Source organism: Capricornis sumatraensis, chromosome 7, assembly GCF_032405125.1.
Source record: "Capricornis sumatraensis isolate serow.1 chromosome 7, serow.2, whole genome shotgun sequence".
Lineage (NCBI taxonomy): Eukaryota > Metazoa > Chordata > Mammalia > Artiodactyla > Bovidae > Capricornis > Capricornis sumatraensis.
Window position 1 is genome coordinate 74,494,383 of NC_091075.1, and position 72,089 is coordinate 74,566,471.

Below are 72,089 nucleotides of genomic sequence, written 5' to 3' on the forward strand. Positions count from 1 at the left end.
GCATTCTGATTTGCATGAACTAATACTTTGTGGTAGACTCCAGTTAGCCTTGCAGATGGTTGGCTTCTTGTTGGGGGATATATGTGTGCTCTATCTCTGTTGGAAATGGTGATCATGAGTCACAGTGGTAGAGGGAATGTAAAATGGAAGTCCAGGGAAAACAAAGGGTTTTTCCTCTGATGCTCGTTGAAACTAGGGGAGACTTAGAGTTTAGACTCATCCTGGATGTTTGTGGGATGAAGGAACATTAATTTGTCCAGAGCAGGCAATTTGTGATGGGGGATGGTAGATGTTAGGTAATAGAAACTGGAGTGGATAGGTTAAGTGGGGCCAGGTTTTGGGGTGAGAGGTTTTGAATGCCAGACTCAGCTAGAAATTTATTCTGAAATAAATAATAGGGAGTCATTGCATGTTTTATAGAAAGGCAGTAACAATGCAAGCAGATTTTCCTGAATTAATCTGACAGTAATGTTTAGAGCAGAGCAGACTCAATAATGGGATATTGAGCAAGTCAGGCATGAGTAGATGACAGCCTGGATTAATGGAGAACAGATTAAAGAGGCATCAGGGAAGGAAACAAATAAGATTTAAAAAGAAAACTAATCAGGCATGGAGAATGACAGAAATGAAAAAGTAAAATTACAGGTGTTAGAAAAACTGTGTAATATTTTCTTCGCTTTGAAGATTTATCAGTGGAAGGGGAAGAGTATGTAGAGAATTAAAAGCAATCAGGAAGAGTTTTCAAGGAGCCTAAAGAAACAGACAAATTCAAATAGTGGTGTCCAGTTGGCAGCATCATATACTAGCAGCTGTGGATGGGAGGGTGGTGAGTGTTGAGACGCGTGTGAATAGAGCACAGACTTGTTTGGGACTCAGGGGTCACTGTGCAGTTTGAGTAGAACGGTGAGATCAGGAGTTGTTTTGGGGTGTTAAGAAAACAATGCTGAGATAAATAAAGGATACAGACCACTTGCCTCTGAAGTTAACAGTGAAAGGAAGGCTATTAATTAAAGTTAATAGTAACAGCAACCTTACAGGTCACCAAAACGTGTAGTTTAGCCACCTGTTTTCTGTGCAGAGGAATTCAAGAATTATAAGATCTGGGAGGGAAAAAAGGTGGATTCCAACCCTTGAGCCTCATTCTTTTGAACAGAGCATCTGTGACAATGTTTTCACGTGCTGATGGCTTTAGATTGTCCTTATTTATACCACACAGCTTTACTTACATGTGGCTTTTGTACCTGTGAATTCCCAGAAGTTCTGTTGGGTAAGGTGAGAGATGAAGGAGCAGAATTTCTATTCTCCTCCTGCTACTGCATGGAGATGGAGGAGAAAGGGAAGGAGGTCACTGAAACCCTTTGTTTGAACTTCACAATATAATTTCACATCTAGTGAAGACTGGATTGTGGCTCTCCTGGCCTGAAGTTCAGATTATTCCTACTGCCCCCTGCTGTCAGGGTGGGGGCCTTACAGGAGGAAAAGGATGATAGTATCACTACTCAGGACCTGCTGTCTGCTGAGAGCCACCAAAACTGGTGTCACGGCTTTTCTTGCTAGTTGCTGTTGATAATGGGCTGAGAAGACACTGCTCCATGTGACTGTGTTGCATCTGCCTGCAAAGCTGAAGCCACTCAGACAAACCTAATTCTACCTGGCCAGGACCAGCGGGGTTCCTGGGCTTCCCTGGTGGCTTAGAAGTTAAAGCGTCTGCCTCCAGTGCGGGAGACCCGGGTTCGATCCCTGGGTCAGGAAGATCCCCTGGAGAAGGAAATGGCAGTCCACTCCAGTATTCTTGCCTGGAGAATCCCATGGACAGAGAAGCCTAGTAGGTTACAGTCCACGGGGTCACAAAGAGTTGGACATGACTGAGCGACTTCACCTCAGGACCAGCGGCACTGTTACCAGTCTGAGCAGAAACCTTCCAAGATATTCATTCAGCTGCTGTTTCTGTTAACAATCTGCTCTCAAGTGGCAGGTCATAGGCATCGTGACTTGAAGAAGTAAATGAATCCTGGAGTTGTTGTGTAAATGAATCCTGGTTCTCCAAGGTTCCCCCTGAGGATGTGAGAAAGGAAGTGAATAGAGGTGGGTTGAGGGTTGAAACCTAAGTTTTCAACTTGGGATGAAAGATGAGTTGTAGGGACTTACCTGGTGGTCCACTGGTTAAGGCTCCTCATTTCCACTGCACTAGGTATAGTTTTGATTCCTGGGGATTGACACCCTGCCGTACTGACTGCTGGATGAGAGCTTGAAATGCAGGAAAGTGATTCTTAGCACTTGTTTTTTAGGGGATAGACCCCACAGCCAGTTAGGGGCTGTGAAACATTCTATGCATGGCCTGGAAGAAGGAAAATTTCCACTTTTCAGTTTGTTCAAAGAGTTTATCTGGAGATACATACTCTGGGTCCAGTGAAGGATCACAGGCAGTCCCTGGAGTGTGGTATCAAACATATATGGCCTCGTTATTGCTGATTTTGTTCTTGTGTCTGAAAATACCCAGGTGTAGGAATTTGCAAACTGGTCACATTTCATGGGTTCTCCAAGGTTCCCCCTGAGGATGTAAGAAAGGAAGTGAATAGAGGTGGGTTGAGGGTTGAAACCTACGTTTTCAACTTGGGATGAAAGATGAGTTGTAGGGACTTACCTGGTGGTCCACTGGTTAAGACTCCTCACTTCCACTGCACTAGGTATAGGTTCGATTCCTGGTCAGGAAAGATCTTGCATGCCATGGCCAAAAAACCCCCCAAAAGATGTAAATTTCTATCTCTACAGTAAGTGAGCTTCCACGAAACGAGTTCCAGTCAGTTAAAACCTTGCTTGGGGATCATGAAATTTACTTGGAGCTTCACCAAACTTGTTTTGTCTAAATGGGAAGAAGTTTAAGAGAGGAAAACCAGATATCAGACTTGGAACCATACGTGCAGTCAGTCCTCATTATTCTTGGATTCTCTATTTGACAGTTTGCCTACAAGTCTGATGCTGGGAGGGATGGGGGGCAAGAGGAGAAGGGGATGACAGAGGATAAGATGGCTGGATCGCATCACCAACTTGATGGACATGAGTTTGAGTGAACTCCGAGATTTGGTGATGGACAGGGAGGCCTGCTGCTGCTGCTGCTAAGTCGCCTCAGTCGTGTCCAACTCTGTGCGACCCCAGAAACGGCAGCCCACCAGACTCCCCCGTCCCTGAGATTCTCCAGGCAAGAACACTGGAGTGGGCTGCCATTTCCTTCTCCAGTGCATGAAAGTGAAAAGTAAAAGTGAAGTTGCTCAGTCGTGTCTGACTCTTAGCGACCCCATGGACCGCAGCCTACCCAGCGTGCTGCGGTTCATGGGGTCGCAAAGAGTCGGACATGACTGAGTGACTGAACTGAACTGAACTACAAGTTAAAATTTATTTATAAACTTACATGAGTACTCGTGACACTTTAGTCATCCTTTGCAGACATACACAGAGTGGCAAAAAAATTTCAGTTGTCCAACATACACATTCCCAGCCAAGGTCAAACAAGGCAGTGTTCAGCCTTATTGTTCCTGCCCTCATTGTATAAACAAGTGTCCTTTTCGCAGTCTGTTTATTGCTGTGTGTTCTCATATTTGTGGGGGTTTTGTTGGTGGTGGAGGTGATTTTGCTACTTAACCCAGCATGATGCCAATGTGCTACATTTAGTATTACTGAAATGCAGGAAGACTGTAATGTGCTTTATGGAGAAATGTGTGTGTAGGGTAAACTTAAGTGAGTCATGAGTTGTAGGCTGTTGGCCTGAGTTTAATGTTAATAAATCAATATATACTGAATAGGGTATCTTTAAACAGAAACCCACCTAAAATGAAACACATGTATTGATTGCTGAACATGTTATGAACAGGGCTCTCAGGAACCTAATCCTATATTTCCGCTAGGAGCAGTGGTTTAGTGTTCATTAATTCAGTGTCCATGTTAAGTTTATAGAAAACACCTACTCTGAGAAGCAGCTATACATAAAGTGAGTGCCTCCTTTAGAATGAGCAACATTTCACTCATAATATTGGGTTAATGTTGTATAGTAAATGTCATCTCAAATGACTCATGAAAATGATAAACATCATATGGCAGGAGTGAGTCTTCAAAGGACTGAGGAGCAGGGGTTGCCTTTGCTGGTCAATGCTTGGATCCTTGAGCGCCAGAAGGAGAGGGGATTCTTTAAGAGAGAGGATGAGCTCATTTCAGCATTTGGTGGGTTATGAGAGGCCTTCTAGACAGTACTGGTCAGTGATTATTTAAACCTAGCTCTCAGTTATCACTAACAGAAGGATAAAAAGTTAAGAGAAAGCAAAAAATTTTAAGGACTGCCTTTTTTGCTGCTATGCTCTACTTTCACTGTTTTCCGGGGGAAATCGATATTAATAATTATTCTTGATCCCTGTCGCCCAGAAAATGGCTTTGCAAGTTAACTGGTGTGTATGTGTTTGTATGTATGTTTGCTTTTAGACTGTGACTGAGAAAGATGTGTTTGTTTTTTAGTCTTGTTGTAGCAAACTTGAACCAAAATTTAAAGAAAGGGATAAGTATTTGAATTTATTAGAATGTGTTTTCTTTTTATTTGAATTTATTTTAGAACATTAAATACTGTGAACCATTTGAGGTGAGGTGGTGAGGTGAAGTCGCTCAGTCGTGTGCGACTCTTTGTGACCCTGTGGACTGTAACCTACTAGGCTTCTCTGCCCATGGGATTCTCCAGGCAAGAATACTGGAGTGGATTGCCATTTCCTTCTCCAGGGGGTCTTCCCGACCCAGGGATTGAACCCGGGTCTCCACATTGGAGGCAGATGCTTTAACCTCTAAGCCACCAGGGAATTACCGCCTACTGATGTCCTGCTAATTTTGAAAGCAAAGATTCTGGATACTTTGTTTCTGTCCTTTTGTGATAATGGTGTTGGGCAGACTGACTTCCAGGATACTTTAGGAAAGCATTCAGTTCAGTTCAGTTCAGTCACTCAGTCATGTCCAACTCTTTGCAACCCCATGAACTGCAGCATGCCAGGCCTCCCTGTCCATCACCAACTCCTGGAGTTCACCCAAACTCATGGCCATTGAGTCAGTGATGCCATCCAGCCATCTCATCCTCTGTCGTCCCCTTCTCCTCCTGGCCCCAATCCCTCCCAGCATCAGGGTCTTTTCCAATGAGTCAACTCTTCGCATGAGGTGGCCAAAGTACTGGAGTTTCAGCATTAGCATCATTCCTTCCAGTGAACACCCAGGACTGATCTCCTTTAGAATGGACTGGTTGGATCTCCTTGCAGTCCAAGGGACTCTTGAGAGTCTTCTCCAACACCACAGTTCAAAAGCATCAATTCTTTAGCACTCAGCTTTCTTCACAGTCCAACTCTCACATCCATACATGACCACTGGAAAAAACATAGCCTTGACTAGACAGACCTTTGTTGGCAAAGTAATATCTCTGCGTTTGAATATGCTGTCTAGTTTGGTCATAACTTTCCTTCCAAGGAGTAAGCGTCTTTTAATTTCATGGCTGCAATCACCATCTGCAGTGATTTTGGAGCCCCCTAAAATAAAGCCTGACACTGTTTCCACTGTTTCCCCATCAATTTCCCATGAAGTGATGGGACCAGATGCCATGATCTTTGTTTTCTGAATGTTGAGCTTTAAGCCAACTTTTTCACTCTCGTCTTTTACTTTCATCAAGAGGCTTTTTAGTTCCTCTTCACTTTCTGCCATACGGGTTGTGTCATCTGCATATCTGAGGTGATTGATATTTCTCCTGGCAATCTTGATTCCAGCTTGTGCTTCTTCCAGCCCAGCATTTCTCATGATGTACTCTACACAGAAGTTAAATCAGCAGGGTGACAATATACAGCCTTGACGGACTCCTTTTCCTATTTGGAACCAGTCTGTTGTTCCATGTCCAGTTCTAACTGTTGCTTCCTGACCTGCATACAGATTTCTCAAGAGGCAGGTCGGGTGGTCTGGTATTCCCATCTCTTTCAGAATTTTCCACAGTTTATTGTGATCCACACAGTCAAAGGCTTTGGCATAGTCAATAAAGCAGAAATAGATATTTTTCTAGAACTCTCTTGCTTTTTCAGTGATCCAGTGGATGCTGGCAATTTGATCTCTGGTTATACAGTAACAAAGACCCCAGTCTTTAGGTGCCTTACGTCTTCCTTAAATCCAGGAAAGCATTACCTTCTTGATTGTGAGAGTGGAGACTGAGAGAAGGACATGCACCATGTGATGGTGGGTGGTGGAGGGGGTGGGGGTCATGGTAGTAGGTGGTGATGGGAAGAATGATGGTGGTGGATGTGAGTGTTTTGTGTAGCCCGCACATGGATGTATGTGCCAGGTGCCCTTTTGTGGTACTTGCCCAAATATCAATACCTTCAATTCCTTATTCTTTGTGAATTACAAATCCCTAGCCTCCGTTCTCCAGGAATGACTCCCTGGCACCCATTTTTGCACACTGTAACTCTGTCTTTCAGATTATAGCAAATTATACTGGATCCCAGTTGGTCTCAATCAGACTCCACTGGAATTAAGAGGTTTTAACCTTAATCTGGGCTGTACTATTAAACAGATGGAGAAGGAAATGGCAACCCACTCCAGTGTTCTTGCCTGGAGAATCCCAGGGACAGAGGAGCCTGGTGGGCTGCCATCTATGGGGTCACACAGAGTCAGACACGACTGAAGTGACTTAGCAGCAGCAGCAGCAGCACTATTAAACAGAAGAGATCTAAAGTGTGTGGCATTACCCGTCTTCTGCCTTTGGTATAGACACAATACCAGGAAAAAAATGACTTGTAGAGAGAAAAACAGATAGTAGAAACAAAGAGAGAATGAGATATGAGAAATGGTCTGTAGGTTCAACTTTTAAACTTTTATCTGCAGCCAGTCTGTATACTTACTCTAAAAATTCTGTGTAAATTTGTAAGTATAATTATAATAGATTTTAATTACAATAATTACAGTTTTTTTGCTCAAGCTTGCCTAAGTCAGTTTCTGGTACATGCAACTAAATGAATCATGACAAATACAATACGATACTTATTATCTTAAAGTTCCTCCCAGTACTTTTATTCTAAAAAATTGTAGATGAAGATCTCCTCCAAGATTATTAATATTAGATTGCTACCAGTGTTTTATCCTGTTAAGAGTTTAGACACAGTAAGAAAAGAAAGTGAAAGACAAGGATTATCTCAAGCATTACCTTTCTGGAAAAGCATTTCCAATTCAGCCTGAGTTAGGTGCCCGCATTGTGGGTTTCTATGGCACAGGGTTGCCAGATAAAATGCAGCAGACCTCAATATTGCATGGGACATACCTATACTAAAAGTTATTTATTGTTTATCTGAAGTTCAAATTTAACTGGGCATCCTGCATTTTAGGAGAAGCGATGGCACCCCACTCCAGTACTCTTGCCTGGAAAATCCCATGGATGGAGGAGCCTGGTGGGCTGCAGTCCATGGGGTCACTGAGAGTTGGACACGACTTAGCGACTTCACTTTCACTTTTCACTTTCATGCTTTGGAGAAGGAAATGGCAACCCACTCCAGTGTTCTTGCCTGGAGAATCCCAGGGGCGGAGGAGACTGGTGGGCTGCCATCTATGGGGTCGCACAGAGTCGGACACGACTGAAGTGACTTAGCAGCTTAGCACCTGCATTTTACCTGGCAGCCCTAGATCCATGCAGAGGGGTCCAGAATCAGGAGTTATGCATGAGGAATTACAGAGATTAGGTGTTGCCGGAACATAAACCGTGTAGAGTTGGAATCATCTTGGTGGTCGTGAGAGCCAAAGGTGTAAAGGAGGACAGAGGCCAAGTCTTTCTTGTTCAGTCACTAAGTTGTGTCCAATTCTTTACGACCCCATGGACTACAGCATGCCAGGCTCCTCTGTCCTCCATTAACTCCTGGAGTTGGCTCAAATTCATGTCCATTGAGTCAGTGATGCTGTCGAACCATCTCATCCTCTGCTGCCCCCTTCTTCTTTAGCCTTCAGTCTTTCCCAGCATCAAGGTCTTTTCCAGTGAGTCTACTCTTCGCATCAGGTGGCCAAAGTATTGGAGCTTCAGTTTCGTCATCAGTCCATCCAATGAATATTCAGGGTCGATTTCCTTCAGGATTGACTGGTTTGATCTCCTTGCTGTCCAAGGTACTGTCAAGAGTCTTCTCCAACATCATAGTTTGAAAGCATCAGTTCTTTGGTGCTTAACCTTGTTATGGTCCAACTCTCACATCTGTACCTGACTACTGGAAAAACCATAGCTTTGACTATATGGACCTTGTTGGCAAAGTAATGTCTCTGCTTTTTAATACACTGTCTAGGTTTGTCATAGCTTTCCTGTGAACGAGAAAATGTCTTCTAACTTGATGACTGCAGTTACCATCCACAGTGATTTTTGGAGCCCAGGAAAATAAACCTATCACTGTTTCCACTTTTCCCCATCTATTTGCTGTGAAGTGCTGGGACCAGATGCTGTGATCTTAGTTTTTGAATGTTGAGTTTCAAGCCAGCTTTTTCACTCTCCTCTTTCACCCTTATCAAGAGGCTCTTTAGTTCCTCTTTGCTTTCTACCATGAGGGTGAGGTCATCTACATGTTTGAGATTATTGGTATTTTTCCCAGCAATCTTGATTTCAGCTTGTACTTTATGCAGCCTGGCATTTCACATGATATACTCTGTATATAAGTTAAATAAGCAAGGTGACAATATACAGCCTTGACCTACTCTTCCCAGTTTTGAACCAGTCCGTTGTTCTGTGTCTGATTCTAAATATTGCTTCTTTACCTGCATACAGGTTTCTCAAAGGCAGGTAAGGTGGTCTGGTATTCCCATCTTTTGAAGAATTTTCCACAGTTTGTTGTGATCCATACATTCATAGGCTTTCATGTAGTCAGTGAAGCAGATGTTTTATTGATTACCATTTCAGAAAAATTCCCTTTGCTTTGTGAGAGCACAGTAATTGAATATATATCATTTTTTTGCTTTGTTTTGATGTAACACTGTGTAATACATTTAATGGTGTGGTTGTAAGTTCATTTTATTTTGATAATTGAGTTTCAATAGCCAAAAAAGGTAATTCATAAAGAGGAATTGATGCAAATAGAAGAATGACATCATTGGCTGCACTTAGTAAATCAAAATATATATTTTTTCAATTGTATTCACCAACAATGCCAAAGTTTTTGTTTCAGTTCAGCTAGTAATTGTTATTTTTCCCATGTTATTTTTCCCACTCAATTATCCTTATAAAGCACATTACATTTTTATATTTCTAAGGAAGAGTTCAAAATTCATTAAAATTCATTCAGAAGATTTAGAAAATGCTGTTTCCAAGTTTTTTCAGTGTGCAGATATGAAGATTTCTATAAACTCCTTGTTCTTTCTGTATTAGGTATTCAAGTATTGTTGCTAGGCATTGTTACAGTCCTTGGAGCTAGAACACTGAACACAAAACAGACAGAATTCCTTCCCTCATTCAGTGAGAAAGGGAGATGGACAATAACAGATAAGCACATGTAATTAAAATTTGTTAGATGATGATAAACGTTAAAGAAAAAGCAAAGCAATGAAAGGGAATGTGAAGTGTTGGGAGTAGTTACTGTTTTAGATGGGGACCAGGGAAGGCCACATAGGAAAGTGATATTTCAGTAGAAATCTGAAGAAGGTAAGGGAGGATATCTGGGGAAATATTCCAGGCAAAGGGAGCAGCCAGCGCAAAACCTGAGGTCACGTGTGCCTGGCCTCTTTGAGGCATAGGTCCATCGAGGCTAGAGGTGGGTGTGATGGTCCAATCATGTACGGAGTTTGTAGACCATTGTAGGGAATTTGGCTTTTAGTCAGAGACATGTGAGAAACCGTGAGATGGTTTTGAGCAGAAGAGTGAGGGTGACTCCAGCTGCTGGGGGCAGTGGTATAGTGAAGGAACTGGGGAAATATATACAGGCAGGTCAACAGGAAGGTGCTGCTGTAATCTAGGAGTGAGATGATAGTAGTCAGGGCTAGCCTGGGAGCATCATAGCTGATAAGAGTGGTTGTGGTCTTGATGTATTTTAAAGTGTTACCAGTTAGTTGTCAGAAGAGAAAAATTAGGTTTGGAACAACTGTGGGAGGTGTTAGAAAGAGAGGATTCAACAGTGACTCCTAAAGGTGATGACTTCCATCATTTTCATTAACAACAAAAATCACCTGATGGAAAACTCTCCAAACACCCATTTTCAAAATATTCTTTTCAGAGTCAGTTTCCTTGAAAAGTAATTATTTACCACTCATTATTAAAGCTTCAACTGTATCAGAAAAGTAAATGACAACTAGCTTATAACCTGGATCACTGTTTAGAAAAGTTTTTGGAAAAAAAAAAGAATAAGCATGTTGTCTTTTTGTTTTTTCACCAAAAACATCTCTTTTGAAGCAAACAGTTGACAGTTGCTTTCACTGGAGCAGTCAGGATATTTTAGATCACATGTTTACTTGTAAAAGAACAAGTATAAGTCAGATTGATATTTGACAAGTTTTGGTGTGGTGGTGTGAAATAACCAAGGAACCACTGTGTCGTATAAAAGATTTTCATGCTCAGTTCCATGTTATGATAAGATTTCACAATGATTCTACTAAATTAACTATGCCGGTGACATTCTGTATGTAGCACTTGGTGCTTCTCTGGAGTCAACTTCTTTTCTGTAATACCTTCCTTGCCTCTGAACCATGCAATGAATGCCTTTCACAGCTGGTGTTATCTTTTCCTGGACTCCTTTCTTTACTTCATCAATTTCTAGAGGCTTTTCATAAAACAATTGTTTTTTTTAATTAAAGAAGTCATTTATTATACAGTTCAGTTCAGTCGCTCAGTCGTGTCCTACTCTTTGCGACCCCATGAATTGCAGCACACCAGGCCTCTCTGTCCATTACCAACTCCCGGAGTTCACTCAAACTCATGTCCATTGAGTTGGTGATGCCATCAGCCTTCTCATCCTCTGTCGTCCCCTTCTCCTCCTGCCCCCAATCCCACCCAGCATCAGGGTCTTTTCCAATGAGTCAACTCTTCACATGAGGTGGCCAAAATATCAGAGTTTCAGCTTTAGCATCAGTCCTTCCAGTGAACATCCAGGACTGATCTCCTTTAGAATGGACTGGTTGGATCTCCTTGCAGTCCAAGGGACTCTCGAGAGTCTTCTCCAACACCACAGTTCAAAAGCATCAATTCTTTGGCACTCAGCTTTCTTCACAGTCCAACTCTCACATCCATACATGACCACTGGAAAAACCATAGCCGTGACTAGACGTACCTTTGTTGGCAAAGTAATGTCTCTACTTTTGAATATGCTATCTAGGTTGGTCATAACTTTCCTTCCAAGGAGCAAGCGTCTTTTAATTTCATGGCTGCAGTCACCATCTGCAGTGATTTTGGAGCCCCCCAAAATAAAGCCTGACACTGTTTCCACTCTTTCCCCATCTATCTTCCATGAAGTGATGGGACCAGATGCCATGATCTTAGTTTTCTGAATGTTGAGCTTTAAGCCAACTTTTTTGCTCTCCTCTTTCACTTTTATCAAGAGGCTTTTGAGTTCCTCTTCACTTTCTGCCATAAGGGTGGTGTCATCTGCATATCTGAGGTGATTGATATTTATCTCGGCAATCTTGATTCCAGCTTGTGCTTCTTCCAGCCCAGCATACTGGGCTGTACTCTGCATAGAAGTTAAATAAGCAGGGTGACAATATACAGCCTTGATGTACTCCTTTTCCCATTTGTAACCAGTCTGTTGTTCCATGTCCAGTTCTAACTGTTCCTTCTTGACCGGCATACAGATTTCTCAAGAGGCAGGTCAGGTGGTCTGGTATTCTTTCAGAATTTTCCACAGTTTATTGAGATCCATACAATCAAAGGCTTTGGCATACTCAACAAAGCAGAAATAGATGTTTTTCTGGAACTCTCTTGCTTTTTCCATGATCCAGCAAATGATGCCAATTTGATCTCTGGTTCCTCTGCCTTTTCAAAAACCAGCTTGAACATCTGGAAGTTCACGGTTCACGTATTGCTGAAGCCTGGCTAGAGAATTTTGGGCATTACTTTACTAGCGTGTGAGATGAGTGCAATTGTGTGGTAGTTTGAGCATTCTTTGGCATTGCCCTTCTTTGGGATTGGAATGAAAACTGACCTTTTCCAGTCCTGTGGCCACTGCTGAGTTTTCCAAATTTGCTGATATACTGTGAGTGCAGCACTTTCACAGCATCAGCTTTTAGGATTTGAACTAGCTCAACTGGAATTCCATCACCTCCACTAGCTTTGTTCATAGTGATGCTTCCTAAGGCCCACTTGACTTCACATTCCATGATGTCCGGCTCTAGGTGAGTGATCACACCATTGTGATTATTTGGGTCGTGAAGATCTTTTTTGTACAGTTCTTCTGTGTATTCTTGCCACCTCTTTTAATATCTTCTGCTTCTGTTAGGTGCATACCATTTCTGTCCTTTATTGAGCCCATGTTTGCATGAAGTGTTCCCTTGGTATCTCTAATTTTCTTGAAGAGATCACTATAGTCTTTCCCATTCTATTGTTTTCCTCTATTTCTTTGCATTGATCGCTGAGGAAGGCTTTCTTATCTCTCCTTGCTATTCTTTGAAACTCTGCATTCAGATGCTTATATCTTTCCTTTTCTCCTTTGCTTTTCGCTTCTCTTCTTTTCACAGCTATTGGTAAATAGTATGTATTTTCTGCTGCCTTTCTTTCTTTAGTGGCTCACTAAAAAGTAGTTCTTTATAGATTTCATTATTGAGACAGTATTTTCTGTATTTTCATCAATATTATGATCCATTTTGCATCTCAAGTAATTTTTAAATATTTCCTCAAATTTTCACCAACATTTTAGCTATTGACTAAGAAATGAATTTGTTTTATTGCCAGTTTTTTATCTGTGAATTATTTAATTATCAGAAAGTTAGTAATACTATTGGTTGATTTTTGTGTATCATTTATAAAATCATTTTATACAGAGGGAGGGAGAACACAAATATTTCACAGATGCTGTGTGACTTATCTTTTGTTTGAACATAATTATTACTAATATTATATTGAGTATCATAGTGCCTTAGTATCAGGGAAAAATAGATTTGTATTCACATTTTATAGACTTAATTGTAAAATGTCTTGCTAATCACACTGGCTTTATATTATTGTTCATTGCTTTTTTAAGGCACTTAGAATGAAGTTCATTCTTAATGATCATGGATATAAAGCAGTGTTTCAAATACTCGTATTGTTGGTTTCACATCTTGGAAGCTGAGGTTTCTTCAGGACACTGTTGTTTTAACTTCTCAGAGTTGCTGACAGAGAGCTCATCTTAGAAATTCTGGAACCTCCTTGTGTTTATTTCTGTTTTTCTCTGTTTGTTTCTCTGTAGGGAATGAACACAGAAGTCTTACAGGCAAAATAGACCCTGTAACTTTGGGACCAACAATAGGGAAATAAGACTGAATCGGTGTGAAATCAGCGTGGTAGGGAGAAGATTTTTTGGTCATAGGGTGGGGGTGAAAGGCCTTGACTCTGCTTTTTGAGGACCAGCTGAAGGTTTAGTGTTACTAATCTTTTTCAAAGAACCAACATTTTTGCCTTTGTTGATTTTTCTCTATTCTTAATTGTTTTCTGTCTAGTTTGTTAATTTTTTTCTTACTGTTTATTTCCTCTTTCCTTGGATTTATTTCTTTGTTCTTTTTCTAAGAACATATCCATATCATTGATATGGATATATAAATGATTGTTTTCTAACCTTCTTTTAAAATATAGCTTATCTTCACTTCACTAGTTTTTGTCATCATTTTTTATTACTTTAGTTAAATTTTTTCTAATTACTCTTGTGATTTCTTCTTTGACCTGTGCTATTTAGATGTGTACTGCTTCATTTTCAAACATTTGCGAATTCGCTGGTTAACATTTTTGTGTTGATTTCTAGCTTAATTGAAAACATGCTATTGTTGTTCAGTAGCTCAGTCATGTCCAACTCTTTGCAACCCCATGGACTGCAGCACGCCAGGCTTCCCTGTCCTTCACCATCTCATGGAGCTTGCTAAAACCCATGTCCATTGAGTCAGTGATGCCATCCACCATCTCTTCCTCAGTTGTCCCCTTCTCCTCCTGCCTTCAATCTTTCCCACGTCAGGGCCTTTTCTAGAGTCAGCTCTTTGCATCAGATAGCCAAAGTACTGGAGCTTCAGCTTCAGCATTGGTCCTTCCAATGAATATTCAGAATTTATTTCCTTTAGGATTGACTAAAGAAAACATGAAACATTGAAAACATGCTGTAATATATGTCAGGCTTCCCGGGTAGTTCAAATGGTAAAGAATCTGCCTGCAATGGGGAGACCTGGGTTTGACCCCCTGGAGAAGGGCATGGCAACCCATGCCAGTATTCTTGCCTGGAGAATTCCGTGGACAAAGGAGCCTGGTGGGATCCACTCCACGGTGTCACAAAGAGTCGGACATGACTGAGTGACTACTACTTTCACTTTAATATATGTCAATTAATCTTCAAGGAATGTTTTATGACAGTTTAATGAGAAAAGGAAAGTCTTTTCAACAAATGTTGTGGGAATAAGTTGGGAGAAAATGAACCACATACTCCTTCCTTAGACCACAAATAAAAATTATTTTGAGATAGGTCATAGGCATAAACATAAAGCTAAAACTGTAAAACTTCTTGGAAAAAAAGTAGGTGAATATCTTCTAGACTTTGAAGCAGGGAAAGATTTCTTAAAGGATGCCCAAAGCACTAATGTAAAGAAAAAAAAAGATAAATTAGGATTTATCAGCATTAAAAACTTTTGCTCATCAAAAGACTGTTAGAAATTGAAAAGGGAAACCACAGGCTCAGAGAAAATATAAACATATTTTTACAGAAAATATATGTCTGAAAAAAGACTGGCGTCAATACAAAATGAACTCCTATAAGTAATTTTTAAAAATCACAATTTGAAAATAATGGACTAAAGACTTGAACAGACACTGTGCAGAAAGATATGCAAACAGCTATGATGAGCCACCAAAGAAGTGCATATCACAACCTCACACTGAAATGGCACAAACTAAAAGTCTGCCAACACCAAATGTTGATGACTCTGTGTAAACTGGAACTCTCATGTGTTACTGATGGGAGTATAAAATGATACAGCTATTTGGGGAAAATGTTTGGCAGTTTCTTATAAGGTTACATTCACCAATTCTATAACCTAGCATGTCCACTCCTAGGTATTTACCCAACAGGAATGAAAATATTTATTCATAAAGAGACATATAAGAATATAATAGCTTTAGTCATAGTCGCCCCAGAATGAAAACAGCCAAATACCTATTTATGAGGGAATATATTAAAAAGTTATATTTTCATACAGTGGACTTATTGCTTAGCAATAAAGAAGGGTGAACTATTGATACACTCAACAGTGTAGATGAATCTCAAGACATTATGCTGAGTAAATAAAGCCAGTACATACTATATGGTTTTCTAGAACTCTCTTGCTTTTTTGATGATCCAGCGGATGATGCCAATTTGATCTCTGGTTCCTCAGCCTTTTCTGAAACCAGCTTGAACATCTGGAAGTTCATGGTTCACGTATTGCTGAAGCCTGGCTAGAGAATTTTGAGCATTACTTTACTAGCGTGTGAGATGAGTACAATTGTGCGGTAGTTTAAGCATTCTTTGGCATTGCCCTTCTTTGGGATTGGAATGAAAACTGACCTTTTCCAGTCCTGTGGCCACTGCTGAGTTTTCCAAATTTGCTGATATACTGTGAGTGCAGCACTTTCACAGCATCAGCTTTTAGGATTTGAACTAGCTCAACTGGAATTCCATCACCTCCACTAGCTTTGTTCATAGTGATGCTTCCTAAGGCCCACTTGACTTCACATTCCATGATGTCCGGCTCTAGGTGAGTGATCACACCATTGTGATTATTTGGGGCCTGAAGATCTTTTTTGTACAGTTCTTCTCTGTGTTCTTGCCACCTCTTTTAATATCTTCTGCTTCTGTTAGGTGCATACCATTTCTGTCCTTTATTGAGCCCATGTTTGCATGAAGTGTTCCCTTGGTATCTCTAATTTTCTTGAAGAGATCTCTATAGTCTTTCCCATTCTATTGTTTTCCTCTATTTCTTTGCATTGATCGCTGAGGAAGGCTTTCTTATCTCTCCTTGCTATTCTTTGAAACTCTGCATTCAGATGCTTATATATTTCCTTTCCTCCTTTGCTTTTCGCTTCTCTTCTTTTCACAGCTATTTGTAAGGCCTCCTCAGACAGCCATTTTGCCTTTTTGCATTTCTTTTTCTTGGGGATGGTCTTGATCCCTGTCTCCTGTACAATGTCATGAACCTCCGTCCATAGTTCATCAGGGACTCCATCAGATCTAGTCCCTTAAATCTATTTCTCACTTTCACTGTATAATCATAAGGGATTTGATTTAGGTCATACTTCAGTGGTCTAGTGTTTTCCCCACTTTCTTCCATTTAAGTCTGAATTTGCCAGTAAGGAGTTCGTGATCTGAGCCACAGTCAGCTCCTGGTCTTGTTTTGGCTGACTGTAGAGAGCTCCGTCTTTTGCTGCAAAGAATATAATCAATCTGATTTTGGTGTTGGCCATCTGGTGATGTCCATGTGTAGAGTCTTCTCTTGTGTGTTGGAAGAGGGTGTTTGCTCTGACCAGTGCATTCTCTTGGCAAAACTCTACTTACCTTTACCCTGCTTCATTCTGTACTCCAAGACTAAATTTGCCTGTTACTCTAGGTGTTTCTTGACTTTCTACTTTGTATTCCAGTCCCCTATAATGAAAAGGACATCTTTTTTGCTTTATCGACTATGCTAAAGCCTTTGACTGTGTGGATCACAATAAACTGTGGAAAATTCTGAAAGAGATGGGAATACCAGACCACCTGACCTGCCTCTTGAAAAACCTGTATGCAGGTCAGGAAGCGACTAGAACTGGACATGGAACAACAGACTGGTTCCAAATAGGAAAAGAAGTACATCAAGGCTGTTTATTGTCACCCTGCTTATTTAACTTCTATGCAGAGTACATCATGAGAAATGCTGGGCTGGAAGGAGCACAAGCTGGAGTCAAGGTTGCCAGGAAAAATATCAATAACCTCAGATATGCAGATGACACCACCCTTATGGCAGAAAATGAAGAACTAAAGAGCCTCTTGATGAAAGTGAAAGGGGAGAGTGCAAAAGTTGGCTTAAAGCTCAACATTCAGAAAACAAAGATCATGGCATCTGGTCCCATCACTTCATGGGAAATAGATGGGGAAACAGTGGAAACAGTGGCTGACTTTATTTTTTGGACTCCAAAATCACTGCAGATGGTGATTGCAGCCATGAAATTGAAAGATGCTTACTCCTTGGAAGGAAAGTTATGACCAACCTAGATAGCATATTAAAATGCAGAGACATCACTTTGTCAACAAAGGTCCATCTAGTCAAGGCTATGGTTTTTCCAGTGGTCATGTATGGATGTGAGAGTTGGACTATAAAGAAAACTGAGTTCCAGGAATTGATGCTTTTGAACTGTGGTGTTGGAGAAGACTCCTGAGAGTCCCTTGGACTGCAAGGAGATCCAACCAGTCCATCCTAAAGGAGATCAGTCCTGGGTGTTCATTGGAAGGACTGATGTTGAAGCTGAAACTCCAATACTTTGGCCACCTGATGTGAAGAGCTGACTCATTGGAAAAGATCCTGATGGTGGGAAAGATTGAGTGTAGGAGGAAAGGGGAGAACAGAGGATGAGATGGTTGGATGGTATCACTGACTCAATGGACATGTGTTTGGGTGAACTCTGGAAGTTGGTGATGGACAGGGAGGCCTGGCATGCTGCAATTCATGGAGTCACAAAGAGTCGGACATGACTGAGTGACTGAACTGACTGACCAACTCTCGTACTGTATGAGCCCATTTTTTTAAAAAAGCTCTAAAACAGGCAAAACTAATCTCTGGTAATAGCAATGAGAACAGTGCTTGCCTTTGTGATATGGAGATTGATTAAAAGGCACCTGAGGGAACTTTCTGGAATGATGGAAAGGTTCTATATTTTTATTTTGTTGGTTATTGCACAATTGTATTTCTTTATCAAAATGTATCAAACTATACACTTAAAACCAATGTTTTACTGAATGTAAATTTTACTTAAAAATGGTATTTTTGTAATTTCCTGTGAATCTATTTTACTTCAAAATAATAGGTTCAGAAAAGTACTCTTATCATTTCCATTTGTTGAAATTTCTTGCAACTTTTGTGTTCCACATGTGGTTAATTTCCATAAACGTTAATGTGTGTTCTTTAAGCACTATGTAATCACAGTTGTTGAGTGCAGTTTTCACTGTCTCTTCTTTTCTTGAAAGAGAAATTGTTGCCTAGTAATTGTTGAATGAATGTAGGACTTTATGTATAAGCTTCCCTGATACATAATGGCTCAGTGGGTAAAGAATCCACCTGCAATGCAGAAGACACAGGAGACTCTGGTTCAATCCCTGGGTGGGGAAGATCCCCTCGAGGAGGAAATGGCAATCCACTCCAGTATTCTTGCCTGGAGAATTCCGTGGACGGAGGAGCCTGGTAGGCTACAGTCCATAGGGTCGCAAAGAGTCAGACATGACTGAGTGACTAAGTACACACATGTATAAAAAGTCATAGATGCTATGGATGATGTTATCTTTCTCAAGAGGCTTGCATTTGCTTCTGATAGGCAGTTGGAGTAACACAGACCTCTTTAATCTAATGAGGGAGTGAACTGATTGAAGGCTTCAGTTGTACTTTTAAGGCCTTCATTCTAGGATGTAGGCTTTTGCTGCTGCTGCTGCTGCTGCTGCTAAGTTGCTTCAGTCGAGTCCAACTCTGTGCAACCCCATAGACGGCAGCCCACCAGGCTCCTCCGTCTATGGGATTCTCCAGGCAAGAGCACTGGAGTGGGGTTCTATTGCCCTCTCCGAGGATATAGCCCTTTAAGGCATCCTAACTGAAAGTGTGGGATATTTACCTGGGCTTTTCCTTTATCAGTGGGCCCTGAACTCTACTTTTCATTCCTCCAGCATCATCGAACTATCAAATGCACTGTTTAACTCCCCAGCCTCTTAGCTGCTGTTTTCTGCTTGGTTTACATTGTCTATCAATGAGCAAATGCTTAGAGAGACAGAATGTGGAGCTTGCTTCTCGGGACTTCCCTTTACTTTGGGTTCTCCTCAACCTTGTCAGCCTATTAAAAGGTCTCCTCACTTCATGTTGTCTATAAGCAGCTGCTTGGCTTCTCAGCAGTTTTGTCCTCTGCCTCTTAAAGATCAGTAGATTTCAGGGGCTTCCCTGGTGGCTCAGTGGTAAAGAATCCTCCAGCCAAAGCAGAAGACACAGGTTTGATCCCTGATCCAGGAATATCCCACATGCTCCAGGGCAGCTAAGCTCATGTGCCACAACTCTAGAACCCAGGAGCCTCAACTGTTGAGCCATGTGCTGCAACTACTGATGTCCACATGCTCTAACTACTGATGTCCGCATGCTCCAGAGCCTGTGCTCTGCAACAGGAGTAGCCCTTGCTCACTGCAACTGGAGAAATAGCCAGCAATGAAGACCCAGCACAAAATAATAAGTAAAACAAATAAATTTTTTAAAAAATCAGTAGGTTTCTTGAGAGGAAAAGTAGTACTATGACTTCCCTCACTTTTATTTCCCTTCTCCCTAAGTTCTTGGCCTCTCATATCCTGTCTGCCTTGATAGTACTCCAGTACCTTCCAATAGCCTTTAAAAATAATTCTGTCTAGCTTTTCTAGCTGTTTCAGTGAAAGTTGGTGTGATACAAGCTTTCCCTCTTAGCCATAACTGGGAGTCCTTCTCTAAGCCCGCATTGTGAACTCCTCCCAGTGGCCATGGTCATCCTGAGAACTGAAGTGATTTCCTTCTGTGTCATTGCCCCAGAATGTTGTCTTCTTTTCCTAGGGTTTGTGAAGGGCATATATGAATCTGGAGTTGTTCCTGGACATTTCCCACCTCCTTTCCAGTTAACATCTCCAGTCATTAAGTCATTTCCCTTCCAGTGTATTTAAAGGGATTGTGTGTGCCCTACCCACAGGGAGCCCATTAACCTAGTCAACCCTGCAGTTGGTATTTGAATAAAAAGGTGCCCTCATTATTTCTAGGGAAGGAAATAGTCTAATGATTACTGCCTTCACGAGACTGAATTTGTGTCTTCTAGCTCCTTGAATTTTAGCTGAATTACCATGAAAAATAAACATGAGAATTCTGTGTATAAGAAGGATGGGAGCCTCAATATTCATGAACATGATCCTTTCAGCCTCTTCAAAAGTGGAAACAGTTTATAATAAGTGCTTTTAAGGCCCTAGAATAAATTTAAGCTGAAGAATACAAATTTAATATCACTAAACCTAATTGGAAACCTCAAGGAATAAAACAAGCAATAAAAAAACCTCTTTTGTAATGACTTCTGCCAGGGAATGGAAAAGAGATTCATTTTAAAGATGTCTTCAGAGAGAACTGAAGATATAAAGCTCATGATTTTTTTTTTTCTCAACAGTTCACAAGAGCAGTGATTCCCAGGCTTTCTCAACAATGTACCCTATTTTTGGGCACACTTACCACTGAGGATAAATTCTTCTTTTTACAAGAAGAAAATTTTGGAGAAGAGCTATATACAAGGAAAGGACGTATAGCTATTCAGAGAGGTAAGTCATTTGTTTAGAGGATGGGGAAAGAAGTAGCTCACAAAGAAAATACTAAAGAATATTTCATTTATTGTGAGTGGGACTTGACATGGATGATATGCATTTCACTAAATATCAAGTTAAAAGATCCTTGTGATTGATGGTCTTCTAATTCTTGATTTAATTCTCAGTTCTTTTACTCACCATCTGTGTAAATTTGGACAAGTCATTTAAATTCTCAGAGCTCCAGTTCTTTTATCTGTAAGAAAAAATTTCATATGAAAATGCTTTGCCAATGGGAGAGTATAATATAAAAATAAAACTTATTGTTTATTGTTAATTACTATTATTTGCTGCTATTATAAAATTCTATGGAATAAGTTAGTGGCCATGTGTCTCATGGTGCATTTGGTCTGTTGAGCTTGGTTTTTTGTATTTCCATACAAATTGTGAAATTATTTGTTCTAACCCTGTGAAAAATACCACTGGTAGCTTGATAGGGATTGCATTGAATCTATAGATTGCTTTGGGTAGTATACTCATTTTCACTATCTTGATTCTTCCCATCCATTAACATGGTATATTTCTCCATCTATTAGTGTCCTCCATACTGTTCTTTCAACTCCAGGTATCTGTCACCTACTTTTTGAAACTTGGAGGAAAGGGTGGAAGTTAAAGACAAGATCAAAGATGAGAAAATAACTACCTGTATTATTTGTTACAATAAGCATTGTATTCATGTTGTTTTATGCACACACCAAGCCTTGGAAAGTGAGTGTTATACCTACCATGACATTTTTTCTCAAGAGACAGGATTCCTTAGGGAATCGCTTAAAAACAGAAAAAAAAACATTTTTTAAAATCATGATTGGGGAAATATTGGATGGAAGGAACTTGAAGTTCCTAATTTTTTCTAATGTTTTTGATGACATGTACAGTTTCTATAATGATAAAGTGCCTAATTAAAAATAAATAGTGGATTAACAAAATCTTTGTTGAGCACCTCTTATGAATTAGGTACTATTCTAGATGCTAATTCTCATCATGAATGAAACAGGTGAAGATCCCTGCCCTCATGGAGCCTATTCTAGCATGGAGAGAAACAAATAATAAATAATGTACACAATAGAGAAATAAATTAAGAGTAATCAGAATATTAGAAGCCAGTAAGAATATGGAAAAAAGAAAAAGCAGAGCCAGGTAAGGGGAAGTGGAAATATGCTGGGTGGGTGGGAAGATAGATTTCAGTGTTAAGTGAGGTGGCAGGGTCTGCCTTATTGAGGAAAGACAGGAATTCTGGGGTTAGCCCTGGTGTGTTCCAAGCGGAAAAGGAGCTAATACAATGCTCCTAACAAGGGAGCATGGTGATGTCCCAGACACAGCCAGGAGGCCTGTGAGCTAGAGTAGAGTGGGTGGGAGAGAGAGTAGCAATGTCAGCTCTAGAGGAAATAATGTCATTTCCTTGGTTTAGATACATAAGTAAAGTTACCTTGTCTTCTTCTTGTCTCTCTGGTTTATTCTAAGTGTCTTTCCCCTGCAATTAAAATACACACATACACAATAAGTAAACTATACCTCCACCACTGTATTAGTTTCTGAGTGTTGCTATAACAAAAGACCACAAACTGGGTGGCTTAAAACAACAGAAATTTATTGTCTTGCAGTTCTGCGAAAGTCCCAAATGAAGGTAGGGTCATGCTCCCTCCCATGGGATGGGAAGGTGTCATGGTGGTGGCAGTCATTGGCTGGCGTTCCTTGGCCCGAACTGCATCACTCCACTCTCTGCCTCTGTAGTCATGTGACATACTCCCTAAATGTTTGTATCTTCCCTTGGTGGTCCTTTCTTTTTAAGGAATCCAGACATATTACATTGAGTCTAACCCAGGAGTCCACAATCTCTGGGATCCAATGCCTGATAATCTGAGGTAGAGCTGATATAATAATAATACTAGAAATAAAGTACACAATAAAAGTAATGTGCTTGAATCAATCCTGAAACCATCCTCCCCACCCACCATGGTTCATGGAAAAATTGTCTTCTACGAAACCAGTCCCTAGTGCCAAAAAGACTGGGTACTGCTCTAGTATGATGCCATCTTAACTGTGACATCAACAATCACCCTATTTCCAAATAAGTTCACATTCTGAAGTACTGGGGGTTAGGAATTCAATACATCCTTTGGGGGGACACATTCAACCATAATAGCACCTTAAATAATATGTAATAGTCATTATTATTCCCATCTTGCAAGTAGAGAAACAGGCTCAGAAAGCTTAAATGACTGGCCAAGATCAGAACCAGTAAGCAGAAGAGCCTGGTCAGTGCTATTTTTATCATGGACACATCCGTGCTTTTATCAGTGCGATTTTACCAGGCTGTGACAGTGACGTAAGGATGGAGGTGCAGAGCACTGCGCAGGTCAAGGGCAGGAATCACACACATACACACGTGTGGTCCTCATCCATAATGCTTACCCCTAAGATAGCTCACAATTAATACTCTACCTCAGCATTCCTGTCAACGGGAAAATAGGTGCCCCTCCATAGCCCACTCCCTGTTTTGCATTTCATTCCATAGCATGATAAACATAGGAAACAGATGCTTTTTCCTCCAGGATTTTTTCCCAGGAAAATATTGCTACAATTTCTGTGGCATGTAGAACATTTTGTGACAGGACTGCATGTTTTTTTTCTCACACATAGGGGAAAAAAAAATACGACTCTCTGAGTCAGTTGGCATATTGCAATAACATTAGGGGATTTTGAAAGCATTTAATATATTTTGTTTTCTCATTATATTTAAGCATTTCTTCTTGACATAAAGCTTACCTAGCCATTGGTAAGCCTGAAATCAACTCTGCTGCTGGTGCTAAGTTGCTTCAGTTGTGTCCGCCTGTGCGACCCCATAGACGGCAGCCCACCAGGCTCCCCCGTCCCTGGAGTTCTCCAGGCAAGAACACTGGAGTGGGTTGCCATTTCCTTCTCCAGAAATCAACTCTAGAACCTTGTTTATACTCAGTCTTAAGACTAAGGGAAACACCAAGAAAAAGAAGGATACAGCAAAACTGAACTGAACGCTTTTCCATGGTGAGCAGTCACAGTGAGCAGTGACATTGCTATGGAACCAAACTTGGGTCCATTCACCCTTGTGCAGTAAAGCAAATCTCCTCACACTAGGGTCTCATGAAGGGAAATACAGCATTTATTGTAGGGCACCAAGCAAGGAGAACAGGCAGCTCATGGTCGAAAGACCCGAACTCCCTGGCAGCTTTTCAGAAGGGATTTTAAAAGCAGCGTGAAGGAGGGGACCCCAGGGTATGTGATCAGCACACAATTCTCGGATTGGTTGGAATCAAGGTGGAGTTTGATTGGTTGGCATCAAGCTTCATTAGCCTTTTGATTGCAACAGGTCTGGGGTCTATGTTCTTGTGGTCAGTTTTCATCTGGAGCTTCCTGTAAAAACAACCTAGGAACGTGTATCAGGCCTTTATCTGTATCTTTCAGGGAACCTTCAGTTTGATGAGTCTGCAATGTGTCAGATTTATATTCTAAATTAGCAGCAATTTCCTGGCCCAACAGCTCTTCTTTGTTTCTATATCTTCACATTTCCTTATCATTAACTCTTGAGTCAGCCTTTAGAGGCTCAAGGAAGGCCTGGAAGACTAAAGCAAAAGCCTTTTACTTCAACGTACAGGTACACAGGGGCTTTCTTAGGGTTTCCCCTTTTCTTTGATACTCCTCAATCTTGAGGGGAACAGGTTCAGGAAAAGAAAGGAAGCAAAGTTTTGGATAAAGGGGTTAATCATAAACTCAGCAGAGAAACTCAGTTTTGGGGGGACTTGGTTTCAACATCCCCTGGCCAGGCTGAATACATGAAGTCCTCAGAAGCAGGGATCCCAGAGGAATGTCTGAACTATGGTCTAGGAAATCATATGTTCAAGGGTAAGCAGTAAGTTTAGGATATGAGACCAAGCCGTGGTTGAAAAAAAGAAGTCATAAGGTCAAAAGTGGAAAGATCAGAGCTATATCAACAAGTCTAGTGGGAGACTAACTGAGTGGTTTAGAAAATTGATTGGGTGAGTTTGGGAGGCCTGATATTCTATGGTGCTAACTGCACGGGGCGGGGCCCCAAGAAGGAAGGTGTTGGGTAAGTTCCATACCTGCTTTTCCCAAATATGATCAGTAGCTGTTTTGCTGTTGTTACATAGGCTACAAGTTTCTTTTCAAATTCCCTTCTTTTTACCTCAACTCAGTATTTTAATTCCCTCTACATTCTGGGACATTTCTTTCCACTTAACAGCTGACTGCTTTGGATCTGTGTGTGGAAGCATATGTTCTTCTTAGTATCAGAAAGAAGTGAGGAAAAACTGCCTTTCTTCCAAAGATGCTTCTACTCTTTGTTAAAATTGATTATCTGTGATCCTGAAAGTGTGTGGAAAGAACAGTGTCTTCATATTTTAATACTATACGAAAATGGCCCCTAGTCTTTGATGTCACCACCACAGAAGGCCACTCCCCAGAGCACTGCTTGGTCACACAGTTCTGGCAGGGGACAGAGGGGCTCATTAACACAGGGGCACCCGGTCCACTTGTGATTCTCCAGCCACACAGGTAACTGCAGGTGAACAGTTGCTGCTATTCCTGCTGCTGCTGCTGACGGTGATGATGATGAAGGACCAAGCAAATTAGGGGTCAATGATTAAAATTACTTCCCTGAAACAGACATTATGGCAAAACACTGGAGTTTCTATAAGAAAGACTAAAGGGTGACAAACATTAGAAATGACTCTTTGCCACCCCCTGGACTGAAGACCGCCAGGCTCCTCTATCCATGGGATTTTCCAGGCAAGAATACTGGAGTTGGTAGGCATTCCCTTCTCTAGGGGATCTTCCCAATGCGGGGATTGAACCCAGGTCTCCTGCATTGCAGGCAGATTCTTTATCATCTGAGCAACCAGGCTCTAGGGTTTTACCTGTTGTAGCTATTTCATATAAAGGGAATCATGCAATATTCTTTCTGTGTCTGGTGAAGCATTTGTTTTCTGTTACAAGTCATTTATTTCTTTCAGTCTGCTCCTAGCTTTGCCCTTGGATAGCTGAAATGCTCTGGGAAAATTAAAATCTCTAATTAGGACCTAAGAAGACCTCTTCGGGAATATCTACTTCACCTTGGATGCTGGTGAGCTTAAGGGACAAGTAACAGTTGAGAATGAAGTTACTGACTTTGCAAGGATATGAAGAATTGGACTTTACCTTATTCACGTCTATCTTGAGGCTCAGTCCATTCCAGTAGCATCTCCAGTTTATGTCTTGTGTAGTGGTCTGGGCACCAATTTATCCCATTATCCAAATGAACCTGTAATTGATATTTTGGCATCAGGATACTAGAGATTATATTGCTGGCCTGAACAACAAAGCATAGTTTCCCCTCAGGGAGTAAAATGATACTAGCTGTTGAAGACGAAAATTTGAGAAATACTTTACACTCTCCTCTCTTAGGGAGGTTGCTCATCCTCCCTCCTCCCTTCCCTCCCTGATGAAATAGAGGCTGCCCAAGAGGGCTTTGGGATGCAGACAGCAGAAGCTTGAAATAAGATGCCTCTCTCCATCTGCCGGACGTAATCCAAGATGAGCTGCACAGATGAAGCTGGCAGAGAAATGGGGAACCGGATGGCAGACAAGGTTCTCAGGGGACGAAAATCCTAGCTAAATCCTTTTGTGGGAGCAAAAGAGCCTGTTGGTCTAATAATGCAGATCCAAGAAAGAAATTAATGTAGTGCTAGTGGTTTAGCAAATGAAAGTTTCTTTTCTGTAGACCCCCTGGGGGTATTACTACTGTGTTCTGTGGGATGACAGTTTAATATGGGACAAATGATGACTTGTCTGCACCAAGTGGTGATTATCATTTACTGTTTTATGTGCTAGGTGAGATTGAGTCATTGACTGCCTGCTCTGAAATATCTCTTCTGGGAGCCTGAAAATTCCACTTTAGAGTAGCTGATGGATTTGATAGAGTCCAGCCATGACAGGGATTGGGTGGAGCATTTTTGTTGATTCCTGCTCCCTTCTCTCCCTCCCTCCCTCCCTCCCTCCTTCCTTCTCTCCTTTCTCCCCATCTCCCTCCCTTCATTAACCTGTAAGGAACTTGTTAAGCTCCAGACCTTGTGCTGAGGGCTTTTGTTGTTTTTCCTCAGTCCAACTCTTCGTGACCCTATGGACTGCAGCACGCCAGGCTTCCCTGTTCTTCACCATCTTCCGGAGCTTTCTCAAACTCATGTCCATTGAGTTGATGATGCCATCCAACCGTCTCATCCTCTGTCACCCTCTTCTCCTGCCCTCAGTCTTCCCCAGCATCAGGGTCTTTTTCAATAAGTGGGCTCTTCGCATCAAGTGGCCAAAGTTTTGGAGCTTCAGCTTCAGCATATGTCCTTCTAATGAATATTCAGGGTTGATGTCCTTTTGGATTGACTGGTTTGATCTCTTTGCTGTCTAGGGGACTCTCGAGTCTTTTCTAGCACCACAATTCGAAAGCATCAATTCTTTGGCGGTGCGCCTTCTTGACGGTCCAACTCTCATATCTGTACATGACTACTGGAAAAGCCATAGCTTTGACTATCTGAACCTTTGTTGGCAAAGTGATGTCTCTGCTTTTTAATATGCTGTCTGGGTTTGTCATAGCTTTCTTCCAAGGAGCAAGCATATTTTAAGGGCTAAGGATGTGAAATAAGACCCTGCCACCCAGGAGTTCCTGGTTACTCCCTTTTCGTTTTCTCTCTTTTGCTTCCTGTTCTTCTACTGTTACAGAGAACTGTAAGCAGCTGTGTATTTGTCCATCTCTCATAGTCGGAAGTAGCTTCCAAAGGCCAGAGTCCTTCCTGCCTTTGAGCCTTTGAATCTATTGATAGCATTGCCCTAGCAGAAATTTATTGAATTCAGACATGTAAACAGATAACTGGATAAAATACAGTTAGTGATATTTGAGCGAATTTTGCACAAAGTGCTTGGAAGCAGATGGGGCAGTCAACAACTGCCAAAGGCAGCCAGCAGGCCTCCCTAAGGTGTCACTGGAACTGTCTTGAAAGATGAGAAGGTGTTTGCCAGACAAACAAGGGGGGTGCCCAGTCTCCTGAGGTCATACCTGTGTGAATGTTTCTTGGAAGGTGATCCTCTAATCCTGCCCTTTTCTCCCTTTAATGAAATTTCAAAGTAAGTGATTCTGCTTGATTTGCCAGTAGCTTTGGATCAAGTCCTGGATTAAGTATGGGTTTCCCTGGTGTCTCGGTGGTAAAGAAAACACCTGCCAAGAGACATGAGTTCAGTCCCTAGGTCAGGAAGATCCCCTGGAGACGGAAATGGCAAATCACTCCTGTATTCTTGTCTGGAGAATTCCATGGACAGAAGAGCCTCTCGGGCTATAGTTCTTGTGGTCACAAAGCGTTGGACGTGGCTGAGTGACTAAACAACAACTGGAACAGTACAGGTGCCTTTCCAGAAGGTGACAAAGCTGGTTTCTTGTAGGGCCTAAAGCCCCTCTCCCACCAAAAAAGAGAAAATCTGTTGATTTCCTCACCCCTAAAATGCGACCTGCTTTCATCTTCCTTTTCCTTATTGAAATATTAAATATTCAAAATTTCATTTCCTAAGTGAGCTTGAGTTGGAGCCAAGATTTCACTCCAATGATTTTTTCGCCATCGCAGCAAACACACCCAGAGAATGCCTGCACTGCTCTGGAGTGGAGACTTACAGGGACCCAACAGGGAGAGACTTTCTGCTCCTAAAGAGCCTAATGCCGTGCTGTGCTTAGTCACTCAGTCGTGTCCAACTCTTTGGAACTCCATGGACTATAGCCCGCCAGGCTCCTCTGTCCATGGGTTTCTCCAAGCAAGAATACTGAAGTGGGTTGTCATGCCCTCCTCCCGGGGATCTTCCCAACCCAGGTCTCCCACATTGCAGGTGGATTCTTCACTGTCTGAGCCACCAGGGAAGCCCAGAATCCACACCAAGCAAGAAGCGAACATCAGCACAGAAGTGCTCCTCTTCTGCCCTTTACTATTAAAGCAGAGTCTTCCTTGCACACAGAGTTGACATCGACACTTTTTGACATAGCTGACTCTAATCCTAAAGTTTGTAAAATTAATTTATTTTTTTGCTACACTACATAGCTTGTGGGATCTTATTTCCCTGACCAGGGATCAAACCCAGGCCCTCAACAGTGAGAGGGCAGTCTTACACACTGGACTAGCAGGGATATCCCTGAACTGAAATTTAGAAGTTTCAAGGCCCAGGGAACAGTGAAGAAAGCCATACTCACCACCAGAAGATTTACCAGAAGAGCATCTTTAGTCTAAACTTGACTGGCATATATTTTAAGAAACCTCGGAAAGTCCTTTCTACGCTGAAAAATACCCCCAAAAAGGAGTGTTTACCCAAAAGGAGCATTTATTATTTGGTTATATATATTCATGTATTTTAAGAGCCTCTATCATGCTATTTTCATCTATCTATGATAAATTTCAGTGTTTTGTGGAACTTAAGAATTTTCCTAGGACTAGACCCCAATATATAATTCTGATGATTACACAGATGAGGATGTCACTTAGCAAAGCTCCTCTTGTCTTCCCCATGTAGTTCCTTTTTAAAAATATTTATTTATCTTTGGTTGCACTGGGTCTTTGTTGCCGTGTGTGCGCTTTCTCTAGTTGCTGTGTAAGTTCCCTGCGGTGGCTTCTCAAATGTTGCCGAGCACAGATTCTAGAGCAAGGGCTCAGTAGTTACAGCACACATGGGCTTAGATTTCCTGCGGCATGTGGAATCTTCCTGGACCAAAACTGTGTTCCCTACACTGGAAGGCAGATTCTTTACCACTGGACCACCAGGAAAGTCTCTTATGTAATTCTTGAGTTGGGCAGCACTTGCTATAGGTAAAGTTGCTCACCCAAACTTCCCTCTTCTCTCTTGCTTTTCCAGTCATCAGCCTAGCTGTGCTTCAGTTCAGTTCAGTTCAGTTCAGTCGCTCAGTCGTGTCTGACTCTTTGCAACCCCATGAATTGCAGCACGCCAGGCCTCCCTGTCCATCACCAACTCCCGGAGTTTACTCAAACTCATGTGCATCGAGTTGGTGATGCCATCCAGCCATCTCATCCTCTGTCGTCCCCTTCTCCTCCTGCCCCCAATCCCTCCCAGCATCAGGGTCTTTTCTAGTGAGTCAACTCTTCACATGAGATGGCTGAAGTATTGGAGTTTCAGCTTTAGCATCATTCCTTCCAATGAACACCCAGGACTGATCTCCTTTAGGATGGACTGGTTGGATCTCCTGGCAGTCCAAGGGACTCTCAAGAGTCTTCTCCAACACCACAGTTCAAAAGATCAATTCTTCGGCACTCAGCTTTCTTCACAGTCCAACTCTCACATCCATATATGACCACTGGAAAAACCATAGCCTTGACTAGACGGACCTTTGTTGGCAAATAATGTCTCTGCTTTTTAGTATGCTGTCTAGTTTGGTCATAAATTTCCTTCCAAGGAGTAAGCATCTTTTAATTTCATGGCTGCAATCACCATCTGCAAAGGACTTCAAATCCAAATGCCAGGTCTTTCCTAATTCATTCTCTGACACCTCTCATTCTTCCCAGAAATAGTTTTTTTTTTCTTCCTCCAAACATCCACAGCACTATGGTCCCTTCATCCACCCATACACACTCAAAACCTAACATTTCTACCTGGTTTATAATATTTTGGTAAATATCTCATGCCTCCTACTAAATAATATTTCCCATGGAGTCAGTGATATTTTCTTTATGTCTTTATATATATATCTCATCTCCTCATCCCTCATCATTCCCTCTTCTCTCATCCTAATAGCTGCCTCAACATAAAACCATCATAGATACTTGGTAATAATTCACTAAATGGAGGCAGTGGATGGAATTTCCATCTTGATAAATGTATCCAAGAATGTCTACATCCTTTCCAGATACTGTAATCCATAGCATAAATCCTTATACCAGTGTTTCCCAAAGTATGTTTCATGAACAACTATTCTGAAGAATGCTCAAAAAAGAATTCTTAAAATGTCTATGGTTAAAAACTTTTGGGAAATTCTAAACAAAGTTTTAAACAGGATTCTTACTGTGGGACTTCTCACGTTGTATGCATTGAGGAGTTTTAGTTTCAGAGTCTAAAATGAGGCAGTAAGGCTGTGTTTCTTCTGTAAGCTTGAGGGGAGAATCCCTTTCCTTGCCTTTTCTAGCTTTTAGAGAGGTCTGCCTTCCTTGTCTCATGGCCCCTTCTTCCATCTTCAAAGCTGGCAGTGTAGTATAAGGATGGAAAGTTTTTTTGTTTTTCCCTTCTAGGTTCTTTGGCTAATCTAATAATTAAATTGCCATATAAAAGACTGTTGTTGTTTAGTCACTCAGTCATGTTCGACTGTTTACGACCCCATGAATTGTAGCCCACCAAGCTCCTCAGTCCATGGGATTTCTCAGGCAAGAACGCTGGAGTGGGTTGCCATTTCCTTCTCCAGGGAATCTTCCCAACCCAGGAACTGAACCTGCATCTCTTCTGTCTCCTGAATTGGCACGTGGGTTCTTTACCACCAGCACCACCTGGGAAGCTATGCTAGATTAACAGAAGAAAAGCAAATTTAATTTTGTATATATGGGGGTCCCGTAAAAATATGAAACTCAAAGAAATCACCAAAGTAGGAAGTTTTTAATACCTCTTAGACAAAGGAACAATAAATTTGTGTAGCACAGACAAAACAAAGAGGTTTGAGCTTACGGTAATAAATTAGTGAAGAAATAACAAGTTTTCTTTGCACAGCCTTCTTGGTCCTGAATTCCCCATGTCTGGTGAGAAGGATGCCTTCTGTCCCCCAGGGAGGATACCTTTCACATGGGAGACTTATTTCCCATTTTTAAGGGTGACACATGAAGGTGAAAGTGTCCTTTTTGCACTGGCTCTTTCCCAAGTAACTTTAACTCAAAACGATCAGGGTGCCCAGATGGCATATTTTAGGGTGGCATATTCTGCTTGCCTTCGGTCTTATGTTCCAGTCTCTCTTCCTCTCTGACCTCTGCTTCTGTCATCACATCTCTTCCTATGACCCCTATAAAGGTACTTGTGTTTGCATTGGGCCCACCTGGAAAATCCTTCCCATGGGATACTCTTCCCATCACAATGCCCTGAATTTAATCACCTCTGCAAAGTTCCAGTGCACAGAAGGTAGCACATTGACAGGTTCTGGAGATTAAAAGGTCACCATCTCTGGGATTCCTGTGTCTGCAGCAGTTAGGAGAATAAACCTTTCATTCCTTGATGGCGGACTGGATGCGATACCCACCACCACCTATACCATTATTTCTAAAGGAAAGTGTATTCTGAGTTGTGGTGCAAAACAAGTTCACATCTGCAATACACAATCATGGATTAACTGTGAACTCTTTGTATAGTAACCTCAGCAGTTATGACAGTAAAAATCACTGACAGCCAATCTACACCCAAATCTGCCTAAACTCTTCTCTCACAGTCCCAGGTATATAGCCCTTGTTTTCACAGTACATCAGACAAATTTTATGATAGAACTGTCCACTGGGATTATTTTTCCCTTGAGAGTTTTTCATGACCTTTTAAACTGTTTACAAATGTGAACCTGTTATACATCATTTTGCAATGAGTTTATTCTCTGTACAGGAAGCTATACTCTTCTGGTAGTCTTGTTTTTAGCCATGTTTTACCCACTGCCCCATAGACTTCAGTAACATCTATCCAGTGTTATAGTCACTAAGTAGGGGCGTGATACAAATGGTAAACTAGAAACATGGTACATGAGAAGCTTAATAAGGTTTGAAGACTTGTGGGAAGAGGTTGACTATGAGGAAGAATAGAAATATACAATGGAATATTACTCAGCCATAAAAAGGAATGAAATTGTACCATTTGCAAAGATGTAAATGGACTTCAAGACTGTAATACAAAGTGAAGTAAGTCAGAAAGAGAAAAGCAAATAGATATTAATGTATATATGTAGAATTTAGAAAACTGGTACAGATGAACCTGTTTGCAAAGTAGACAGAGACACAGATGTAGAGAAGAAACTTATGGACACCAACAAGGGGAAAATGGAGCTGAGATGAATTGGGAGATTAACATATATACATGTTGATACTATAGATAAAATAGATAGCTAATGAGAACCTACCATATAGCACAGAGAACTCTACTCAGTGCTTTCTGGTTTCTATGGTGACCTAAATGGGAAGGAAATCCAAAAAGGAGGGCATATAGGTAAACATACAGCTGATTCACTTTGCTGTGCAGCAGAAACTGATACAGCATTGTAAGGCAACTATACCCCAGGCAGATGTTTTTAAAAATCAAACTAGAGATTAAAAAAAAAAAGCGGACCAAGGGATAGAATTATGAATTGAAGTCTAAAATGTGTCATGTTTTAAAAGACTTTGTGGGGAGTAAACCCATAAACATTGTCCTGTGCAAAGAAAATCAAGTTACCTAAGGAAGCTACTTGATTTCACATAACTAGAATGAGAATACTTTTCTCTAGTGTCAAAAAGTTGGACTTTTCTTACAAAATACAGGCATGAAAGATCTTTGAAACTCCATACAGAATTACATTATCAGGCATTAAGAGGGAGCAGTATAAAAATATCAGCCTCTTTTCAGCCCACACAGACAACATTGTCTCATAAGACATGAAGTTCCTCCAAGGCAAGGACATTGTCTCATTAATCTTTGAGTCCCCAGCCCTCGCAAGTAATTTGGCATATTGTCATAGTGTATAATTTGGCATATTATCATAATGTTTGTTGATCACCAAGTAAAATGGTTGCAAAGTCAGTCCCTTCCTGTGTGATGATTCATTTTGAGGAAATTATGTTTGAAAAAGCTGACAAGGGAGGGGTATATGAGAAAAGAGAGTGTGGTATATTGAGATTTTCAAAGGAGATGTCTACAGATTTTCTTAATTCCCAAAGTGTTCATTTTGCTATAGTTATACTAAAGTATTCCGTGAAAAAAAAAAAAGCAAACATATGCACTATCAATAGAGAACAACAAAAGTATATTGAGATTCTGATGTTGATATTAAGTTATGAGAATCATTCTTCAACTAAATTGCATATGTTACTTGTTGTATATCCACTGTTGCATACATAATCTTAAGGAATCACTTGCAAATAATCAAATTGGCAATTACTAAATCAAAGAATTCTCACAGGCTACTGTGTTTTACTTAGAAGATTAGGAAGACAAGTTTTGTCATTTTTGTATTCCAAATGGAACATTCTCTATCCTGCCTCTGTTGAGATTATCAGTTTTCTGAGGAGAGAATATGACTTATGCCTCTTTTCTCTCCCCAATTTATGTAGTTCAATTTTGTGGGCTTCATGGGCATTCAGTAAATAAGTAGTAGAGGACTTGGATTAAATGGAAAAATATACCATTGTTCAGTTCAGTTCAGTTCAGTCGCTCAGTCCTGTCCGACTCTTTGTGACCCCATGAATCGCAGCACACCAGGCCTCCCTGTCCATCACCAACTCCCGGAGTTCACTCAGACTTACGTCCATTGAGTCAGTGATGCCATCCAGCCATCTCATCCTCTGTCGTCCCCTTCTCCTGCCTCCAATCCCTCCCAGCATCAAAGTCTTTTCTAATGAGTCAACTCTTCGCATGAGGTGGCCAAAGTACTGGAGTTTCAGCTTTAGCATCATTCCTTCCAAAGAAATCCCAGGGCTAATCTCCTTCAGAATGGACTGGTTGGATCTCCTTGCAGTCCAAGGGGCTCTCAAGAGTCTTCTCCAACACCACAGTTCAAAAGCATCAATTCTTCGGCACTCAGCCTTCTTCACAGTCCAACTCTCATGTGCATACATGACTACTGGAAAAACCATAGCCTTGACTAGACGGACCTTAGTTGGCAAAGTAATGTCTCTGCTTTTGAATATGCTGTCTAGGTTGGTCATAACTTTTCTTCCAAGGAGTAAGCATCTTTTAATTTCATGGCTGCAGTCACCATCTGCAGTGATTTTGGAGCCCCCCCAAAATAAAGTCTGACACTGTTTCCACTGTTTCCCCATCTATTTCCCATGAAGTGATGGGACCAGATGCCGTGATCTTCGTTTTCTGAATGTTGAGCTTTAAGCTAACTTTTTCACTGTCCTCTTTCACTGTCATCAAGAGGCTTTTGAGTTCCTCTTCACTTTCTGCCATAAGGGTGGTGTCATCTGCATATCTGAGGTTATTGATATTTCTCCCGGCAATCTTGATTCCAGCTGGTGTTTCTTCCAGTCCAGCGTTTCTCTCAGTGTGGGTAGGCATAACAGATCAGAAACACATTTGCATGTATCAACTATATTGATACATTTTCCCAACCCTGTCCTAACATTTCACATAGGTTGGGTAGATTATGCTTCACAGTATACCAATACAGTCTGTGAAAGAAAACATGTATCAGATTCCAGGTCGATCTAACAGAGGACTTTTGTAAGTCAGCCTTAGAAAATTGCATTCAAAAGCAATATTGTGTCCTTTATAACAATATCACAGTGGTACCAAAGAAAAAAAATAGTGAAGCTTCAGAATATCCAGTTGTTCAGTAATGATGGAATTTAAGGTTACCTTTAACAGAGTTGTGAAGCTAAGGAAGCAGCTAAGAGGTGCATAAAAGGAATCAAAATTGAATAAAGAACTGTAAATATTATAGCTTATGTTTTAGATAATCAAAATGAAAAGTAAAACCATGGGGGATAGAAGTAGTCCTCTGAAAGTGGCTTGACCTCCTCCTGTTGTTTGACCAGCTTGGATACATCTGTACTAGTCTAAGTAGAGAGATGACATTTAAGTTGAGATTGATTGTCTTATCAATAAATTCAGTAACTGTAGAGAGGGATGGAAGTAATAAGTTTAGAGATTCATTGTAATGTTGAGGAAAGGTGTATGAAAAACATTCAGTTTCATCTTTTTACCTGAGATTTTTTTGTGAGCAACATGGGTCATGAAAAGGGTATTTTGGGTTTAAGAAAACACTTTATACTGGGATGTAAAAGTAGGGAGGATATTTAACTTGTTTAACACAGCCACTGTGATATGGGAGTTTCAAGGCATAGAAGTGGGTGTAATCACAACATGGCTTTAATGTGCAGGGGAAAGATATACAAATGCTTCATGACAAAATGTTATAAGAAACAGCTGATAAAAACTATACAAATTACAAAGATACAAAGCTAGAATTTTATGGAAGCACAGAGAAATGAATGCTTCAAAAATGTGATTAGAATTTGAAAAAGTTTAATAAAGGTAAAAAGATACAAATGACATTATGATACTAAGACAGTTTAGGTGATTACTTGGGCTTCCCAAGTGGCTCAGTGGGTAAAGAATCCGCTCACAATTCAGGAGACGCAGAAGATGCGGGTTTGATAAGATGCGGGTTCGATCCCTGGGTTGGGAAGATCCCCTGGAGGAGGGCATGGCAGCCCACTCCAGTATTTTGTCTGGAGAATACCATGGAGAGACGAGCCTGGTGGGCTACAGTCTATGGGGTCTCAAAGATTCGGACACGACTGAAATGACTGAGAACATACACAGGTAATTACTTATACCAAGTAGAGAGATAGTTGCCAAAGGAACCTGTGGGCATAAGCTAGAAAAACTTATGGAACTTAATTTTTCTAAAGAAACAGAACTTAAAATGGAAATGTGTTATAGCTGGGAAAGTAGGAGGATAAAAATTGACCTTATATAAATGCAAACATTTCAAAAAATGATTCTTGCCTTAGTTTGTCAAGCCAGGAAAATTTTTTCTCTAATAATCTCTACAAGGTAAACACTTTTGAATTACTTGAGAAATAATATAGGAATAAAAGAAGACATTGATGGTGATGATGTTTTTTAAACCTATTCTCTTATCCTAAAAATAATATGAGAAATTAGACTTATAATAACAGAATACAAATCTTGGGTATTCATGAGCTTTTGAAATAGAAGAGATGAGATGTGAGAAAGTTGTATATTTGGCAAGATATATTTTTCTTATGCATAGTTTGAAAATTATGTCGTTTTACTCAGAATAAGCATTGACTTTACTACTACTAAAAGAGAAAGCATCCCTGAGCTAATTCTGCCTTTCCTTTTCAGGTATGAGGAGTACAGTAAATTTCTCCCTAGGGGCAGGGGTCAGCAATTTGATGGAGACTGTAATTCACTGAACGTGCAGTTTTGTGGACTGTGAAATGCAATAATAATTTCAGGGTTTTATTACAGGTATTACTTTGTCTTCTCCATCTCTTTCATTTTATTACATATCATATTCATCAACATGATGAAAGGTAATGTGTTTTCTTTCACTGAAGTGGAAGACATAGAACAGAATTGGTAATATAAGTGTCATAAGCTTTGTGCTCATAGTCTGTATGCTATACTTTTTATTTCAGTAACATTTAACAAAATCTTGGCCATGGAGGAACTTAAACTTACACAGAATGTCCATACTGAGTCTCTGAGTCCTGATGTTTCAGGTATGGTACGAAGTGGCTACTCTGAGTTGCAAATTAAAGAGACAGAAGCCATCTCTTCCCTATTGTTTTTAGTGGATTTAACTACAAATCCGTACAATAACTTCAACTGTGTGGGACACAGTGAAATACCCGGATGTAAGTGAAAAAAGCAAAGGCAGCAAAACAGGAGCCATTCATCCTCTAAACTCCTGGGGGACCTTCCTAGTCTTTCCCTCAGCACCTAGTGATTCTCTCTGCATATAATCTTATCATGCTAGATGATCTAATTTCCTATCTCACAGGCACAAGAAGCCATAAATTAGAAAGGAGAAGGAATCATGAGAATTAAGATTCACCAACCTAATAAGAGGGCTTCCCTGATGGTGCTAGTGGTAAAGAACCCATCTGCCAGTGCAGGAGACATAAGAGACGTGGGTTCGATCCCTGTGTCAGGAAGATCCCCTGGAGGAGGGCGTGGCAAGCCTCTCCAGTATTCTTGCCTAAGAAATCCAATGGACAAAGGAGCCTGGCGGGCTACAGCCCATGGGGTTGCAACGATTTGGACACAACTGAGTGACTAACACACACACAACCTAATAAGAAGAGACAGTTAAACACGTGAACGAAGGAGGCAGAAAACTTATTTTGAAATAGGCACAAAATGTTTTTAGGCAGAAGGGCCACTGATAGAGACAGACCATTATGTCTACTTTAGTTTCTCTTCAAGTTATTGCATCTGAGGTTAATAGGAATAGCCCTGAGACAGCAAGACATTAATTTATATTCTATACAATGTCTTGTTTATTAAAGAAAAATTTTCTGTTCAAAATGCTTTAATTTTAAAAAAATTTGATACTGATAGGGATAACATTTACTTAACCTCTTCCTTCAGTCTGCTTTGCTCAGCTTAGTCGCTAAGTCATGTCTGACTCTTTGGGACCCCATGGGCTGTAGCCTGCCAGGCTCCTCTGTCCATGGGATTTTCCAGGCAATAATACTGGAATGGGTTGCCACTTCCTAGTCCAGGGGATCCTCCTGACCCAGGGATTGAACGTATACCTCTTGTGTCTCCTGCACTGGCAGGCAGATTCTTTACAACTAGTGCCGCCTAGGAGGCATTATAATATAGTGCATTGAATGAACCCTAAAATACATCTGTTTTTGTTACTAGTAATCAGAACATTTTGATTTTCAGCTTCCATTTCCTCTCTTTTTTTCCCCTCAAAATTCCCTCAAATGAATGACATGGAAACTACTGACAATTGGAAACTACCTTCCTTGGCAGAGATAAAAATGTGTGTATACTAGTTCATTCTTGCTGGTTCATGTCCTGGGTGTTCAATGTTTTAATTTTATTTTATCCAGAGCAGTTTTCTCTCCCTTTAAAAAAAATAGTTAGGTTGAAAATAGCATATTTAGATGTTTATATATTTTTCTCTTTGAGAACATAGAAATCTAAACCAGGGCAAATGAGAACTTTGGAAAACATTCTGCATGATGCCTGCACTAAACGTCCCTTCCTTTTCCTCCTCAACACACACCCTTGGGCCAACATGGCTGTACAGTGTGTTTGTGAAACCCTGTCCTGAGAGTACCTTTCTGTGACTCAGACTGTGAAGCTTTTACTACATCTCTAGGTAAATACAAAGTCTATGAGATCTCCCTATTTCTTTATTGTATATGGTAAAAAAAAAATTTTTAGGACATGTATTTTATTTTTCTTGATCAGGTGACTCAGCTGACAACATTTTTCTTATATTTCATCACTAGAAATCACAATTTCACTTTGCTGTGTGATTCATCTACACAGTTCTACAGTTATTTGTTGTTATCTGGAATATAAAAGGGGCTTCCCTGTGTGGCTCAGATGGTAAAGAACCCACCTATAATGCAGGAGACTCACTCAGGTTCAATCCCCGAGTAGGAAAGATCCCAAAAGCATTAGTTTCTCAAGTTTCTGTTATCTTAACCACAAATAAACCAGGTTCTATTTTTGGATTAGAAAAAAAAAGCATATATACAACCATATACATAATGGGAGTATACCTCCTATCTGTTTTAAGCTATTATTTCTTTGACATATGAGAAATTGTGCAGCCCATTGGCCATGAACCTCAATAGAAAGATGAGAGAAGGCAATTTCTCCTTAGGGAATTTATACTATTTTTGGTCTTTGACTCTAGCCTTTAATTGGGAAAGAAACAAACCTGTAATGATCTCATTCCTACAATTCTGTAATACAGCAAGATATTTCTGTCTGTTCATGGACAACGTATGGGTAGTATTTAATACAGGAATGGTAGTGGTGTAGTCGCTAAGTCGTGTCCAATTCTTGTGACCCCATGGACTGTAGCCTTCCAGGCTCCTCTGTCCATGGGATTCTCCAGGCAAGAATACTGGAGTGGGCTGCCATTTCCTTCTCCAGGGGATCTTCCTGACCCAGGGATTGAACCCAGGCCTCCTGTGTTGCGAGCAGATTCATGGCCATGAGGGAAGCCCAATACAAGAATAGGAGGGAGAAAAAAAGAAAATATTTGTTGAATTGCTCAGTACCTGTGAAAAGGCAGATATGTGAAACCGTCATAAAAAGAGCTCTTACTCTGTTCTTAGTGGAGTTGTTTTGATTACCTGCTGTGTGCCAGGCACTGTGCTCTATGTTACTTCACAAGTATCATTTTTTTTCTTGGAGCCATAGCTTTATTGTCCACAGGATGGAAAGAGACCATTTGTCTGTTTCCCATGCTGATTTAAAAAAAAAAGGGCAGAATGGAAGACTGTTGTCTTTGAAGTTGAAGGGGAAAATAAATGGCATAGGGAAAATAATGTACTTTAAAATGAGGCCAAAGAGTTACCTTAGGTTGCTAATTTTCATGCTGCTGATTGCCAATTCAAATGTAGAAAAACCTGAGCAGGCATAGATCACTTTCAGTTCAGTTCAGTCACTCAGTCGTGTCTGACTCTTTTCAACCCCATGGACTGACTACAGCATGCCAGGCTTCCCTGTTCATCACTCCCAGAGCTTACTCAAAGCTCATATCCATCAAGTCGGTGATGTCATTCAACCACCTCATCTTCTGTCTTCCCCTTCTCCTCCCACCTTCAATCTTTCCCAGCATCAGGGTCTTTTCTAAAGAGTCAGCTCTTTGCATCAGGTGGCCAAGTATTGGAGTTTCAGCTTCAGCATCAATCCTTTCAATGAATATTCAGGACTAATTTCCTTTAGAATTGACTGGTTGGATCTCCTTGCAGTCCAAGGGACTCTCAAGCGTCTTCTCCAACACCACAGTTCAAAAGCATCAATTCTTCAGCATTCAGCTTCCTTTATAGTCCAATTCTCACATCCATACATGACTACTGGAAAAACCATAGCCTTGACCAGATGGACCTTTGTTGGCAAAGTAATGTCTCTACTTTTTAATATGCTATCTAGGTTGGTCATAACTTTTCTTCCAAGGAGTAAGCGTCTTTTAATTTCATGGCTGCAATCACCATCTGCAGTGATTTTGGAGTCCCCCAAAATAAAGTCTGCCACTGTTTCCATTGTTTCCCCATGTTTGCCATGAAGTGATGGGACCAGATGCCATTCGTTTTCTGAATGTTGAGCTTTAAGCCAACTTTTTCACTCTCCTCTTTCACTTTCATCAAGAGGCTCTTTAGTTCTTCTTCACTTTCTGCCATTAGTGTTGTCATCCGCATATCTGAGGTTATTGATATTTCTCCCGGCAATCTTGATTCCAGCTTGTGCTTCATCCAGCCCAGTGTTTCGCATGATGTACTCTGCATATACCAGCCTTGACGTACTCCTTTCCTGATTTGTATTGGGAATAGATCACTTAGGTTTAGTCAAAAGTTTCCTACATTTTTCACTCATCAAGTGGATTCCCTTGTACTTTATCAGCTTCCAGGTTTTTGTCTGTGGGCTCCTTCTCAGCTCTTCCAAAGCAGAATGGCATTTTGGGGAGGGCAGCCCCCACAGTGAGAGGCATAGCAGACAAGACAGATCCTAAAGGAAGTGATCTCTAGATGTAGATGCTTCGCCTAAGATACACTGTCTTGGGAAGATGATCTGAAAAAACAGCCTTGGAATAAGGTACTTCCCACAGAAATGTTGGAAAGGTGGCAAACTGAAAGTAGAAGAAATGCTGAACTTCTGTGGCAAACACTGTTTAAATCTTTTCTCATACTTTTGGTGGTATATTTTTTTGAAAATGAGGGACAGGCTTGGTTAGAGAGAACCTAACATTTCTTTCTGCCCTTAGTTTGAAGTCTAACCAATACTGGTGGGATTTATCCCTTGTTCCCTAAGAACTTCTCAAGTTTCCTTCCAGAAAGAAGTATTCTCTCCCCTGAACTTCCAAGAACAGATTTCAAGTCACTGAAAGCTAATTGAAGTTTCTAATTTTTAGACTCTCAATATGGGGGTAGTGACTCTTTCCGGAGACCAGTCAACCATAACACAGAAATATTCTTTTGTTCCCATGCTCGATCTGGGAATAAAAATGGATTTTATTTTTATTATTTCCTTTCAAAAAGTAGAAACTTTAAAACATGCAGAAGTCTATTGTTATCAAGTTCATTAGAATGAAACAGTTTCACTTGTATCTTGATGATGACTCCAGCTTCTTGATTATCATCCTGGATGCAATATTTGTTGCAGGTTCTCCTTTCTTTCTGGCTTAGCATTCATTGGTGGTGGTGGTTTAGTTGCTCAGTTGTGTCCGACACTTGTGACCCCATGGACTGTTGTAGCCTGCCAGGCTCCTCTGTCTGTGGGATTCTCCAGCAAGAATACTGGAGTGGATTCCCATTTCCTTCTCCAGGGAATCTTCCTGACCCAGGAATCAAAGCCAGGTCTCCTGAACTGCAGGCAGTTTCCTTACTGACTGAGCTATGCAGTCATTTAGTACATTCTAAAAGAATAGCCATCCCCCAGAGTGCTCTCATTCATTACATTATGCTAGTGATAAATGGAATTAATTTATTTTCATCTGCTTTTTAATTAGCTTAATACTTACATTTTTTTCCTATGAAATATTTCTACACAGTGAAATTTTCACTAATCATCAGCTGGTACCCCAGAAGGTCAGCCAGAATAGAAAGAGAAGGAATGGCTATCTCTCTCTCAATGTTTTTGAGGGTAGGGGTGAAATAGAATAGTTTTATTGCTTGGCCAGGCAAAGGGGGCCCCAAGGGCTAATGCCTTTAAGACTCTGTGAGCCTTTCTTCCAGTATTAACACTGTTAACTTCTAATAAGCATAATGGGACCATGGGTTACTCTATGCAGAATCTATAAGTTGCCTTGGGATAAAAGTTACCCAGATGTTTTTGAATATGCTGACAATCTTCTCACTGATTGTGTAAGAGGCCACTCCACTTGATCATCAGATATTATTATAAAGAACAAGGGGTTACAAAGAGGCCTATCACACTCTAGCTTTTATGTATCCTACCGTCTTCTAGAATTTTCAATGTAAAATTAATGAGAACACAGAGTACTCAAGGTTTTTTGTTTTTAATATATATTGTATAGAGCAGTTTTAGATTCACAGCAATGTGATATTTTAACTTTAAAATTCTACTTATACAAAAATTACTTCATTGAGATATTATACACACATAAAATTTACCTTGTAACTTGTACAATTCTGTGTTTTTCAGTATATTCATGGAGTTGTGTAACCATCACCACTCTAAGTTCAGAATTAAGATTTACTTTTAAATGATGAAATTAAAATGCTATTTAAAAAATTTAAAGAAAAGGAGAAAAATATCCTTCAGACTCCCCCTTCTAACCAAATTCTTGTCATTCTTGGTGCATTTTGTTTTAGATTTTTTAGACATTGAGATATTTTTATGACTAATGATGAGAGTGTTCTATGTCATTATTTAAAAATTTGAGAGTAGATGGCTTTGTCTCTTTAAGCTGCTCCCAATGTGATGAAGTGTGCTGTGATTCTTACTGTGGTGTGTGGACATGAAATTATTCAACTGAAGAAATAACTTCATGGCTGTGTATCCTGTGGTGTGATGCTGTTTCTCTTGGTATTTGAGCATTTCCAGCGCACTGTTAAGCTTTAGACTTTTGATCACTAAATGTGAATGGGTGTCTTTTATTCCTTTGTTCTACAGTATGAAAACATTAGAAGCTGCAACGTCCTTAGATGATGGTGTCTCCTTAAACTCAGGGCAGATTTGGTATTGGGTATTGTAAGGGAGTGATTTCAGCAAGCATTAAAGAGAGGACTGGCCAGTAAGTATGTAAGAGTGAACAATAGGAAAAAGACAGTAAAACATTCATAAACAGTGGATTTAAACACGTTTAAAGAAGTTACAGCAATGGCCAAAAATATGTGAAAAGGTGCTCTGGGGTTATGAATGAAAACCTTTTTTCTGGAATCAGATTAAGAACAATTGAAAAAAATGGATAACTATAAATGGAAAGGAAGTACTTATACTATGAGAGTATAATCATTCAACCTTTTAAGAGGCTAATTTGATAGCATTTATTAAGATTTAGAATAACTCATCTTTAATTGGAAAATAGCACTCTTAAGAATTTTGCAGAAGTAATATCACTGTATATAAAAATACATGTATATAGATGTTCATTGAAGCCATAATTCAATAACAAGAAATTGGAAAGAACCTGTTACTTGGCAATAGGAAAATTGGCTAAATAATTTATGGTTCAGATAGCCAATAAAAAGGACAAGGTACATATATATGTATTGCCCAGTGCAGATGTGTATGTGAAAAAGCAGAAATATGATAATCCCTCTTTTATTTTTTAAAAGGTGCGATTGTAGGTAAGTCTGTTTATGTGTAGGAAAACAGGGATGGGGGAATATTTTACTTTTTGTTTTGTATGCTTTTTTTTTTCAATTGATTGGATTGTGAGTGATTTTTACTTTCTTGCCCATGTTTACTTTCTTCCCCTTTACCACCCCATGTTTCTCAAATCCAGAATTTGGAAAATTAAGTGACATTCTTATAAGGCTCTTGCAAAGAATGCAATAATTTGAACCAAGCTGTCAAAATATTGCCAAGTAGAATTACTTAAGGAACCAGCTTTAATGAATAGCTAACCGATTTCTAATTAGGATGTTAGCAGTTTATATGGAAAAAGATGTTTCTAAAGTAGGTGGAAATAGTTTTCACTTAGGTTAAATCTTTTGAAGTAATTTTTATTTTTCTAATCATAAAAGTAAAATGTCATTAGAAAACACTTTGAAAAAAATTTTAAAAAGATAATAAAAATTACCTGTAATTCTTTCACCTAGAGATAATAGGCTAAGTCTTAAAACCTCATCTGTGCCATCAATTTGAAAGTTCAAAAATATTTTATTTTCACAATGAGAGTATGCTTCACCTTAATCACCTTGTCTAATTGCTGAATTAGAGGGGGGATCCATACAATCTTACTGAAGTTTCCTGAAATGTTTCCTATAGAAAATTAGCTTTGGTAATATTCCACGTTATAAACAGAGTTAAAAGAGAAGGGTAGAAATGATGAAAGGTGAAAAAGAAGGGAGCTCGAAAGATAGACAAGTGTGACAAGCAAATCCTATAGTTTCACGTAATTAAAGAAGGGAGTAGAAGTGTCTGTGATCAAACCAGCCAGGAAAGAAATTTCCCTCTGTTTCTCCCCTCCTGCTGCTGGTGCTGGCAGACAACCAACCATCACTGAGGAGCTAGTGAGAAGGGAAAGGACCATCAGTGAGGAGTACTCGCATTATTTGGTGCGTGCGTGTGTGCTCAGTTGTGTCCAGCTCGTGCAACGCCATGGACTGTAGCCCTCCAGGCTCCTCTGTCCATGGGATTATCCTGGCAAGAGTAGTGCAGTGGGTTGCCATTTCCTCCTCCAGGGGATCTTCCCAATCCAGGGATCAAACCTGTGTCTCCTGCATCTCCTGCGTTGGCAGGCAGATACTTTACCACTACGCCACCTGGGAAGCCCTGTGTTATTTGGTACCTGGACGGTAATCATCTGAGGGACTCGAATCCTCAGGATATACTCATACTTGTTGGGGGAGAGACTGGATAACAGAGTTAACCACCGTAAGCTTCTCACCCCCGGTACTACTCCTGAAGTCTCCTCTTTGCCACGACAGACCCCGATCCCTCCCTGATAATTAGTCCATACATCACAGGCAGGTCTAGTCAGTGGCGTCTTGCAGTCCCTTCGTCCCATCACTCCCAAGGCCAGAATCATGTGTTGTGCTGTGCTACCAGAGGCTAGAGCCTTGAGTTCTTTCCAACTCCTCAGCACTTTTACTAGGCCATCCTCACTTTAAGGATGGCCCATAAATTTTGTTGTCCAATGCAAAACAAAAACGTGGGCCCCTTGTTCAAAAATTAAGAATTTTACGTCAAAGCATTAGGACAAGTGGGGGCCTTTTGGAACTGCGGGGTGCAGCCCCACGAGGCTGGTTCTGCTCACCTTAGTCCCATCTCCTGACCAGAGGTCTCCTATTACCGAGAGAGGGCACATAGATAGTACCCCCATTTTGGCTCCTTTCCTTTTCTGAGTTCATTTTAGTACTTACTATCCACATCTTTTTTTGGGTGTTAGTTCTAGACGGTCTTGTAGATCTTCATAGAACCGTTCAACTTCAGCTTCTTCAGAGTTACTGGTTGGGGCATAGACTTGGATTACTGTGATATTGAATGGTTTGCCTTGGAAACGAATGGAGATCATTCTGTCGTTTTTGAGATTGCATCCAAGTACTGGATTTCGGACTCTTTTGTTGACCATGATGGCTATTTCAACAATAGATTTCAGGAATCCATTTCTTCTAAGGGATTCCTGCCCGCAGTAGTAGATATAATGGTCATCTGAGTTAGATTCACCCATTCCAGTCCATTTTAGTTCGCTGATTCCTAGAATGTCGACATTCACTATGCCTTCTCCTGTTTGACCACTTCCAATTTGTCTTGATTCATGGACCTAACATTCCAGGTTCCTGTGCAATATTGCTCTTTACATCATCAGACCTTGCTTCTATCACCAGTCACATCCACAGCTGGGTATTGTTTTTGCTTTGGCTCCATCCCTTCATTCTTTCTGGAGTTATTTCTCCACTGATCTCCAGTAGCATATTGGGCACCTACCGACCTGGGGAGTTCCTCTTTCAGTATCCTATCATTTTGCCTTTTCATACTGTTTATGGGGTTCCAAATAGGAAAAGGAGTACGTCAAGGCTGTATATTGTCACCCTACTTATTTAACTTCTATGCAGAGTACATCATGAGAAACGCTGGGCTGCAAGAAGCACAAGCTGGAATCAAGATTGCCGAGAGAAATATCAATAACCTCAGATATGCAGATGACACCACCCTTATGGTAGAAAGTGAAGAGGAACTAAAAAGCCTCTTGATGAAAGTGAAAGAGGAGAGTGAAAAAGTTGCCTTAAAGCTCAACATTCAGAAAACTAAGATCATGGCATCTGGTCCCATCACTTCATGGGAAATAGATGGGGAAACAGTGGAAACAGTGTCAGACTTTATTTGGGGGGGGGGGGGCTCCAAAATCACTGCAGATGGTGATTGCAGCCATGAAATTAAAAGACGCTTACTCCTTGGAAGGAAATTTATGACCAACCTAGATAGCATATTCAAAAGCAGAGACATTACTTTGCCAACAAAGGTCTGTCTAGTCAAGACTATGGTTTTTCCTGTGGTTATGTATGGATGTGAGAGTTGGACTGTGAAGAAGGCTGAGCGCCAAAGAATTGATGCTTTTGAACTGTGGTGTTAGAAAAGACTCTTGAAAATCCCTTGGACTGCAAGGAGATCCAACCAGTCCATTCTAAAGGAGATCAGTCCTGGGTATTCTTTGGAAGGAATGATGCTGAAGCTGAAACTCCAATACTTTGGCCACCTCATGTGAAGAGCTGACTCATTGGAAAAGACTCTGATGCTGGGAGGGATTGGGAGCAGGAGGAGAAGGGGACGACAGAGGATGAGATGGCTGGATGGCATCACTGACTCGATGGACGTGAGTTTGAGTGAACTCCGGGAGTTGGTGAAGGACAGGGAGGCCTGGCGTGCTGTGATTCATGGGGTCACAAAGAATCGGACACAACTGAGTGACTGAACTGAACTGAACTGATCTACATGGGGCTATGGGTGTGCTGATCCTTGGGACAAACCTGTTCTTTGAGAAGAACAGGTATTGTCGGGTAGGAAAAACATTCTTTTTCCTATTGCCCTCTTTTGATTCTCCATCTGGGATCCTGTAGATTGTACTAACAAGGACGAAAGAAACAAACATTTAGTAACGTCTGCAAAAACACTTACACATGGGCATACCCAGAGATGGATAGTTCCAAAGAATGGTTAGAACTTGGGCTTATATAGCATCTTAGCAAGGGAACAATACATTTTTAGAGAAGTGATGAAACAAAGGACTTTGAGTTTCTAGGGGCAGTAAATTGATAGAAAGCGAATATATGGGGAACTAATGGATAGAGTAAGAACTAGTTAGTAAGAGTTGTTACGTAGAATCTTCTGGAGCCGTCTCTGGGTGGACACAGGTCTAAAGTCTCTGGAGATTACCCTTGTTCTTCATGGTAGAGAGTTAGAGGGAGGACACCTTTGTACATTTATGTTCTGCTTTAGGCAAATAGAGGGGCTTCCCTGGTGGCCTAGATGGTAAAGTATTTGCCTGCCATGTTTGAGTCCCAGATTCGATCCCTGGGTTGGGAAGATCCCCTGGAGGGGGATCCTCCTTCTCCAATGCATGAAAGTGAAAAGTAAAAGTGAAGTCGCTCAGTCCTGTCTGACTCTTGTCCAGGGCTAAATGTCCTTTCTCCTTAATTGTTCCTGTGTGTTTGCGTGCTCAGTTGTGTTCCACTCTGTGCGATCCCATGGACTGCAGCCCTCTAGGCTCCTCTGTTTGTGGGATTTCCCAGACAAGAATACTGGAGTGAATTGCCATTTCCTCCTCCAAGAAATCTTCCTGACCCAAGGGTCGAACTCATTTCCCCTGTGTCTCCTGCATTGGCAGGAGCATTCTTTACCACTAGCACCACCTGGGAAGCCCCACATAAAGATCCAAATCCCTTAACTTGAGTACTTAAGCTTCTTGGATTTGTACTCTAGGATATAACTCTTTGCCCTTTTTGCTAGTTGGTTTTGCTCACTTATTTTCAAAATTCTTTTTCTTACGAATAAAAGTCATCCATTGTTGGGAGCCATCTACTAAGGATAGGTAAACAGATCCATTAGACTCTTTCTGTTCTAAGTTGGAGGGGTTAGCCTCCAACTCTTAAGATGGTATATGTTTAAACAAAGAAAAGAAATGAATGAAATATAAAAAGAGAAAGATGAATTGTTACACTCTCTATAGTATTTTATAATTTATGGCTAGATTTGCTTGAGAGTAAGCCAGGGAAGGGTGAGGACTGAGGTTAGAGAAGAGAAGAACAAAGGAAGTCATGTTCTTGAGAGGGTTGGTTTTTTTCAATTTTTTATTTATTATTTATTTATCTGTACCAGGTCTTAGTTGCAGCATGTATAAGCTTTAGTTGTGCAGAAATTGTAGTTTGGCATGTGAACTCTTAGTTGCAACATGTAGGATCTAGTTCCCTGACCAGGTATGGAACCTGGAGCCCCTACATTGGGAGTATGGAGTCTTAATCACTGCTCCATCATGAAAGTCCCTTGAGAGGGTTTTTTTAAACTGGATTTTGACACGTTAAAAGGATGTTAGTTTCCCCACCCACCAAAAATAAATAATGCATATACCAGAGTTATAGAAGTTGGGATCTGTTTATATTGGCCTTCTAAAACCCTGCATATGTTCCTCCCATGAATTCATAATAGAGCAGCAGAAGGGCTGTGCTGAGTTACTACCAGACCATCCAGCTTGGTATTCAGATTGTAGTCATACCCAGGAATGGGACAGGGGAAAACCATCTAAAACACACTAAGCCTCCATGAACTTTTCTAAGCATTTGTATAACCTGTGTGAACATTATGACTTCCGGACGCTGTGTATGTGTATGTGTGTGAGCATGTGTGTGTGTGTGAGCATGCATGTGTGAATGTGTTGAAGAGAGGACTGGAAACTAAAACTCTGGTACTCATTAAATAAAATAAAGTAAAATAAATAAAATAAAAATACTATATTTGCTTGCTTGGATCCTCAGATCTCTTTCTGATTTGTTTGCCATTTCTGATGGCAGAAATTTAGGCTCTATGATTTTGGAACAGATTTTGGTACTCCTTTGGCTTGGTATTGTACTTGTGAACTTAGAGATATTGTATATGAACAGATTTATAAACAAAGATTTGCCAGCAAAGATCTGTCTAGTCAAAGTCATGTGTGGATGTGAGAGCTGGACTGTAAAGAAAGCTGAGTGCTGAAGAATTGATGCTTTTGAACTGTGGTGTTGGAGAAGACTCTTGAGAGTCTCTTGGACTGCAAGGAGATCCAACCAGTCAATCATAAAGGAAATCAGTCCTGAATATTCATTGGAAGGACTGATGTTGAAGCTGAAACTCCAATACTTTGGCTACCTGATGCGAAGAACTGACTCATTGGAAAGGACCTTGATGCTGGGAAAGATTGAAGGCAGGAGGAGAAGGGGATAACAGAGGATGAGATGGTTGGATGGCATCACCAACTCTATGGACATGAGTTTGAGTAAGTTCTGGGAGTGAGTGATAGACAGGGAAGCCTGACGTGCTGCAGTCCATGGGGTCGCAAACAGTCAGACATGACTGAGCGACTGAACTGACTGATAAACAAAAATGTATAATATGTGTGCATAGGTTCTTGCTAATCTTTTCTCTAGGCAGATTCAGAATTTATAGGAATATGCTGTTCCTGCCATAAAAGTTTGTAAGGCAGACTAGAAGAATATTTTCTTTGATTTTTATTTGAAAGCAGAACTTCTTTTTACTCTTCCATATTGTTTTGTTTTCTGATAAAGAAATTGGGTCACTAGGTTAGTGTGAATTGATATGTGCTTATTCTACCACTTAGGATGTGAACTTGACCATGAAGACCAAGACACCAAATAACAGAAATATGATGGGAACGTATTTCTTTCTCTTGTAACAGCTCCGGGGTAGATGGCCCAGGACAGTATGGTGGCCCTGCTCCATAAGCACATCTGGGACCTAAATTCCTTCTCCCTTGTTACCTGGCCATCCTTAGTGTGTGTTCCTCACCAAGGTGGTCCAGGATCGTTTCCCACCATGTACACTTTCTTGGCACCAGAGTGGAGGAAGGGGAGGAAAACGGCCTGTGCCTTCCTTTTAGCACACATCCTGAGAGTTTCCTACATCCCATGAGCCATACCTTAGCCATAAACTTCATAATGGATGGCTAGACACTTCACTGAAAATCGTGGAGTTTGAACTTGTTGAAGAAAGGAAAAGTAGAAACTGGGGGACAGCTATAGCTGTCAGCCTCCATCTCACTCATCTCTGAGATCATTCTGCCCATCACATATTAAAACCAGAGCTCTAAATGTTATGTGACATAATTAGCTCATTAAGAAGTTAGACACAAAATCTGAGATGAATTGCAAATGGTTTCCATATCGGCAGTCAATTTTGATCATATGCCAGTGGCTGCCTGTGGCATGTTAAGAACTGTGGTTCTGTATTTGCGCTGAACAGGAATATAATTACATGATCAATAAGTAAGAAGTTATTCTTCTATCCTAGGCCTAAGATAGGATGATACGTTCATATGTTTGCTATCATCATCTTAATTCAGAGAAGAACTCTTGTAAAGTCATAGATTCTTTTGTTGGTAGCACTGTTAGAGATGTTTTCTCTTTTCCCCAGTGAGTCATTTCACTGCCACCAAGCAAGCATTTAAGTTGGAGGATGGGGCTGGGGTTTTATATGTAATGGAAATACCACTGACTAGTGGAAAAGCAGGGTCTGTTGAGTGACTGATTGAAATAAAATTTTAAAACACAGAAGAAAACCCGAAGGTACTAAGAAAGGCCACCATTGTGTGATTATAGTCAGAAAAAAGTGAGAAACAGATTGGTAAGAATCAGTTAACTTTCTCCTTGCTCTGAACTTGTTTATATGACTGAGTTTGTAGTTTTCAAATTCTGTGTGTGTACTGCCTTGTTTTGCTTTATCTATGTGTCTTCTTTCAACTAACCATGAGGTCCTGAGAAACAAGTCTACATGCAAGGTCTTACAGAGAGAGCAAGAGATATTTGTTCATTGCAGGATTGAAACCATGCACGGCATTCTAGTTTGCAGTGCTTTTGTGTATTCAAGGAGTTTGCTCACTGCATGAGCATTACTAGCTCTGTTTGTCTTCCGGATGCTGAGGTTGATGGTGACTAAGTGAGTTGTACCATTCTTCCGATGGTTCTGAATGCGTTATTGATTAGTAGCAGAATTGACTAGCATAAATGGCAGCTGAGGGTTTTCTTCCTCTCTTCTACCTTGTGCTGTTGTGGCAGGAGAAGTGAAAGGCAATTTTCAAGGCTCTCCAAGCTGCATGATAAATAATTGTTGGATAAATTAATATCCTCCTCTAGATGAGCGCAAAGCAAGGGGTCAGGTCCGGCTGCCCTGATTGTGATTTCCCTGTGCAGCCCACTGGTGGGAGTCACCTACCGTTTGGTTCAGGTCCCAGCTCCTCCCTTACTTGTCTGTAACGGGGTGAGTCATGGCGACCTTGCTGCCTTCCTTTTTCCAATTGTTAAAGAGAGATGCCTTTGCCACCAGATGTCTTAGATTGCCTCCGACTCCTGGAACGAAGCCCCTCTGGAAGCAGGAAGCATTGTTGTCGCAGTAAATGGGCTCTTTGCATGATAACTGCCTCGTCTTCCCCTCTCCCCTCACCCAGATTTCCTGCTGAGGTAAGGACTGTGGAATGGGTTTGTGTGTTTCTCTTCAGCTTTCAGTTCCTTTTGTGTATGTCTGGCCTTGTAAATGTAGTGAATAAATACTATAATTATAACCCTTTTTGACAGCTCTGTAATTTAATTGTAATTCACTCTGAGCGTCTTTTAAAGACAGTGATGTGTATTGAAGATGCAGCTGTTCCGATCTCATCTGCTAAACTGACAGGAATCGTTGGAATCATTGTCCCAGCAACTGTGGAAACTTCCAATCTATTCAAGGCCAAATATAGGAATATACTGTGTGTGTGAGTCTGTGTGAGTGTGTGTGTGTGTGTGAGTGAGTGAGACCACTTTCTGTACTCTAGTTTGGCAAAAGTAGCTGTGTGATATTTACAGAGAAGTATTAGTTAAAATTTGCCTTTGCATAAATATGTGAATTACATATTATAAAGTAGAAAAACCCTTGGTTTTATTTTGTGCAATAAGCTGAGTGGTATACCTCTGTTAACATTCCTCTACCAACCTGAAGTTGATTCCTGCCAGCATTGGCAGGTGGTCATTGGAAACCTTGTTGTTTTTAATCACTCACTCACGTCCAACTGTTTGTGACCCCTTGAACAGCAGCACACCAGGCTTCCCTGTCCTTCACCATCTCCCAGAGCTTGCTCAGACTCATATCCATTGAGTCGATGATGCCATCCAACCATCTCTTCCTCTCTTGTCCCCTTCTCCTCCTGCCCTCAATCATTCCCAGCATCAAGGTCTTTTCCAATGAGTTGGCTCTTCACATCAGGTGGCCAAAGTATTGGAGCTTCAGATTCAGCGTCAGTCCTTCCAATGAATGTTCAGGGTTGATTTCCTTTAGGATTGACTGGTTTGATCTTCTTGCAGTCCAAGGGACTCTCAAGAATCTTCTCCAGCACCACAGTTTGAAAGCATTAATTTGTCGGCACTCAGCCTTCGTCATAAAATGTTGTATTATTTCCTAGGGCTGCCATAACAAATTATCATAGACTGGCTGGCTTAAATAGCAGAAATTGATTGTTCTGTTCTCTGTGTCCTGGAGGCTAGAAGTCCAAAATCAGTGTGTTGGCAGAGTGCTGTCAGAGAGGATACGTTTATTCCTCTCTTGAAGCTTCTGGTACTTTAGGTATTCCTTGGCTTGTACGTGATGTTCTCTCTGCATCTTCACACCATCTTTCCTCTACGTGCATCTCTGTCCAAACCTTCCCTGTTTATAAGGACACCAGTCATAGAGTGAGGGCCTACCCCACAGATCTCACTTTAACTTGATTACTTCTGTTTGGGATCGCATGTACACCTGTGGTGGATTCATGTCAATGTATGGCAAAACCAATACAGTATTGTAAAGTAAAATAAAGTAAAAATAAAAATTAAAAAAAAAAAAGACCTTCTCTCTAAATAAGGTCACACTCTAAGGTACTAGGGGTTAGGATTCAACGTATCTTTTCTGGAGGGGACACCATTCAGCTGATAACAGGTGTCTACTTGAATATGCAAAAATTTTCTTCTGACAATAGCTACGAATAATTTGTGCCCTGAAGACTTTTGGATGATTGCATGAAGTCTCTCAAAAGTATTATTTATTTTATATTGATATTGTTCCTTTTATTTATTTTGGGCTATGTGTGTATGCTCAGTCACTGCAGTCTTGTCTGACTCTTTGTGACCCTATGGACTATAGCCCTACAGGCTCCTCTGTCCATGGAATTTACCTGGCACGGATACTGGCGTGGGTTGCCATGCCTTCCTCCAGGAGATCATCCTGATCCAGGGATTGAACTCGCATCTCCTGTGTCTCCAGCATTGCAGGCGGATTCTTTACCACTGAGCCACTGGGGAAGTCCCTTGGGCTATACTACAGGGCATTTAAATCTACCATCTTCCATTGGAAAAGACACTGATGCTGGGAAAGGCAGGAGGGGAAGGGTACGACAGAGGACAAGATGGTTGGATGGCATCACCAAGTCAATGGAGATATGTTTGAGCAAGTTCTGGGAGGTGGTGAAGATCAGGGAAACCTGGCATGTTGCAATCTACGGGGTCGCAAAGAGATGGACATGACTGAGCGACTGAACAACAACCTACTGTTTGGCCAAGTAGTTGCAGTGGAGCCTGCCTGCCTTTTGACTTTCATTGCCCTGAATACAATTTATGAATACAAGATATTGTGAAAGAATTGATAGTATCAGATCGTGTCAGCACCTTCTCACTGGTAGGAGAATTGAAGATGGGTTCCTCCAATTAAAGCTGAATAACATGGGTCTTTCCCCAACCCTAGTTCTCTTCTTGCCCACCACTTCTACTTCCTGTTACAGAGGTATTTGAATATAATTCAGGAAGATGTTTCTAGTATCAGGAGACTCCTTCATTTGAAGATTCTGGTGGGCTTGATCACAGTTTGTTATGAAGCAGAAATTTGAATATAATATCTAAGATTAAGGAAATAAAATGGAACAGATGAAGATAGCTTGATGTGATAGAAATAATGGTCATCTGGGTATTAGGAGACCAGATTATGGTCAAGATTCTGCAGTTAGCTAATGTGACCTTGGAGGAGCAAATTCACCTGTTCATTGACTGTACACTGTGGGCCTTAGGTCATTAGGTGACCTTCCAGCTCAAGTCCTGTGGTTTCAGGGGGCCACTGCTGCATAAGTAAATACAGGTAGATAGTAATGATTTCCAAATGTGGTGCTTGGCAAGACCTTAAAAGGTGTTGTTAGAGATTCCACATGATTTGTGAAACATAAATGATTATCAGGTGCGCTGAGGCTTACACTGCAAGGAGGTAAAATAAGGAAATGAACTGGGGAAATTCAGTTGTAAGAAATATGAGAAAGGAGATCAAAGGATTCTATTTGAGTGAAAGCTTTCAGAAGCCCTCCCTTGGCTGTGGTTGGCAGGCACCTGTCAGAAGGGCCTCCTCAACTCTAGCAGCCACACCTGTGTCTTTATTATCACTCAGGTGTATTTCTGAAGCCAAATATTTACTTTCTCCGAATCTCAAATATCCTGAACATGCTAGAGAAAAGTACTCAGATTGCAGGCTTTCTTTGGTTTCTAGGAGATTAGCTCAAGAGTCTCGTTAGGACAACTTGTGATTGCTAGTCTGCTCTTGTGACCAATTTTTGGCTCTCATCCAAACGAGCTCTTTGGACTTCACTCTGCTCCGTAAGAAATGAGACAGTAGGGTTTTAGTTTTTCTGCCTAAGGGAAACTGCCTTTCTTTGAAGGAGTACATTGTCTGCCGGAGCCTGTTGGAGGAGGGACCCAAGCCTCACTTCAGTTCTTGGTATGCTGTATGAATAATACAGGATGTTGATTTCAAGACCATCTGCAATGAGGATAGGCTAATAAATTCATTTTGGGGGCCTAGTCATTATTTTTTGCAAGCGTGGCTTTTGATTTTTTAAAAAAATTTTGTTCTTTGAGCTTATGACCCTTGAAGAAGGAGTTGGATTGCCTGTAAGGCATGATTATTCATTTATTAAATACTGACTAGAAGAAACAATAATTATGGTATGCTGGGACACATGCTGTATTAGAGGTTTTAACAAAGGACTCTGTGAGCCTAGTGAAAGGGGGAAATTAGTGGAAAGGGAACTCCTGCCTGGAGAAAGGGAAGGCAGGCTTCTTAAAGGATGTAGCATTTTAGCTGGGTTTCAGAGAAGGCAATCGCACCCTACTCCAGTACTCTTGCCTGGAAAATCCCATGGACGGAGGATCCTGGAAGGCTGCAGTCCATGGGGTCGCTGAGGGTCGGACACGACTGAGCGACTTCACTTTTACTTTTCACTTTCATGCATTGGAGAAGGAAATGGTAACCCACTCCAGTGTTCTTGCCTGGAGAATCCCAGGGACGGGGGAGCCTGGTGGGCTGCCGTCTATGGCGTCGCACAGAGTCAGACACGACTGAAGTGACTTAGCAGTAGCAAAGGGTGAATAGAAAGTAAATAATACCCAGAAGGAAAGGCAGATTGGTAACCATGACCAAGAAAAATATGCTTGATGTGTTCAGAATCTAGTCAGTAATCCAGTGTGCTTCTGTTGAGGGTCTGCAGTGAGGAAGGATGGGGCAGACCTCTGGAAAGGGAGTAGGTTAAGGCTAGATTATGAAAGATGTCAATGTTGTGCCATGCTTGGGAGCTGAACTTGATCCTATAGGGTAAGAGAGATACTGAAAGATTTTAAACATGATCAGATCCACATTTTAGAAGATCATTCTGACAGCCACATAAGGCATGGACTGGAAGGCCCAAAATCAGTTAGGAAAATGAATTTGGAAACTATTGCAATACCTCATTGAGAAAAGCAAGGCACAGTCCCTTGGTTCAGATGTTTATTTTTTCTTGTCTGCTGTTAACTGCTACAAGGGCTTCTACTCAGGAATTTTTATCATGATCATTACACGGTTAAGAGCTAAGGCTTTTTCTTTTTTTTTAAAGTTCATTGGGTTTTTAATTTCTTTTAATTTTAAAATAGGTAATGAATTTACATGTCGAAAACACCAAAGTTTAAAAACTATAAAGTGAATTCTTCTTCCCATCCCATTTCTCATGTCATTTTCTCCGTCCCCAAGGTATCACTGTTTTTAGTTTTATGTGACTCTCTCTAGAGATTTTTTTAATGTATCTACAAGAAGATTCTATTCTATATTCTTTTATGCCTTGTAACGAATATGGTTTCCAGGCACACGATTCTTACTGTTTTCACTGGAGTTTTTCCCCATGAGTATCCTGGAGAGTCTCCCACAGTCTGGCTTTGCTGATTGCATCCCTGCAGTGGAGTTTATATGTTCCTCTGTCCTCTGTGTTTTTTAATAAATTAGTAGTTTGATCAAAGCGCTATCAGATTTAGATAAGATTTTTTTTCCAAGACTGTTTCATAGGTGGTGTGTTCTTCCAACAGAAGCAGACAATACCAGGTTGTCTCTTTTCTTGTTGTTTTTACTGTTTCATTTTTTAATATTTTAATCTTTGCCCCATTTGGAGTTTTTTTTTAGTGAATAGTGTGTATATGGTTCCAGCTTTATCCTTTTCCAGTTGGCTATCCAGTAATTCCAACAACATTTACAGAATAAGCTATCTTTCTCCTCTGATTTAAGATGCCACGTGTATTGTATATTGAATTCCCAAATGTATTTGGGTCTATTTTATGAGTTTCTATTCTGTTCTGTTGATCTATGTATTCATGCAATCTTTTCGTTTTTTAAAGTTTTTTTTTTTTTTTCCTATGTGGACGATGTGAAAAGACTTTATTAAATTTGTCACAATACTGCTTCTGTTTTATGTTCCAGTTTTTTGGCCACGAGGCGTGTGGGATCTTAGCTCCCCAACCAAAGGGCAAACCTATACCCTTTGTATTGGAAGGTGAAGTCTTAACTACTGGCCCTCCAAGGAAGTCCCCATGCAGTCATTTCATACTGTCTTAATTATTCTTGTTGTTGTTCAGTTGCTAAGTCATGTCCTCATGGACTGTAGCATGCCAAACTCCTCTGTCCTCCACTGTCTCCCAGAGTTTGCTCAAATTCATTTTCATTAAGTCACTGATGCTATCTAACCATTTCATCCTCTGCCACCCCCTTCTCCTTTTGCCTTCGATCTTTCCCAGCATCAGGGTCTTTTCCAGTGAGTCAGCTCTTTGCATCCGGTGGCCAAAGTATTGTAGTTTCAGCTTCAGCATCAGTCCTTCCAGTGAATATTCAGGGTTGATTTCCTTCAGGATTGACTGGTTTGATCTCCTTGCAGTTGGAGAGACTCTCAAGAATCTTCTCCAGCACCACAATATGAAAGCATTAATTCTTTGGTGCTCAGCCTTCCTTACAGGCCAGCTCTCATATCCATACATGACTACTGGAAAAACCATAACTTTGACCGTATGGACCCCTGTCAGGGTCCAGGTGATGTTTCTGCTTTACAATACACTGTCTAGGTTTGTCATAGCTTTCCTTCCAAGGAGCAAGCATCTTTTAATTTCATGGCTGCAGTCACCATCTGCAGTGACTTGGGAGCCCAAGAAAATAAAATCTGTCACTGCTTCTACTTTTTCCTCTCCTACGTGCCATGAAGTGATGGGACCAGATGCCATGATCTTATAGTTTCTTGAGTGTTGAGTTTCAAGCCAGCTTTTTCATTCCCCTCTTTTACCCTCGTCAAGAGGCTGTTTAGTGTTAGTGTTAGCTCCTCTACACTTTGTGCTCTTAGAGTGGTGTCATCTGCATATTTGAGGTTGTTGATATTTCTCCAGCAATCTTGATTCCTGCTTGTGATTAATCCCAGCCTGGTATTCGCATGCTGTGCTCTGCATACTTAATTATTGAAGGTCTGTGCTGCTGCTGCTGCTAAGTTGCTTCAGTTGTGTCCAACTCTGTGTGACCCCAGAGATGGCAGCCTACCAGGCTCCCTCATCCCTGGGATTCTCCAGGCAAGAACACTGGAGTGGGTTGCTATTGCCTTCTCTAATGCATGAAAGTGAAAAGGGACAGTGAAGTTGCTCAGTCGTGTCCAACTCCTAGCGACCCATGGACTGCAGCCCACCAGGCTCCTCCGTCCATGGGATTTTCCAGGCAAGAGTACTGGAGTGGGGTGCCATTGCCTTCTCCGATTGAAGGTCTATAAAGCATCTTATTGTCTGGTAGAGCTAGTTTCCCCTTGTTAGTCTTCTTTCTCAGAGCATTGCTCATTATTCTTTCTTATCGGGATTGCCTTTGACTTGTAGGTTAAGTTTAGGAGAATGGTATCTTCATGATGTCAGGTTTTCTTGCCCATGAGCATGGTATGCCTTTCCGTTTGATCACTCTGTCTGGCCCTTGGAAACGTCTTAACATTTTCTTTTTTCAATCCCTTCACATCCTTATTAAATTTATTTTGTTGTTTTGACTGTCATTATAATTGTCATTATTATATCTGCTCTGTGTTCTCATTGATCCTTACTCCATCAGACTTAGAAATTCTCTTCTGTTTTAGTAGTTTTCGGTTGCTTTTCTTGGGTTTTTCATCGTATCGTCTGTAAATAATGTGATTTAACTTATTCTACTCCAGTCTTTTATTTATCCAACTCCTTTCTGTTGTGTTGGCTAAGCCTTTCACTTATTTAGCTGCTAGTGCTGTTTCACTGCAAATTTGCTTTGGATTAAATCCCACTTTTCCAGCACTACCTGGCAGCAGGTGACACAACTGCCTCCTTTGCCTGGAGCTGGGTGCCAGGTCTGATCAACTGGTATCAGATCTAGGGAGAGTTGGGTGTCAGAGGATGCAAGCCCTAGGCCGTGTCTCTCCGTCTAAACAGTAGGCTCTTCACACCCCTTTTTTTTTTGTTTTTAAGGGAAATAGGTAAATAGCTCTTCATTTGTGATCTTCTCTCCACATTGTAATTTTTTCAGTAGACCTCTTGATTGAATCTTCCCCTTCTATACTAGATTGCCTTTTCTTCTGCCTCCATTTCTCTCTGCCTGTGTGTGTGTGCTAAGTTGCTTCAGGTTGTGTCTGACTCTTTGCAACCCTATCAGCTGTAGCCCGCCAAGCTCCTCTGTCCATGGGGATTCTCTAGACAAGAATACTGGAGTGAGTTGCCATGCCCTTCTCCAGGGGATCTTCCTGACCCAGGGATCGAACCCATGTCTCTTAGGTCTCCTGCATTGCAGACAGATTCTTTACCAGTAGCACAATATGGGAAGCCCCTTCCCTCTGCTTCCCTGGACCCTTTTCTTCTTACCTCTCTTTTATTTCTCTCTTCTATTTTCCTCTTTCCCCAGTTCCCCATTATTCTCTGTATTGTATTTGATTTTTGAGTCTTGGGGTAGTTAAATTCTTCTTATAAAGAAAAAATCGTATAGCTAGACTTAGCATGCTTTATTGGATACCAATATTTAGAACTTTTATCTTTGTCATTGTGAAGCTGAGTCAGGATGACAGGTTAGAGCGGCAGGAGCCTCGTGTTGGAGATTGCCTAATGTCTCTTGGATCTTTAGGAAGTGATTCAAGATTGTTTTAAAATGATTCTTTGAGATATTACTGTGTATTACAGAGAAACCTCCATTTTTTGAGATAAAATCTATTCTTGGAAATACATCTTAAAGCTCTTGTTGTGAGTTAAAATCCTGACCATGAAAAGCGAGTGTTCTGACTGCTCCTGGAGTTTCTCAGTATCCAGGTAGACATGGGTGTACAAGGAGCAGCACGTCAGCCTTGCTGCTGGGCTACTCTCACTGTGTACTTAGTTTCAGGGTCGGGTCCCTACCCTGGAGCCCTCCTGGCACACTGGCTCCCCTAAGACTGACATTCTGCCTTGTCCTCTAACCCCAGTCACTGCAGTGATGGTGTCCTCCTACAACATTAGACACTTTATTGGAACTAAACCAAGATAATCACCTTTGTTGCTGAGTGCCCATCCTGTGCTAGACACTGGTACATGTCCATGAATCAAAGCATATGCTGCCTCCCTTTGTTGCCAAAGTGCTGTGCTGTGTGTGGATTACCAATGGAGAAACAGCTCACACCCAATTTTAAGAATCCACAGTAAGACGTTATTGAACCTGTACCCTGATGCTTCTTTTTTGATACAAATGCCACCTCCTGGTCATTATTATAAACTTCAGTTCTAAAAGAATGGTATGCTATTTTCTAAATAAAGAGAAGCTTGCCCTTTCATAAACTCAGCTAGGGAAAGGCATGTGCCAGAATTCAGGAGCTCCTTTTCACTCCATTGCTTCCTTGGATATCTCTGCTGTGCGCTTTCTCTCCAGCTGTGTTATTCCCTCTCTCCAGTACTCAGTTCCTTTATTGATAGAAAAGCAAGAGACAGGATAAAACTTAGAGCCAATGTAGTAATAAAAATTAATATAGCAATGACAGTATTTCTTGGACAACAAAGAAAGGCATGCCCTCGTGTTTGCTCCTGCACTGTGGGGCTTACTGCTTATTATTTCTTTGTGTCTTTTATCTTCCTTTTAAAGCTTGAAAATAGTCTACTTCCCTTCCCATCTGTTCACCACATTAATTGCTCTGGGCTGTAGGAGTTTCTTCAATATAGGTCTTCTTCCTGCTGTTGATTTTAAGTCCATTACATAACCCCAGCTGATTTATTGTTTAGCTTCTTAATCTTCCTCTTATTGGTGTTGGGAAATGTCCTTGGTGCCACTGAACAGATTAGGTTTGGAGACTGAAATGGTCCCTAGTTTCTTTATAAAAAGCATGTGTAAACTTTTTGTATATGTTTCCCCTTGGGTGGTGATCTGGCCTTTTCAAATTGAATAGCAAGTGTGTATCAATTGTTTGATTAGAAAAGGTATTCTGAGTACTGCCCTCTGTCTGTGCTGGCCTGGATGGGAGACATGGAGATGTAAGACATTGCTTCTATAGTTGGAGAGTGTAGACTCCACTTGAAATGCAATCTAAAGTTGCTCAGTTGTGTCCAACTCTTTGTCACCTCAGGGACTATACAGTCTATGAAATTCTCCAGGCCAGAATACTGGAGTCGGTAACCTTTCCCTTCTCCAGGGGATCTTCCCAACCCAGGGGTCAAAACCAGGTCTTCATGTTGCAGGCGAATTCTTTACCAACTTGAGCCACCAGGGAAGCCCAAGAATACTGGAGTGGGTAGCCTATCCCTTCTCCAGTGGATCTTCCCAACCTAGGAATTGAACCAGGGTTTCTTGCATTGGAGGTAGATTCTTTATCAGCTGAGCTACCAGGGAAGTCCATGGTGGGTTGCAAAAGATGAGACTCCCAAGTCAAAATATCTACAGCTATCTTGTTTTATGGCCTTGTTTTGGCTTTTTTTTTTTTTTTTTCCTCTAGAAAATGAATGGATTGAATTGAAGACGCTTAGGACCATCTTACCTTAGAGAGCTAAGCAAGTGGGCTCTGGTTCCCAAGGCTTCTACCAAATGCTCCAAGTCCCTCACTTTTATGTATTAGCTTTCCATATAAAATGTTTTTTTAAAAAAAGGCTTGAAGAGCTAAAAGTATTTGAAAACACCTCTTCTAATTTTGATTTTTTTGTGTGAGTCCAAGACTTTGCAACAAAATATAAGAACATTTACAGAGCATATGCTAAGTATGTGACATAGAATTCTCTGTTAATCATTCAGCTTTCACTAGGTTCCTTGCAGATTGGAGAATATTGTAGCTTCTGAACACCATACTGTCTTCAGTTAGGTATGCTGTGGACTCAGATCAAAACTTATGTGAAATTTTATATGGCTGGTAGTCCTAGAAAATATAAAAAAGTAGAAAAAATTGTTAATAGATCTTCCACTTAATAAAGACAATTATTCTTATGTTGCTGACTTATTTTTCTTCCAGGTTGTTTTCCTGTATACCATGATATTTTAACATAGTTCTGAATATATAATATATTATATATATATATTTATATACATACACACACAAGCACACGGTTTTATATTCTGTGTGTGTATACATATATATATATTTACACACATACACAGTTTTATATTCTGGCTTTTTATTTAATCTTATAGCAGAAATGTTTTCCTGAGAGCTATGAGGCAAAAGCCAGAAAAAAACAATGCCTGGCTAACAGGATGTGCTCAACAAATAGCAACTAATCAAATTACTTGTTAAGTTAATTCCAAGCAAATCTGAAAATTCTATTTCTGCCTGTTCTGTGATATTAAAAGCTCCTGTTGCCTATTTCTAAAACTGAATGTATACACACTGTAGGATCCACCAACTCCAGTCCTAAGTGAATATTGAATAGAAATGCATACATATATTAACTAGAAGATATGTTTTAGAATGTCTTAGGAGCAATGCTAATAATAGCCCTAACCTAAAAATTACCCAACAGTCTGTCAACATATGTTGAGATAAATCTGTGGATTCACACAGGGAATGCAAAACAGCGGTGATAATGTGCAATCCACAACTAGACACAGAGCCAGACACAGAAGAATTCGTGCTACATGATTTCATTTAAAAGTTCAGGAAAAACCAATCTATTCTGTTAGAAGCCCGTGTAGGGAGCATGGAGAAGATTTCTGGATGCTGGCCCTGTTTGATTTCTTCTTCTGGGGGCTGATTACATGATTGTATCAGTTTGCCAAGGCTCATCATGCTGTATGCTTAAGATATGAGTGCTTTCTGTATGTTTATTATACTTAAATATAATTTAATTTTGAAAGAACCTATTGTTTGCTAAATTACAGATGATCCAATATAATAATAAAGCACTATTAAGTACTTTAAGGATTTCATAATATATTCATTAAAAGGTAGAATGGACTCTCTTATGCATCTATTTATCAAGGTACCCCTTGGACATATTCTGATGTCAGTTTATAGTTCCCTGTACATACCAGGCAGGGTATAGCACATACCAGACTATATTTGAATTGTCTATTTTTCTCTTCTCCACAGTAGACCTTAACTTTTCTGGGGTCAGGAACATTGTCTACTTTGATCACTCTCATATCATCAGCACCCAGTAGGACCTAAGAACTTACTGAGTGGATGGAATGAATAGGCCACACGAGGAAGATCTGTGAATAGAGGCACTGTCCTGGGTTCCTGGTGGTCATTCTGGTGTCTTATTTATGATGTTCTGCAAAGTTTATGTCCTTATCCTGAGTTTGCACACATTTTGTACAGGAGAAAACTGCAGTTAAAGGAATGAGCTCTAAATCCCTTAAAAATAATGCTGCAGAACCATAGTTGGAATCATATCAGACCAACACTCTATTCTGTCCTTTGACAATCTTTTATGGTTTGACTCAGATCACCCACTAATTACATATAACTAAGTTATATAACCTTCCTTTACATTGGTGTTAGTATTAGTCACTCAGTCGTGCCCGACTCTTTGTGACCCCATGGACTGCAGCCTACCAGGCTCCTCTGTCCATGAGATTTTCCAGGCAAGGATACTGGAGTGGGGTGCCATTTCCTTCTCCATCCTTTACATTGGTAATATATAATTAATATGGTCCCTATATCAGTTAGGGGGCTTCCCTGGTGGCTCAGTGGTAAAGAATCCTCTTGCAATGAAGGAGACACAGGAGACATGGGTTTGATCCCTGGGTTGGGAAATGGCAATTCACTGCAGTATTCTTGCCTGGAAAACCCCATGGATACAGAGGCCTGGCAGGCTATGGTCCATGGGGTCGCTAAGAGTCAGACGTAAGTAAAGTGACTGAGCACTGAGCGCTATATCAGTTAATTTTAAGTCTACATAAAATATATTTATATGAAAGTAAAGAAAAAATAAAAGTATGTTCTATATACACATGGGAAAAACAATTAGTGAATAGTAATATTGCATGCTGGGATTATAAGGCCAACAGCAGCAACTAATAAGAGGCCCTGTCAAGCCTCTACATAAGCTACACAAAGACAATATCAACATATATACCTACATTGTATGGTAAGGTGATAAAATGCCAAATTATTCAATGTAAATAAAAATGTATATTAGAGTGTTAATTGTGTGCTATACAAATTTGGTGCAAAAAGAGCTAGAAGAAGGAGTGAAAATGGCTAATAAGCAAATAAACAATAAAAAAGTCAAATTCATTGATAGATTATTGTTGTTGTTCAGTTACTAAGTTGTGTCTCACTCTTTGTGACCCCATGGACTGCAGCATGCCAGGCTTCCCTGTCCATCACCAACTCCCAGAGCTTGCTCAACTCATGTCTATGGAGTCAGTGATGCCATCCAACCATCTCATCCTCTGTCGTCCCCTTCTCCTTTTGCCCTCAAACTTTACCAGCGTCAGGCTCTTTTCCAATAAGTCAGCTCTTCACATCAGGTGGTCAAAGTACTGGAGCTTCAGCTTCAGTCTTTCCAGTGAGTATTCAGGGTTGATTTCCTTTAGGATTGACTGGTTTGATCTTGCTGTCCAGTCTTGAAGAGTTTTCTTGAAGAGTCTTCTCTAGCACCATAGTTCGAAAGCATCAGTTCTCTGGCGCTCAGCCTTCTTTATGGTCCAACTCTCACATCCATACAATGACTACTGGAAAAACTATAGCTTTGACTAGACAGACCTTTGTCAGCGAAGTGATGTGTCTGCTTTTTAATACACTGAATAGATTTGTCATAGTTTTTCTTTCAAGGAGCATCTTTTAATTTCATGGCTGCAGTCACAATCGGCAGTGATTTTGGAGCCCAAGAAAAGTCTCTCACTGTTTCCATTGTTCCCTCATCTGTTTGCCATGAAGTGACGGGACCAGACGCTGTGATCTTAGTTTTTTGAATGTTGAGTTTTAAGCCAACTTTTTCACTCTCCTCTTTCAAATTCCTCAAGAGGCTCTTTAGTTCCTCTTCACTTTCTTTCATAAGGGTGGTGTCATCTGCATATCTGAGGTAATTGATGTTTCTCCTGGCAGTCTTGATTTCAGCTTGAGCTTCATCCAGCCCAGCATTTCACATGATGTACTCTGCATGTAAGTTAAGTAAGCAGGGTGACAGTATACAACCTTGGCTTACTCTTTTCCTAGCTTTGAACCAATCTGTTGTTCCATGTCCTGTTCTCGCTGTTGCTTCTTGTCCTGCATACAGGACAATAGAAAAATAATTGCATATTAAAAAGAAGACTGAACATTTTCATCAACAGATCAGTAGTAGTTATGTATGGATAAATTATGGTTGAAAAAAATAAATATAAACCCACTTAACATTTGGCATCTTTTAAAAATTTGCCACTGTATAAAAATTGTTAAAACCTGGCTGTTCTTTGACCCAGCAATTTAGTTTTTCAGACTTTACATTCAGGCAGCTATACATTTAATCCTCCAGTGATTAATTCACTAAAGAACATTTATTGAATATATACTTCACATCATAAAAGAACAATACAGGTGAATAATGCTATTTTGGCATTTTTGATAAGTTTGATAATTTTTGATAATGTTTATGGCAGTTTGGGTATGTTTACAAATATGGACAAAAATGAAAACAACCCATCTCCAACAGCAGAGACATAACCCCTTCCTCCATCCCCATTCCTGTTCCCCTACCCCCACCCTAGGTAACCACTAATCTGCTTTCCGTCATATTGTATTAGTTTACATTTTTAAGAGTTTTATATAATGGAATCATACAGTATGTCTGTTCTCTGTCTGACTTTTTTTTTTTTTTAATTTTAAAATCTTTAATTCTTACATGTCTTCTCTCTGACTTTTAAACTCAGCATAATTAATTTGAATAACTCAGATTCATCTGTGTATAGCATGTATAAATGGTTCATTCCTTTTCATTGCCCAGTAGTATTGCTTTGTATGGCTATGTCACAGTTTGTTTATCCATTCATCTACTGATGGACATTTAGGTTGTTTCCCATTTGGGGCTTCGATGAATGAGTATTCTAGTATAATAGAATACTCTTTTGTATATTTTCATTCTCTTTGGTATGTTTTCATTTCTCTTGGGGAAATTCCCAGGAGTGAAGTGGCTGATTGTATGATGTATGGTTAACTTTTAAAGAAAATGCTGCTGCTGCTGCTAAGTTGCTTCAGTCATGTCCAACTCTGTGTGACCCCATAGATGGAAGCCCACCAGGCTCCGCCATCCCTGGGATTCTTCAGGCAAGAACACTGGAGTGGGTTGCTATTTCCTTCTCCAATGCATGAAAGTGAAAAGTGAAAGGGAAGTCGCTCAGTCGTGTCTGACTCTTAGCGACCCCATGGACTGCAGCCTACTAGGGTCTGCCATCCATGGGATTTTCCAGGCAAGAGTACTGGAGTGGGGTGCCATTGCCCTCTCCATTAAAGAAACTGCCGAAGTATTTTTCTGAAGTTGCATTCCCACTAGCAGTTTATGAATTACATTTCCTCCACATCCTTGTCAGTAATCCATGTGTTCAGTCCTTTTGATTTAAGCAAATGTTAATAGGTGGGTAGTGGCTTAAAATGGGTTTTCCCTGATAACTCAGTGGTAAAGAACCCATCTACCAGTGCAGAAGGTGCGGGTTCGATCCCTGAGTCAGGAAGATCCCCTGGTTCATGGCAACCCACGCCAGTATTCTTGCTAGGAAATCCCATGAACAGAGGAGCCTGGCAGACTGCAGTCCATGGGGCTGCAAAAGAGTCAGACACAACTCAAAGTCTAAACAACAATAATAATATTTTACTACAATAGAAGGGAGTAGATGTTTAGTCAGTGTTTATTGAATGACTAAATGGTTAAATAGTCAATGGGATTTGATTGGGTAAACAAAAGGGCAAAGGTGACTGCAGGATTTCGAGTATCGGTGGTACCACTGACAGAAGTTGGGAAATGGTAGGTTGATTTGGTTTTACTTGACTTCGTTGTATATGACATGACAAGTGGAAAAGTTTTGGTAGACAATTAGAACTTGGGTGGACGGTTACGACTGAAAATATAGATTCAGAAATGACCATAGTAGTACAGTTAAAGCCGAGGGAGCTCTCTGATTTTCCCCAAGCGTTAATAGGGAATTAAGCACATACCGCCCTCTGCCCCACCTTCCTATCTTATTCAGAGGATAACATCTTATTTTGTTTTAGATCATGTTTTCAACAATTCATTAACATTTGTAGACTTATAATAAAATTGAATTTTAAGGTGTCTTCATGCTGTGGATTTTAAAGGAATCCTCACACTGTTTTCACTGTAAAACACAAGATTATGTCCTTCAAGACATACAATGGGAGTAGGGGAAGAATTATAAAATCTCATGAACTCATATCTGGCCAGATGCCATAAGGCAATAAATCTTAGGGTATTTGTCAAGTCAAGGCTTTCATCAAAAGCAGATAAGACATCTAAAGCTGGAGCTGCCTGGATTTGCATAAACCACTGAAAGATTCTGTTTAGGAAAAATTGTAGAACTTAGAAACTTGCATTTTATAAAATGCCTATGGAAAGATTGTTTTGAAGGTTATTTTTATTTCCTTGGAAGAACAAGAAATATATTAGCATGCTTCGTATGCTTTAAGCACATTAAATACCAGCTCACATCCCATCAGTAAAGCTTCGTTCATTGAGGAATGGAATTGCTCTTTTTTGAACAAAAGTATCAGACAAACCACTTGTGTAGAACCCAGGATCACAGAAGTATAGGCTCCCTGAACGGTGGCAGCAAAGTATTAACTGAAGGTCAGACTTCAGTGCCCAGTGTAGAAAGGACAGTCCTGTCCAGATGAGTCTATTCAGTGGCTCTGGCACTTGCTAATGCTAATCATTAACAGTGTCTTTAGCTCTTAAAACAAAGGTCTAAGCAACTATAAAGGAAAAGATTGAGAGATTTGACCATATAAAATCTGACAATATTATAACATCTGTGCTACAAAACATGCCATGAAAACAGTTTAAAAAGTCAGAAAAAATATTTGTAACATATGACAAGAAGTTTATATCCTAGATATATAAAAAATGGGACTGTTTTCTACCCATGAGAGAGAGAGAAGGAGACGGAGGGAGGGAGGGTTAGTTGCTGGTGATGGTGCATGCAAATATCCTTTAATATCTTTGTATGAATAAAAAAATTTTTAAAGAGCCAGGCATGAGCTACTGATGAATATGATTAATCTAGTTTTTTACACCCAAGGTTCATTTATTTTCACATAAGGTCTTATAAAAAACTGGTAAGAAAAATGGACTTTAGGCACAAAGAATTTGATTAATTATAGTTTTTGATTCATGACTCACTATCTTGTCGGCAGCTGCAGCTTCATATTATCACCTTTTTGTTGGCTGCTTAGTAACTGATCATATGAATATAGAGAAATATATTTAATCATTTGCCTATTGCCAAACATTTTAGATTGCTTCAAAATATTTCATTTTATGAATAATGCTACAGAGTCATTTTTGCATAGTTTCTAAGTATCTTCTTAAATTCTTAGAATTGAAATTGCTAGGTTAAAAGATATCTATATGTATATACGTGTGTATATAGAAGGGACTTCCCTGGTGGCTCAGACGGTAAAGCCTCTGTCTACAATGCGGGAGATCTGGGTTCGAGCCCTGGGTTGGGCAGATTCCCTGGAGAAGGAAATGGCAATCCACTCCAGTACTATTGCCTGGAAAATCCCATGGACAGAAGAGCCTGGCAGGCTGCAGTCTATGGGGTCACAAAGAGTCGGACACGACTGAGCAACTTCACTTCACTTCATATATAGATAGATAGACTGATATGTAAATACAGGTGTATAAATTATATAGCTATCTTTAAATGCAGTAATATATATTATAGTATAATATATTAGCATATATATAATATATAGTGTTCTAGTTATCTAGTGCTATATAACTACTTCAGAACTCTATATATCATATATGTATGAATACATATATCTTTTAACCTAGTAATATATATAATGTTTTAATTATTTAGTGCTATATAACAAACTACCCAAAACTTAGTACTTCAAATGTCATTAATTTTACTCATGAATCTGCAGTCTGGACGGGGTTCAGTTAGGGTGGCTTATTTCTGTTCCATTTGACATTAGCCGGGGGGCTGGACTCTTCTGAAGGCATTTACTCAGCTCTGTGGTGCTGGGTGAGGAAGAGTTTCATACGTGGGGTGGGAACAGCTGGAACTCCCCAGCATTTTTCTCCATCTGTGTGTCATCTCTTTAGCCTGTCACTTCAGGGTAGCTAGGCTTCTCACATGGCAGCTTAGGGCTCCAAAGGCTTGTGTGCCACTAGAGCACTGGAAGCAATGTGGTCTTTTCTAACTTGGCCTTGGAATCCATGCGGCATCACTTCCACTGTAGAGGCCCATGCAGGTTGGGGAAGACACGTAGACTCCCACCTCTCAACAGAGCAGCATCAGGACCACATTGTGGGAAGAGCATAATGGGATAAGGGGCTATGTTGTTGTGGCCATCTTTGGAAAATATAATCTGCCACCCTGATGCTGGTAAAGATTGAAGGCAGGAGGAGAAGGGGATGACAAGGACGAGATGGTTGGATGGCATCACCAGCTCGACGGACATGAGTTTGCTCAAGCTCTGGGAGATGGTGAACAACAGGAAAGCCTGGCGAGCTGCAGTCCATGGGGCTGCAAAGAGTTGAACGTGACTGAGCAACTGAACAACAACATATGTTTTTAAGACATTTTGTACATAGTGCCAGATAGCCACTTCAAATATTGTACAGTGATGAAAATTATTTTTTTGAAAAAGGAAGTGCTACACAAGAGTCTTATTATTTTTCACTTTGGCCAATCTGATCAGCAAAGATGGTGCTTCATTTTTTTAAATTAACTTTTTTGGTTACTCTTGGCCATTTTTATTTATCTTGTGAGCTGCCTGTTCTCATGTAAGTAATGAGAAGTAATAATATAGTCATAATATCTTCTTTATAAGTCTGATTTTTAATTAGAATTTCAGAGGGCAGTTTCTTCAAACCCACTCCTTTTACTGATAGGGAAACTGAGTCACAAAGAGCCTCAAGTTCAGAGTTCCATGAACTCGTGCAAAGCTTATGTCAGGTAATCCAGCACTTCAAACTAATACTAAACATTGGTTGAATGTGGCTGTGATTGAAAATAATTCATCATATGGAACTGTGGTGGGTTGAAAATAATGTCTTGGTAGAAATCTTGTGAAAAGGAACCCTTCTCTATGAAGGTTCTTCCTATAGATGATAAATATAATATAGCTCTTAAGAAAGATTTCAGTACTACTCCAGAGGACATCCCCAACAAAAGCGTGGGTGCTTAACAAACACCTCGTTGCTTTCAACTTACTTAACAGGGCTTCCCTGCTGGCTCAGTATGTAAAGAATCCACCTGCAGTGCAGGAGACCTGGGTTCGATCCCCAGGTTGGGAAGATCCCCTGGAGGAGGTCATGGCAACCCACTCCAGTATTCTTGTCTGGAGAATCCCCATGGACAGAGGAGCCTGGCGGGATACAGTCCATGGGGTCACAAAGAATTGGACACGACTGAGTGACTAAGCACACACTTAACAATGAGTCAAGCAGTATGTTGGGTCCTGGCTACACAGTGGTTGGTAAAACAGATTCTCTGCCCTCAGGAGCTTTTCCTCTGCAGGTAACAATGGACATGAAACAAATATAAAATTGTAAGTTGCTATGGATGTTGTGAAGGGAAAGTGCAGGGTGCATGAAACACCAAGCAGGGGGTCTGTTGAAGTGCTGTTGAGGCAGTGGACAGTTCAGCTGAAACTGAAAGAGGAGTAGGAGATGCTGAGGCAAGAGTTAGGGGAAGAGTGTTCACTGAGGAGGCAAAGACCCAAAGAAAGGAGGAGGCTGAAAGGAATTATCAGTGTGCCCTGAGGGGAGTGAGCAAAAATGCATCTAGAGAGGCGAGCAGGGCCGTAGCTGGTGAGCCAGCAGTACAGATTCTGGCCCTTATCTGACCTACTTTGTTAAAAGATCCTCTGGCTACTGTGAAAGTATGAAAGGGCTGGAGTCGGTGAGCCGACTGTAAATGGATTGCAGTCATTCAAGCAAAAATGAGAGTGACTTAGACAAGGTGCTGATGGTGGATAGGCAAAATGTGACAAGTATTTTAGGCAGGGCTAACTGGAATTCTGCTTCACACTTCAGTGCTGTCTTTGATTCATTCTGTGTCCTGGGATCCTGGAGGGCTCAGCCTTTATTGACCATGGCCTTTTCTGAATCCATCTCTAACGTGTCAGAGTGACTTCACTGTGGCCCCGTGGTGCCAGAGCTGTCCAGAGGGAACCGTGGGTTTCTGATTTGATGCTCCAGCAGGCAAGGGAAGAAAAGACAGCTTTTGACCTGCTTTCTGACTCCCCCTTTGGCTTCCCCTCACCTCCTGAAGCAGAGGAGAAATGGCACGATGAAGGCCTTGGGTTTCTCAGCAGAAGAGAACTGAGTGGGGTTGGAGCAACTGGAGCAGCTTAGAGGAAGCAGGGAATAGCATCCAGATCCTCTGTTTTTCAAACTTTTCGTTCCCTACTATTTCATCAAAACTTTCTGTTTTCTCTCCGGCAATCCTCTGAGAAGGAAATACTTTATAAGAAAAGTTGCCTTCCGTGAGGGAAAAAAAGAAAAAGTAGCATCTTTGGACTTGAATTCTTATTTAATTAAATTGATTCAGATCCATAAACATGGACCAAGA